This window comes from Coffea arabica, chromosome 2e (assembly GCF_036785885.1).
Source record: "Coffea arabica cultivar ET-39 chromosome 2e, Coffea Arabica ET-39 HiFi, whole genome shotgun sequence".
In the NCBI taxonomy this organism is placed as follows: Eukaryota; Viridiplantae; Streptophyta; class Magnoliopsida; order Gentianales; family Rubiaceae; genus Coffea; species Coffea arabica.
In genome coordinates this window covers 61893057-61965145 of record NC_092313.1, presented here as the reverse complement: position 1 = coordinate 61965145, position 72089 = coordinate 61893057, and the positions used below count along the sequence as shown (strand labels likewise).

General features: G+C 35.4%; 5 protein-coding genes across 7 annotated transcripts in view; 2 read left to right on the top strand and 3 right to left on the bottom strand.

Moving 5' to 3' along the window:
• Positions 1–39507: 39507 nt before the first annotated feature.
• On the bottom strand, positions 39508–40468 carry LOC140036377 (uncharacterized). Its single transcript, XM_072077763.1, has 2 exons — positions 40012–40468; positions 39508–39659 (listed from the first exon to the last, which is right to left on the bottom strand). Exons 1-2 carry the CDS (start codon positions 40466–40468, stop codon positions 39508–39510), a joined length of 609 nt encoding a protein of 202 aa, XP_071933864.1.
• Positions 40469–42257: 1789 nt separating this feature from the next.
• LOC113732624 (G-type lectin S-receptor-like serine/threonine-protein kinase At4g27290) lies at positions 42258–45918 on the top strand. Its single transcript, XM_027258539.2, has 7 exons — positions 42258–43574; positions 43787–43912; positions 44090–44214; positions 44284–44494; positions 44595–44832; positions 44910–45060; positions 45157–45918. Exons 1-7 carry the CDS (start codon positions 42290–42292, stop codon positions 45463–45465), a joined length of 2445 nt encoding a protein of 814 aa, XP_027114340.1. The 5' UTR covers positions 42258–42289; the 3' UTR covers positions 45466–45918.
• Positions 45919–48216: 2298 nt separating this feature from the next.
• On the top strand, positions 48217–51938 carry LOC113732623 (G-type lectin S-receptor-like serine/threonine-protein kinase At4g27290). The gene is made up of 7 exons (XM_027258538.2): positions 48217–49705; positions 49957–50082; positions 50260–50384; positions 50454–50664; positions 50765–51002; positions 51077–51227; positions 51324–51938. Exons 1-7 carry the CDS (start codon positions 48418–48420, stop codon positions 51630–51632), a joined length of 2448 nt encoding a protein of 815 aa, XP_027114339.2. The 5' UTR covers positions 48217–48417; the 3' UTR covers positions 51633–51938.
• Positions 51939–55309: 3371 nt separating this feature from the next.
• On the bottom strand, positions 55310–68816 carry LOC113732622 (uncharacterized). 2 transcript variants are annotated; one of them, XM_027258537.2, is made up of 9 exons: positions 68287–68813; positions 67233–67502; positions 66115–66241; positions 60819–60880; positions 60505–60735; positions 59777–59898; positions 58560–58698; positions 58129–58298; positions 55310–55922 (listed from the first exon to the last, which is right to left on the bottom strand). In XM_027258537.2, the coding sequence occupies exons 1-8, from the start codon at positions 68710–68712 to the stop codon at positions 58137–58139; spliced, it is 1539 nt and encodes a 512-aa protein (XP_027114338.2). In that variant the 5' UTR covers positions 68713–68813; the 3' UTR covers positions 55310–55922; positions 58129–58136. The 2 variants fall into 2 exon arrangements, with proteins under 2 accessions (XP_027114338.2, XP_071936756.1); XM_072080655.1 differs by lacking the exons at positions 55310–55922; positions 58129–58298 and adding an exon at positions 59253–59306 and having other exon boundaries at positions 58497–58698; positions 68287–68816.
• Positions 68817–70406: 1590 nt separating this feature from the next.
• The window catches only part of LOC113732621 (uncharacterized), a 6296-nt gene continuing 4613 nt past the window's right edge, over positions 70407–72089 (bottom strand). For both annotated transcript variants that reach the window (XM_027258536.2, XM_072080653.1), the window contains exons 6-7: positions 71981–72089; positions 70407–71169 (exon numbers count right to left, since the gene is read on the bottom strand). The exon at positions 71981–72089 is cut by the window's right edge and continues 2 nt beyond it. In XM_027258536.2, the coding sequence (XP_027114337.2) occupies positions 70627–71169; positions 71981–72089 (652 nt within the window). In that variant the 3' untranslated portion in view covers positions 70407–70626. The remainder of the gene's footprint in view (positions 71170–71980) is intronic.

Here is a 72089-nt window from a genome sequence, read left to right as displayed (position 1 = left end):
GAAAGTTCTATTTACTCTATTGCATCATCAAAAGTTATGCAAACTATTACATTAAACCATACACACCACTAGTACCAAGAAGTAAACCCTAAAGAAGCCGATAACTATAACCACCACGACAAATATATATATTTTACCAGTCAACTTATAACAAGTACAAATTCAACTATTTTATAACCCAAGTCTATACACCTTCCCAAGCTTTCCCCGCATCGGCCCCCTGCTAAGGAAAATAAATGGAATGGGGTAAGCTATACACTTAGTGAATAATCAGGGGTAAAAATGTAAACTCACATCTAAATAAACAAGTAAATCAGGATATTTTACATCAATAACAGAAAGATAACATCACAATGGTAGGATACGGGTGGATCCAAAATCAGTTCAATTTCCCGAGCTTGAATGCCTTTTGACACTCTGTCAACCAAAGTATTCATGGTCCGTAGACTCCACTTACTTTTCCTGTTCACCTTATCAACCCCTGCTGGCCAGTCAACAGCACACAGCAGTTCGAGCGAAACAAAATTACTTAGTTTTAATCAAAACTTTAACAAAGAACAAAATTTCAAGGTTAGCATGGAACTAACTTCGACCAAACCCTGGCTGGCTCGAATAGTCCGTCTACCCTTGGAACCAGGTTGGAACCAAGTCCTGAGATATCCAATCCCTCAATAGATGATATCTCTCAACAAAGTACATAACAAAGTACTTACCCCAACAGCACATAGCAAAAAGGGGTTCAACTCAAATCATGTAATCAACCCCATCAGCACACAGCAAAAAGGTGATACTCAACATAAGTCATGTATTCTCACATATGAAATCAAAACAAAGGATGGGTATAGATCGAGTGAGATAAAATACACCCTCGCCTAAGTACCTATTTAACATATACAAAGTACTTTGACAATTTCACATCAATAAACAACCCAATTACTCACTCAAAAGAGTTAGCTTGTAAATCAAGGCACTTTATACGGGTCCAACAACTCCGTCTGATTCGTCACTGCTTGTGACAGAAGATTATACTCAACTATCAGTGAATCGACCATCACAACTAGAAATAAGGACTAAAACGATCAAAGCGGCAAAACGGCAAAGGAATGCATGCGCGCGTGTGCGAAAATAAAAATGGTACAAAACGGGTTGCACGATTTTGACCATAATTGGAGCTGTGGTTATCGGATAAAAATGTACTAGGTAGTGTCTCGAATCTTAGACAAAGGGTTACAATTTTCATGAAGACACCTCAACCCAGTTTTCAGTGTATCCAAGTCAAATTTGAATATTACCGAACCAGAACTCCAAATACCGGTTTATACCTCTAGTGAAAATTTGGGCGGCATACCCCTTATGTTTACCTATTTTTCAGCTATTTATGACTTCAATATGTTTCTCAAATCAGTCCCAAATTCACACACAAAATAATCTCATTTCAATAGCCGTTCAATAGGCTCAATGTCGTACAAGTACAAAATCAAGATAGGAAAATGTCCGGAAATGAAGTTTAAGTCATAAAACAAAAGACAGATTTGATGTCGTTTAGCGTATCGGATACAACTGAAGCTACGCATATCGGATTGGGGTGCAATTTATACTGTTGCGAAACTAAGATAAAGGGCTACAACTTTGAAGAGACCACTCAGTCCAGTTCGTAGTGTATCTAGGTCAAAATTTCAAATTACAGAATCAAAATCTCACAATCAGGCTAGTTAACCGCACTATGCATAAACGACAATAACTCAGGCTACCGAAGTTCGATTGAAGCATTTTCAGGGCCGTTGGAAAGCTAAGACATAGTACTACAACTTCTGTGTTTTGACCAAATACTAATTCAGTACGAATCAGGGTGAACAGACGCGGTCAGATTGGTGAAATGTCAAAACTGGCCACAGAGCTCTACCTATGGCAATCAGGGGTATTTTTGTCTTTTCATGTGTTACAGTGCTCGGATTGAACTGAAATTTTACAAGCAGTTATAAAATATCATTCTATACAACTTTCATGTTTTGTGTTAAGCCTAATTCGGCCCCTATCATGGTCAAACAGAACCGGACAGAACAGAACAATGAAGAATCTCAATTCCGAAATTTAAGGTATTCAAGGTATAACTTCCCATTTCTAGCTTAAAACCACTACTCCTACCTCCTATACAAGCCTACATGCACCATATACCATCCAAACAACAAGAATTACAAGTGAATCATTCAAAACCCTAACTCAAAATCCATCACTACAATCATCAAAATCACTTAAATTAGATATCACCAAGCATGAATTCAAGCTACTACATAACTCAAACAAGAGTAAGGGAAAAGGAAAGGATGGTCCGTCATAATATCTCAATAAAAGGGTTTGAAGAGTTATCATTCACCTCTCCTTGTGAAATTTAGCTCCCTAAGCTTCTCAAACTCTCAGTTTGCAAGTTAATCAGTTTAGTTTTCTTGTTTTTTCACTCAATCAAGCAAAACCCAGGATGGATTTGAAGTTCTCTTCTCCCTTTTTTTCTCTCCTAGGTTCGGCCAAGATGAATGAAAAATGAAGGGAAAATGAAGTCCAAGAAGGCTATAAGGCTTAGTCGTAATTTGGGTCAAAGATGCATGGATTGATGCCATTTGTCACCACCAATTTCCATCTCAATTTTGTTTCTTTTCCTTTGGTTTAAATGGTCAAAAATTTCGGCCACCTTGATCAGCTTTAGAGCTGATATTTAGGCTCTAATAACAATGAGATTAACTTGATAAAATGTTGGTCAAATGGTGTATTCAATCGGTAGTGAACGGTACCCGTCGGTTCGAGCCGATTTTCCTTAAATCGCGTATACTAAGGTTTTATCTTATAATTCACTAACTTATTATTATCACTTCTAATCACACACTTAATATCATCTAAAATTCACTCTTAATCACCAAATTTGATACACATTCCGTATCGAATGGTCACACTACGAAAAGGCGGAAAAAACCCTAATTTGCGATAACTCGAAAACGAAAGGGAGAACGCTTAATTCTATAGTTGATTGCAATTACTGAGGGTGTGAATGAGTAGTAAAACTATTAGAAAGGAATAAATGCCAAATAAATGGAATTTTAAGGAAAATGTGAGAGATTTTACAATTTCATTGATTACAATTAGGGTTTCGATTAAAAATGAAAGATTTAAGAAAACCGGTTAGTCACAAGTAAACTAGGGTTTTTTATTAGACTTTAGGGTTTCTAGTCCCTTTAAAACAAATTTAAGGTTTTAAATCAAACAAAAAAAAAACAATCTCCTAACATTCGGTGTATCACAAGCTGGACTTCGATATCTTCATACCAAATGTAGATATATCTCTTAACTTTAAAATGGTACAAGAATCACCTCAATTTGTAGCTCAAGATATTGCCGAAATACCATAAGGTGTCAATGCTGGAAAACTTGCATTTCATCCTTTGAGTATTTTGCACTTCATGTCTTCTTTTTATCACTTCAAACTATCATCAATCATCCAATTATCTTCTCAAATCACTCCAATTGATGATTGAATCTTTAAACCTATAAAAATATGAAATTTTCACCATTAAAATCCATAGAAATGAAATTTTTATCAATTAAACCACAAAATGCATATTTTCAATAGAATCCTAACTAATTAGTTATAAAACTAAATAAAACACCCCAAAACTAACTAACAAAACATACTTAAAACATGTAAGCTATGCACTTATCACAACTAACCAAAATAGTATATTAGCAAGCTTTCCTTCAAATTTTGTTATTAGACCTACTATTTTCATTTTATTTTATTTCAGGGTTCTTGGGAATAATTCACAAGAACTTGAGCATATCATTTAGATTTTTGTTGAAACTTGTAAATTAGAATATATTAAAGCAAATATTAAAGATTCTAAATTTTTTTGTTAATTAAAAAATCTAAAAAATTGACCTTATGAAATTGTGCTTGTTTTTGGTACGTGAAATGTACATGGAGCTCATTCCGTTTGCATTAACAAAAATATTTGATAGAATGACCACTAGTATATCGATTTAAGAGTTTATTAACTATACTAAAACAAAAAATATTTAAATGGCCAAAAGTGTACGAGTGAAATAGTTTAATAATCTTAGGAGTTTTTAGGTTTAGATTGAGAAGTTCAATGGACATATTTATCCTTAAATTCTGACACGTGATTTGCATGTGTTTGATTTATTTTGTAAATTAATAGCAAAATCCAATGAAATGACCACGAGTATATTGGTTAGTTAGATAAGTAGTTGAATTGAGACGGAAAATAGTTTGTGGTCAAAATTAGATGTAGGGAATAAGTTAATGGCCACCAACGGTTTTTACCCTTTTTTGGTTAAATTCACACTCATATTACCATGTGAGTGCACAAACTCATATTTATTATCTTCTTTTGTATTTACATACATTTTAGATTTCATTTTATTTTTCAAAACAGCAACATTTGAATTTCATTTTAAGGAATGCCCAATTTCAATAGACCCTTTTCTAGATGGATTTTTTTCCTATTTGATGCCTAAATAAGCACGCAAAAAACAAAAGGATGGCCAACTAATAAAGCTTTAAGATTAGCACCCAATCCCTGAATTGCCACACTTCCCTGAAAAAAATTTACATTTTGCAGAAAAAATAACATTGAATCCACTGCTTATTGTTTGCCCTTCGAACGCCAAATAGACAAATACATACTATTTTAATAAAATTTAATAGTTAATTATTCTTTCCAATCTTACCTTAAATACTTTCTATATAATCTCAATCAGGTTTGAAATTTGTAAATTTCTAAGTTGATAACTTGTTACTAATTTGGGTACGAACCTGGAAATTTGTTTGAAAAGCTTGTATTAAGGGCTGCGTAGTGCAGACACTAACAGATACAAATGTACAAAACTAAGACTCAATGTAAACACTTATATAACAATATGTAAAAACACAATAAATTTTCTCATTTATCTAAATTTCTACCCAAAAATAGTGTTAGTGTCTATACTTGTTTTTAAGTGTCAATATTAATTCTACTAGTGTCTATACAAGCAATTATAGAGTCCATTGATTTTCCTCTGGAAAGTCTGATGGATTGATGGAACACATTTCTAACAAGAAAGTAGGAAATTTCAACATTACTCAAATCATCCATGAAAATGTAACTTCCAAAAAAAAAATTAGGAAATAAGTTGGGAAAAAATTAGGTCGTATGAACAAGATGATCATGTCATAGCTATATATGTTGCATATAAACTAGCACTTTGTTATCATACATGCTTAAGGTACAGCATACACAATATAAGATGATATATGCCAACAGACATTCTTCATGATTACCTAGAATAAAAGATAATCCAAGATTATTATGCCAGACAGAATTCTTGGCTATAACTCTTCATTATCGTTGCTACATAAAAGGGAGAATAGCTTTGAATGGTGTTTGGATACCCTATGGATTTCATCATTTTGGGAAGTTATTGAGGGATGAATTGTTTTTAGAGTGAGTTTCTAGGGTTGCCTGTGAATGTTTATGGGTTTGGAACTCATAGTTGTCGTGTTTCCATATACTAGCAGAAGAATACCAAACTCGTGCATGGTAAGAAATTAAAATCATGCTCACAGTAAAAAGTTAAAAACATGCATAGAATCGTACTCATGACGCCCAAAATGATTTGATTATAGTGTAAAATAAGAAGTGAAATTATTGATGTCGAGATTGCTAAATTGACATTGTTTATATTAAAAACTTCATCTGTAAAGTAAGAAGTGATTATATTGTAGGCGGCATATTAACAGGCCTAAACTTGGGATGAAAAGGTTTAATGCAGCATATAATCATTCTTCCATGCAAATTATGCCCGACAAGGCTGATTAGATAAAGTTTTTTCTTTTGTAATAAAAGGAGATAGAATAAAAGATAATCAGTCAATTGCAAGTTGTAGAGTACTAACTCCACAATAATCCTCCTATAAAAGTCTATTAAGTCGTAAAGGCATTACATCAAAAAACAAAATGGTACCTGTCTGATACAACCCTAATCTAGTCAATGTAGTTGCACATCTATTTGCTTCATGATAAGTATGCTTAATTGATGCGTGTCACATGGAAGAAAATGTCAAGCAAGCAGGCTTATTAGTGAAAATATATGCTAACTGAATCATGTTAATAACTATAGGTGCATCTGGTTCAATTTCCAAAGAAAGTAGATTGAAGGTTTTGCAAGCATCAAGCCATCTCTAAGGCCCCAACGTTTAGTAGAAATAATTTTTGCATGTTCTAGTCTTCGACTAAAGCCTTTTGTCCATCTACCATTGTGATCTCTAATCAAACCACCAACTCCAGCAAGTACAGGATTGCCTTGAGCAGCTCCATCTCTGAATGCTCTTGATCCAGGGCAATAATCTCCATCCCTTGAGTATGGCGTAACCTTCAAGATTTAAAGTAAATTTTATTCAATTTCAATTTTAAAAAAAAAGTGCAACTGAGATATCAAAATAAAACAAGAAAAAGAAAGCTTGAATAACAAAACACAAGGTGGGGCTGGCTATGCATACCACTGCCACCAGATTGTGGTATCATTTTTTCTTTCCAAGAAGCTGATTAGATAAAAGAATGAGAACTAATAACATAACCAACACAATTTGGTCCAATGCTGGTATATTCACATGTTGTAATGAAGACCAAAAGGTACATTATTACATTTGTCTATTAAAAATAAAAAAGTACTATTTAAGTTGAAGCAATTCTCATCACTTTGAAGTACCAAAAGATACATTATTACATTGGGCAAAAATCCGCGGTGGTTCTCGAACTTTCAACTTTGCGCACTTTTAGTCCGCCAACTAATAAGTGCGTAAATGTAGTCCTCCAATTAATAAAAATGTGTAGTCATAGTCCTTCCATCCAATTTGACTATTAAGATGGATGGAAAACACATCACGGACTACTCACATGACATTTATTTGGGATAATCTCGTTATCACAACATGGGGACTTTCCTCAAATCTCCTTCTTTATTCCAATCGGGAAAGAAGCTATGAGGACTAGTAGCAGTAGATTGAGAGGACTTCAATTGATCCAAAAATGAGAAGATTCAACACTCCAACTCTCTTCATGTGCACCTATGGTAAATTGATGAAGGTGGTGACTTCATGGAAATCTCGGAATCCTGGTCAGAAGGGTGAATTTACCATAGGTGCACATGAAGAGAGTTGGAGTGTTGAATCTTCAACTTCATGTGCACCTATGGTAAATCAATCCAATCGCAAAAAAAGGTGGTGTCGTTAGTCAATTGAGGTGATACCTAGACTTTTAAGAAGGGTGAATGCAACTGAGGAACAAAAGGATGAATTGCAAGATTTATTGAACAAATTAGAGTCAAAAGCTATAAAGTTGAAGGTGAAAGTGAAGGAGATGGAACAAGAATTGGCCAGGCAAAAAAAGATTAGGAAGTGGCTTGTAAGGCTACTAGTACTCTCTTGGGTTTTAATCTTATTAATGGTGGTTTGGCATCGAGATGAAAGATGGACTCCTGGAGTGTTGTAGATTGAAGGAGCCCTATGAAAATTGTGTTCATGTGAAAGTTGTGTCCATCGAGATAATGATGAAGTAATCTGGTCTATTGTGTTTATGTAAAAATTCTGTTGTAATCCTACCATATTATGTTGGCCTTTTGTAGTGTTAGCGAACCAATTTGAAATTGAAATGTACTCCATACTTTTGGAAGAATGGAAGTAATGGAATGAAGTTTGATCTGAACTAGTGTTGCTTTAAAATTGTTATAACAGCCACATAAAGACAGTAGAATGAGACCAATTTAATCAATGTTAAAAATAACAGAAACATATATAACCAGAACGCTTGTTATACTCATTCATTCACAAGTGGATAAAAGCCAACATAGCAATCAAAAGGGATACAGTAGTCAAGCTTGACCATTTAATGATCAGTAAACAAAAAAACTAATCCATTTATACAAAATACTAAGCTGTTGGACAAAAAGCTAATTACTTGGTCAAAAGCTGTCTATTTACAATTACAAAATATGTTTCCTAGTCAAAAGAAATCCACCCATCATTCAATAAAGTGGTACTGACTATAGCAAAAAAAAACTAATTTATGGCCTTGTTGGACTTTTAAGCTACACTCTTTTCTTTTCTACCTGCTCTTCCTCTGCCCCTTCCACTCCATTTTTTCCTCCAATTTCCAATATTGAAGAGAGGTTGCTTGCCTAAATATGCATGGTTCCAATTGATAACTCCTTTATCAGGATCTGTCAAAGGCTATTTTGAAGCTCTTTTTCGCTTCTGCCTCTTAGGAGTTGGTTGTTGTATGGAGGGAGTAGAGGCCTATTGTTCTTCAAGATTAACATGGTGGAATGAAGATTGGCGGTCTTGCTAACCCAGTTGTTGTTGTTGGTTCTCATTCTGATGCTCATATTGGTGTACAGATTCAAATGGAGACTATTGATGCTTATTATGATCGTGGAGTTGAGGTGATTGCTACCACATAGTCCTCCTTGGATTACTTTGCTGGTTCTTTCTGTAACGCCCCACTTCTCTCGAGGGCGAACCCAAGGGTATCAGCGGAACGCCTGCCCAACTCTCGCCAGGACTCGATACTAATTCAATTTAAACTCAATAATAACCCATCGATACCAAAAATCGAAGAGATATAGGAAGGTCAATTCCTTTATAACGTCCAAGTCTTACAACATAATCTACCCAATTACTTTACATCTCCAAGATATACACTTTCCAAAAGTTGTCTAAACGAATACATTCAAAATTTTAATCAAATGAGCCATCAAGTAAGCTTCTCCAGAATTCCTCCCATTTCAACTCCTGTTAAGGAAAACAAATCTAACGGGGTGAGCGGATGCTCGTGAGGCCAAGAAAACATGCAAGACAAGTAATTCGATAGCAATAACACTTGAACAATAGTGAAAACTATAACTTTAAAGAAATTCACAATTTATAATAAACCCTCTTGAGAAAGACGTAGGAGTTCTCAGGAGCTAAATCTTTGTTTACTGTTCTCAAATTTAATTCAATACCTTCTCGTGACGACACTCCGTCACCCGGGTAGATAATTAAATTCATAGCACTTTACGTATTCCATTCATGTTTCTGAGACGACTCAAGAGGCACCTCCCACCCAAATCGGTGTGGTACTTACTATCGTTCAGTTTATAGTTCTGAGACAATTCGAGAGGTATCTCCCGCTCGGATCGGTGTGGTACTTACTATCGTACAGAGGTCGATGAGACATCGCTCCAATCGACTTAGAATGCTTTAGGATTCTGAGACGACACGAGAGGTACCTCCCACCCGAATCGGTGTGGTACTTACAATCGTTCAGTTTATAGGTCTGAAACGATTCAAGAGGTACCTCCCACCAAATCGGTGTGGTACTTGCTATCATTCAGAGGTTGATGAGACATCGCTCCAATCGACTTAGAATGCTTTAGGGTTCTGAGACGACACGAGAGGTACCTCCCACCCGAATCGGTGTGGTATTTGCTATCGTTCAGAGGTTTAGGGTACTGAGACGACTCGAGAGGTACCTCCCACCCGAATCGGTGTGGTACTTACAATCATTCAGTTTATAGGTCTAAGACGATTCGAGAGATACCTCCCACCAAATCGGTGTGGTACTTGCTATCGTTCAGAGGTCGATGAGACATCGCTCCAATCGACTTAGCATGGTTTCGGATACTGAGACGACTCGAGAGGTACCTCCCACCCAAATCGGTGTGGTACTTACAATCGTTCAGTGGTCGATGAGCAACGCTTAAATCAACGATTCCAAATAGGAATCACAAATAGGAATCACATCTACATTACTATGTACAAGTCGAATATGAATTCACATAGCAAAATACGAATATAATTTCGTTCGAAAGAGAACGAGTGCGGTAACGTACACACTCATCTCAAAATTTCAAATTCACATACGAATAAGAAACAGTTAATCACTTAGCAACAAATTCATGCACTTGACACTCACCAAGTCAGTCAAGGAGAAATATTGATTGAAGTTCAAGCATCCACCGTAGGATTCTCTTAAAGGTTCTCGTGCGAGCCTGAGCAATTAATAGCGAACAATTACTTATAAACCCCAATTATCAAGGAAGATTGCACGCTTGTACACTCTTAGAAGATCTCACTAAAATGAGCCTAAATTACTCGTGAATTAAGGCTCAAAAGTGGGGTTTTAAAGTACAAGAGAAATCGAGTTTTCATCTTTGAAATCAAGTGTAAAACGTTCAAGTAATATCAAAAGAATAAGGAGAATTCGAAAAAACTCCATTTCCTTAAGATTCGGAAATTTTAGTTTTGATACGAGATTTTTGAAAAATCGTATCACTCTTTACAAGTCCAAAATTAGAAAACTTGGTAGCGTTGGAAACTTCTTCCAAAGTACTAAAAGTTCCTAGAATATACTTTCTCATGATTCCAAACAGAAGGTATTCAAAAATTAGCTCAAAGTCGCTGTTTTAAACTCGCTAGACAGTTTCGGGGTTGATTTTTCGCCAACTTTGGAAATTCGGTGAAATGCATAGGATTTGAACTAGCCTTTCAAATTTGAAACTCAATTAGAGTTGCATTCAAAGTTTAAAACAAAATAAACGGAACAAGATTCGGAGTTTTGAGTACCAAGATATGGCAGCTCAAAGTTACTAAGATTTCCTTGTTAAACAAGGGTTTTCCAAACTCGAATCATGAACTTTGGAAGTTTAGTTGAGCAGCAAAACGGACTCGGAATGGCACCAAATTTAGCAGTATACGGACTCGGAATGGCACCAAATTTAGCAGTATAATACTAACATATAGGGATTATTTCTCTGCCAATTTTCATAGAAAAATATGTATGGAAAGTTGGTTAACGAAACCATTGAAATCACAAAAAATTCCAAGGCTAAGCTGCCTTTGAACTTCCGTTTTGCCGTTTCCAAACATTTGGTCAAGAAACATCTCAAACATGGTCCATTCCAGTGGGTAATGTCTAAAATATGTCCAAGATACATTTGATAGGTGATTTACACTAAGAAGCTTCGGATAACAAGTCCCAAATCATTGTTAGTTTCAAATCTGTCCAAATGCATGGTATTCCTGCACAAGACCAGATTCGAAATTTGATCATAAATCACTCAATTCAACTCGGAATTGAGCATGGTTGGTGATGTTGGAAAATAGACTAATAAGGCTATATTTTCTCAGAAGAAACCATTTTCAAAATCTATCCATAACTAGCTCGTTCGTGAGCATCAAGTTACAGCTCATGTGCTGCCTTCCAGGAAGCAATGAAACAGGACAGCGAATTTCAAACGAATGGTTTGGCTTGCTCAAGTGGAACCAGGACATGCATTTTATACCAACGGAAAACTGGAAATGTCTAGTTTCCAATTCCTCAAACGGCACTCGATTTCGAAATCGGAGCATCAAGTTATGGCCGAAACAAGAAGACTGCCTGGGCAATCCGGGAACAAAATTCCAGTTTTCTAACCTTTCGAAATTTCAACATTTGAGTGACCAAATCAAGTTATTTTTCAATGAAACTTTTTACAAAACCAATATAACATGTAAAAAATATAAACAAGCCATTAGAACCTCAAAATTTTGCACAAAAGTGGTCGGACAAGGCAGGGGTAAAACGGTCACTTTTGCTCCAAGCACCTCTTTTGATTTTCTACCAACAATACAACATTAATCCACTAATTTAAGCACTAAACCACCATTAATTTCATCATCAATCATCAAATCAGTCCTTCCATCAAAAGTGGGAGTTCATAGAGCCCACACAACAAAAATTCACCATAAACAAGACTACCCACATGCATACAAGAGTTTATACGTGAAATTCCACTTCCAAAAACCAAGATTTGAAGGTTGGATCATCACCTACTTGTGTGATGAACAAAGGCAGAATTTCGGCTCCCTCCTTGTCCAAGAAAACCGTGGATTGCAGCTCTCCTTTGTAGCTTAATGTGATCTCCAAGTATTAAGCTAAGTGTGTGGGAAATTTGGAAGGAATTGGATGAAGATTGATGAAGATTTTGTGAAAGAAAATTTTGAAGAACTTGAGTTGTTTTTGCACAAGGATGGCCGGCTGCTTTGTGAGGAGGAGAGAGAGTGTTTTGGTCTAAATTTGGCTTCCTAAGGAAGCTTCATTTGTGTGGCTAGAATTGGTGCAAAAGTCAATTCTCTCTCGCGCGCGTTTCGTGCTCAATTCCTCTTGCATTTGTTTCACTAGTGCACTAAACCTCTCATGTACTTGTATTCATATTAATATTATTCACTCTTAATTATCCCAAAATGAGGGTCTAAAGTCTCTGAGTTAAATCGCGCGTGTGAAAACGCGTATTTCCAAATTGAGCGCGATAAAGCGAAACCTTCAAGAATTTCTTATAACGATAGTACTAATAACAATCACTTGAGTATTTAAACATAAAATTACCTATTTTAGAATCATTGTATAAGTCTCCAATTTTCCAAACTCATTGTACTCTCAATCGGTTAAAATTTCCAAACATGTTTTCACTATTTTCACTAAACGAGTTTCTAAAAATTAATTTTTGAAACAAGTCACTTTAAAAATATAATGAAACTATAATTCCATGTATTTAGATCTAATAAGGTTAGAAAATATTATTCGGGTCAAATATCCAAATAAATAATTAAATGAGCCAAAAATAGGGGTTTAAAATTGAAAAATTTGCTGGTCCTCACACTTTCTAACTTGTCAAAGGCAGCAAATTTTAAAAAGTAAGATTTTAATATTTGTTTGCATGTGTAGCACAATTTCTGAATACTTAGAATCTGTCTTTTAAATGGCCTCATAGATGTACCCTTTGAAGTATGTATACCATCATTAGTATCCTGTGGAGTATGTACGCCATTATTCGTACTTTCTTCTACATGATTAGATTGGCTAGATCCTTCTTTGCATGTAGCTGCATTGCGACCTACTTTCCCACACTTTCTACAATGTATAACAATTCTTTTTTTCAGTTTTCTGCCATGATTTTCCTCTTGGTGATGTCTCTTCTTCGAGCCTTTCCTGGCCTCCCAGGTTGAGCAACTATGAGTGATAAGTCCAATAGAGGCATGGTGGATGGAAGCCATAGAATTTCACCACTAATTGGTTGGAGGACATTATAATATATCTTCAGAAATAGATTTTTACTGTAGCACCCTTCAAGTTTGTTGTAAGAGTTTCCATTATTCCTATGAATTGTAGCTATTGCATGACAGCAAGGAATTCCACTTACGGCCCACAAGTTGCATGTGCACTGCCTTTTCTTTAGGTCTACAGCATATTGGTGACCTCTTGGGCCTCTCACTTGATAACTAATAGCAGAATTCTAAATAGGATTCTAATGAGTTGAACGCTTGACCCTTTTATCAACAATTTCACTGGGCAGCGGTCCAACAGGACCTTTACGCTTCTCCATGGCTGTCTTTCTTTGTTGAATCCTATCCATAATATATTCTCTGATAGACTCTAGCTGTGAAATTATAGGCTAATCCCTGGTTTCAAAGATATGAATATTGAAAGACTTATAAAGGTTATTAACCAACATATCATATTTGGTGTGAGTTGGGAAAAATGCCTTGCACCAATGTCGAGGATGAGATGCCTTTTTCACCCAACTATGTGCTTCCTTGTCATATGCCTCCAGATCTGCCATTGCCTTATTGAAGTGCTCAAGTGTAGATAGCATGCAATATTCCAGAATCTTTCCTTCAACACCTCTCTTGGATGTTTTTTCTTGAAATTTATGTACCAATACTGCACACAATATCAATGCTCACAGTTTGGGAGCACCTCAACTAATGCTCTATCTAGTCTCTGTAATATAAAACGAAAAGTAAACATTTGTCTTAATGACTGCTTATAAAATGAAATCTAAAAAAATTATAGTACATAACCTTTTGTTGATGAGAGATAAAAGTGTAATGGAATTGGTTTTCTATTTCCAAATCCTCACTCAACAACTTCAGAAACCATGTTCACTGTTCAGTGACTTCTTTCTCCATGACTGCCTATCCAATTGGCCAGTAGTCATTGTTAGGATCCACCCCAAGGGTAGTAAGTAATTGTCCTGGATAAGTGCATTTTAGATAGCATCCATCTAAGCCTATAATAGGCCTACAACTATCCTTAAAGCCTTGCTTAAGTGGTCTAAGATAGCAATACAGTCGCATGAATCCTGGATTACCTGAAGGTTGTCTGAATGGAGTAAACATGACCTCCATAGTACTTCTCTCATGTGTCTTCTTTATTTCATTGTAATATTCCTAAATCTTCTTATATTGTGACGCTGCAAACCCTTTTATAAGCTGCATAGCTTTGGCCCTTGTTTTTCTAGCCACTCATTTAGAAGCCTTAGCCTCGTAGTCCTTATGAATAGTTTGTCTAAACTCCCTAATAGGCATCTTTGTGTTAGCCCTGATTCTCTCCACATACCCATTGGACAACCACTAGGAAGTAATGTTATTATTCTTCCAAACATGATTGCAATTCTCATGCACATCATGCATCATCTTTACCACCAAATCTGATGTACCAAGTGCTTTCTTAATTGATGCAAACACAAACCAAGGACATGGGTCTTTACAAACAACCCTCCCTTTTGGTATCATTTTTGCATGTCCAAACTGGTTTGCCCTTTTTGATACCGTATTCGATCACTGCTGTATTGAATTGTTGCCTTGCCTCAAATTTCATCCCCAATTCAAACTTGGGGTCCATCATGAACTTATCCCATACAAATCTCTTGTATCTCCCTTCAAACTAGTCCCTTTCTTCATCTGATGATCCATAATCACTGCTTAAGTGATTAAGTACATTGTCTTCATCCAATGAATTTGTCTACCCCTCCAGATGTGATGCTTCATCTAATGGTTTCTCTCTTCTTCTCCTCACCTGCTCCTTCCTTAATTTAGGCATCTGTGGTTGCTGATTGTTGGTTCCCTCCTCAACTAAGAGCTGTTGTGGTTGCTGGTTGTTGTTTTCATTTTCTACTGAATATTAGTTATCTCCTGATTAGAATTTAGACTACTAATTCTTGTTTCTAGCCTGCCGAGAAGACTCAGGTGTATCATGCTACTGTTCTTCTCTTGTATTCATTTGCTGCTAGTCTCCTTCTCTAATTAGGTTATAAAAAAGCTGCTTATCTCCACAATAATCAACATCCCAAGCAAACCTATCTACTTCAACATCTGAATCAGATTCCACTTCACCATCAATATCTCTCCTTGTCTTTGGAGGTCTCTCATATGTAGTGCCCTATGCCTTGCACTTTCAACTATTGCCTCATTCTCTCTTGATGGACGTGCTGAAGTACTTGTGCCATTGTCAACATTTTGCCAAGTTGACTATGATGGCCCTAATCCACTGCATACCACTTCAAAACAAGGTTCCCTTACCATCCTACCTTCATCATCTAGTTCTTCAATTACCACACCATATTTCTTCTTCTCTACTGAATTACCCGTACCAGACTCCCATCAAAACTTGATCAATTTCTTCAATTATTAAGTGGTGACAATAAACCTCCATCACTTTGTATTCATAGGTTCGGTTGCAAAATTTGTTTACAACAGCATTTGTACACAATTCCCTCAACCCACAGTAAGATCTTTGGTTGGTCAAGATAGTAATACACTATGGTTTCCTTAATATGACCCAGTTCATCTACCATTTCATTCAGTTCATGAATTGGCATCCATTCACAATCACATATGTCTACATGGTCCACATCACCACCAACAAAACTTATGTAACTTTCCCAACGAATCTTTCCCCATGATGCATTCTTATAGTAAACCATTTGAATCCTGCCTCTACATTAACAGTTGCAAGTAATCATTAATTTGGTAACTAAGTGATTAACTCATTAATTTCGTATAAAAAATCCTAATCCCAAACCCAAGTCAATAGGCAAAATTACAAAAATATTCTAAACTAATCAACAACAGCTCAACAAGACAAAGCAGCCATGGCCCAGTCATGTTATTAAATATGCTTCAGGACCACTGCTGCTTACTTATAGACAGTGAATGCTACAAAAAAAACCCCATATGTGGGACCACTTTCCTCTCATATTTCAGACAAAAAATCCCCACATTCAACCCCATAACCAAAATAAAACTTCTTATGTCATTAGCAATCACTGTAACACATATCCATAAATTGTTGAAAATTTTTGCAGAACTTTGTACACTTAAGCACACATACCATATATAACTGGGGTCAAAGTAGATGTCCCTCATCCCAATTTTCCACTCCATCATTCCTCTAGGTAGACTTCAACACCTGACTGATCTTCTTCCTCGCTACTAATTGCTTGACCTAAAAGAGTATTTTATTTTTACAAAGGCTGCTAAAGAAGAAGTTCAAAGTGCATCTGATGTTTGAAGCTTTCGAGGGTTTTCTTGGTCTTTGTACTGTACTGACGAGATTACCCCAAATAAATGTCATGTGAGTAATCCGTAATATTTCGGAAGAAGAAAAAAACAATGGCAGTAATCTGCCTGCGTCAGTCCGAAAGAAACTCTGCTTGGGTCGCCTTTCTCTGGGCTTGTGGGGGGTCGTCACCGCTTAGTAGCAGCGGGTCCAATGGGCTTGGCCCCTGTGGGGTTTCTGTCCCACATCGGCTTTCGGGGGTTTGGGGTTTGGGTAGTTAAGTCCCTGGGAGCAATCCAAAAGTTGCCGGCTTTTGGGTTGACTTCTGGGATTAAGGTTTAGTTAGTCAAATTTCATTTTTGGAAGAAGGAAGGAGTAATCCGTAATATGTTTCCTGTCCATCTTAACAGTCTAATTGGATGGAAGGACTACGACTACATATTTTTATTAATTGGAGGACTACATTTAATTAGTTAGAGGACAAAAAGTGCGCAAAGTTGAAAGTTCCAGAACCATCGCGGTTTTTTGCCCTATTACATTTGTCTATTAAAAATTTTAAAAATACTGTATAAGTTGAAGCAATTCTTATCACTTTGAAGTTAAGTGACATTAACATTTCTATTAAACCAGTAATAACTCAAGAGCTTTGCACGTGAATATCTTTTTCCAAGATATAAAATCTTTAATATATTAAATTTTTGTGTAAAACTTTGATTATGGGCATAATATAAGTTCAGAAACTATATAATGAACAAAATTAAGCAATTCATAATTATACAAAATGTTTATTGTGTACAAAGCAATTAAAAGTTTATTGTGCATTCTACAGTTGTAAAAACTCTAAAGATAATAGATTATCATATTTAAACTAAGTTGTTAGTATAATATTGACTAAGAAGTCATATAATAAACAAAATTAAACAATTGCTAGTTGTCGAAAATGTTTATTATATACAAAACAATTAAAAGTTTATTGAACTCTAAAAATGGAAGATCATCATATCTAAACTAAGTTATTGCATATTTTACTTGGATTGTGAGAGTAAGAAGAGGAATTTTCTATGTTGTGTCATACTAGTGTATGTAAAAAAACCTAAGCAAAATACATACTAAATCATTATGATTTGGATATGACAAATTTTTATCAATTTCAGTAGTTGTAAACCTTTTCCGTTATATTTTTATAATTATCAATAATTTTTTTGAAGTTTTCTTAGTCAATATGACATTATATAGTGCATTTAATCATCAATTTAACCTTTTATTTTCTCATTAATTGTTTATAACTTTTTATCTTATTATTAATTGTGATTTTCTTCTAGACCAATATGTATATAAAATATAGTTAGCTTTATTTATCACGCATAAAAATATAATAATTGGATATAATTTTAACACATACAATAATTGGAGATGATGAAAATGTCTGGTGAAGATAGTTGTAAGTGGACAATTTTTAATTTTAATTACCAACATTTACAAATTTTTATCAATTTCAATAGTTGTAAACCTTTTTTGTTATATATTTTTAATTATCGATAATTTCCTTGAAGTTTTATTAGTCAATATGACATAATATAGTGAATTTAATCATTAATTTAATGTTTCATTTTCTCATTAAGAGTTTATAACCTTTTGTCTTCTTATTAATTGTGATTTTCTTCGAAACCAATATGTATATAAAATATAGGTAGCTTTAATTATCATGCATAAGTATATAATAATTGGAGAAAATTTTAACACATATAATAATTGGAGATGAAGAAAATGATTGGTGAATATAGTTGTAAGTGGGTAATTTTTAATGTTAATTACCAACATTTTTGAAATGCAATTTATTGAAACATTTCATTTTTCTTATTAGTGTCATGAATGAAATGCAATAATTCTAGTTAAAAAACATGAGGGTAAATTAGACATAACAAAAACTAAGATCAAAATATATTTACACTCACACATTTTATTGTCAAGACTCATCATACTGTTTATATAGTAATAGTAATAACAATGATTACACATTAGTACCATGTGTGACATGATAAAGTTACACATTCCTAAAAAGATGCTGCTTTATTAGGTTTTCTCCATTTCTGGGGTTGTCACATTGCAGTTCAACATTAGAGTTTTTTTGTTTAATAAAATATTATAATTTTATTAAAATCTACACTAATGGCAGAAAATACATCATCAAACATACACGGATATCAAAGAGCAGATCTGAAGAACAATAAAAATTACATTGCAAAAATCCAAATTTAAAAAATGAGATAAAATAATTGCAACTCCACGAACATCTGTGCATGTATCCAATTGCCAGATATGTTGATTAACTGTTTCAAGTTTAGATATTATGGTGAAATCGGACGAATAGATCCAAGAAATTCTAGATTTGATAATAAAAATTTGAAAAAACTCAGATATAATAAATGAAAAATGAAAAAAATAAAAAACTCTTTCTAGGAATTCCTAGGAGAGAATAAAACTCTAACTAAAAAATTTAGAAGAAAAGAAAACTCTCACTAGACAATCCTAAGAAGAGACGAAACTCTCAATAGAAAATTTTAAGAGAGATTTTATTCACACAAATGAAAAGAAACTATAGAGAGGGCTCCTCTCATGGGAAAAGATCGAAAAAATTTGATTTCTCTCTTATGGGACAGTTGAAGGGAGTTTTAGTTAAAAAGTTTTTTTTAGAGAGAATGAAGAGTATTGGATATCAATAATTAGATGATAGTATATTTATTTAACAATTAGTCAGTTCAACATTAGAGTTGAAAATATTTATTATTTCAGGTTTCAGTTTTCTATATTCTTTCTTCCGTACTGCAACCTCTAGTGTCATTTCCTAGTGGTTTTTGTTAATCGAAAGCAATTTTAACATTCATTTCAAACAATAATCCCAATAATAGTGAACTTTTAAAGGAGAAATACTTGGTTTAGACAAACAAAAAAGGATAGTGGCAACAATTACATTTCTTGTTTTAGTTGTTATTTGTGAATTAACATATAACTTTGCATCCTCTAGTGTTCAACATTTCATTGACAGAAACCACTGAAAAGATGCTGCTTTATTAGGTTTTCTCCAATTTTGGGGTTCTCATATTGTAGTTCAACATTAGAGTTGAAAATATTTATTATTTTAGATTTTAGATTTCTGTATTCTTTCTTTCAAACTGCAACCTTTAGTGTCATTTCCTAGTGATTTTTGTTAATCGAAAGCAAGTTTAACATTTATTTCAAACAATAATCCCAATAATGGTGAGCTTTTAAAGGGGAAATACCTGGTTAAGATAAACAAAAAAGGATAGTGGCAACAATTACATTTCTTGTTTTTTGTTTGTTATTTGTGCATTAACATATAACTTTGCATCAAATTCTCACAGAAGTTTACTGGCACAAATAATGAAGTTGACACACTCAAATAAGTTATATGGATGAGTGCATGCAAAATCTACCTTGTGATGGGTTGAATTACTGGGGCTTTGTCTCTATTACAAAAATTCTATATCTTTGAGGACTATTTGCTAATCTACTTGTCCACAGTTTTGCTTACTTAAAAGAATAATGTATTGAAGTACAGTAAGATAAGGTACCACAAATTAGGTACATAGTTATCCTCTTCTTTGGTATTCTTGAAACAGGCAGTAACAATTTCTTGAATTATCTTTTGTAGGATAGAGTTCTCTAAACATTGCAGACTTAGAAATTGGCTCTATGAATTGCATAGAGGTGTAACCATTTTTTGCTTGAGAAACTAATCACTCTGAAGCATTTATTTTTGTAGGTATTTAGAACGTATATTTCTTGGGTTTCTAAACTTTAACTATGGCTACCCTTAGTCATTGACGGAAGGGCACCAGATTGCTAATATGGGGGAAAAAAGTCATTTGCTCAATTGTTTACCCCTATTCCATCGTCCCCTATCTCCATTAAACCCCACTTAACTCATAAAGGGGAAGCTGCAGTGTTTTTTTCGCTTGATGATATCAATAGGTTAGCTTCCCTTTTTTGGCTGGCCTTGGTTGGAAAATTCTCCCGTGGTCATCATAAATTGGAGGAGATGAGAAAGTTCAGTCACTCTCTCGATTTAAAGGATGCATGCTCAATTGGACACATGGATGCTCGACATGTTCTCATTTGTTGTGCTTTGGAACCAGATTTTTATCGCCTCTAGACTAGAGGAATCTGGTACGTTGGTAAATTTCCTATGCGAGTTTTCAAGTGGACTCCCTCGTTTCATGTCAACAAAGAATCTTCGTTGGTTCCGGTGTGGTTTTCTTTCCCGGGTTTGCCCATTCACCTATTTGATAAATATTCCCTTTTTTCTATTGTGAATCCGCTGGGGAAGCCAATGTTTATACATGCTGCAATTGTTGTCCAAGCCAAGTGTGGCACGTGTTTGTGTAGAAGTAGATTTACTTCATTCATTACCATCTCGGGTTTGGATTGGGACTGAGAATTCTAATGAGAGGTTTTGGCAGCTATTGCAAGCTGATAACTTCAGTATTGCTCCAGCTGCTGGCATTTGGGGCATTCTAGTAATGTTTATAATAAGGATGCGCTTGCTGGAAATTCATCCCAGCAGTTAGGAAAGGATCCTAAGCCTTTAGAGGAGGTTTTTAATCAATGTTTAGGAAAAGGTCCACTAGGCTTGGATGGCGGCCAAAATACAGATAAAAGTCGGGTTCCGATTTTGAAAAATAACCCAGACAAGGTGGAGTAGGCTATTTCTTCATCAGTCTCAGCTATTGCTTCCGATGCAATTGTTGTTTCGTCTCAAGAACAGTACCTTGTTGCAATAGCTCCGGCTGCGGTTTCTCCTATCATCCAGTTAGCTAGTATAGTTGTAGAAAGTGATCATCAAGACATTGCATTGCAGGTTGCTGATGCTGCTCCCGACAAGGTGATGTCTTCTGAGTTGCAGGTGGTTTTTTTGTCCCAAGAACAGCGGCCATATGAAGTTGCTATGTCTGCGGCTCCATCTAGTACTCCATTAGCTTGTACTGTTGAGGAAAATAATCATCAAGATAATGCGTTGCTAGTGGTTTCTCAGGACCAGCAGCCTGTTGAAACTACTAAGTCTGTGTCTTGTATTCAAGCAGCTGTTGTGGCTGTGGAAATTGCGTCTACTCAGTCTAGTGCTAGTGTTTCTCTTACTCAACAGCCTGACCAGATTTCTTGTCTCCTTGCTAAGTAGCAGGAGGTGTTGGAGGAGGAAGTAAATGATGAATTTATGGGGGACCAGTTACTTTTATCTACCGGTAATCTTTCTCCACGAGGAGTATTGGCAGTGGTTTTACCTTCTATTCCTGAAGCTGGCCGGTGTGTTTAAGATGATTCATTCCAGGTTGGTAGGAAACGAAAGGGACTTCGTGCTATCACTCCTTCGGATAGGCAGCTACATTCTTCATTAAAAAAATCATAGAATTCTTTCCAACCTTGATCCGATGATTAAGTTACTTTTCTGGAATATAAGTGGTTTATCTAAACCTTCTTACTTTAGACGATTGAGGAAAATTATTTCTCAGCAACATATTCAATTTCTAGTTATTTGTGAAGCTCATATTGATGTTATCCTTGCTGAAAACTTTCAGCTAAAGCTTCCTTTTGAACATGTCCTGTGTACCGAGTCTAGTTCTCTTTGGATATTTTATAATGCTCTATTTCATCTCTTGTTGGTGGGTGAGAGGGAACAACATTTTTCTTTTCTTGTTCATCATAATTTCTACGTAGCCCCTTTTACTGTCTCTTCTGTTCATGTGTTGTGTACGGTGGAGAAGAGACGGGGTTTGTAGAGTGAGGTGTTGCGAGATAAGCCTCTTCAAGGGCCATGGTTAGTATGTGGGGATTTTAATGTTGTGGTAGATGCTGGGGAGAAAAAAGGTGGACAGCCTTTTCGGTTGTCTGAGGCAGTTGATTTTTTGGATTTTATGTCTTCTGCTGAGTTGTTTGATACTAGTTTTTCTGGATCCTCCTTTACCTGGTGTAATAATCAATTTGGAACGAATTTGGAAATGTTTGGATCGGCTTTTGATTAATAATTCTTGTTATGATGCGGGTCTTGTGGTTTCTGTTACTCATCTACCTCTCTCTACATAAGATAAGTAGATAAGAATAAATTTTATCAGAAAATAAACTCAAACTCTTAAATATCGATACTTCAGGTATTTCAAATAATGAGCAGAATCAATTGTGGCCCCCACGATTCTTCTAGAGATAAAACAATCATTAGCTCCTAAAATTTCCTGACTTCACTGATGCTCCCACGTCCTTTCTTAACAAAATTTATGAAATTTTCTCTTTTAAACTTCTTTTAATCACGAACCCCTGAATTCAGCACCAAAGACAAATTATAAGAAAAATCAGCAGAATAGCACAATAATTTGCCAAAAGTATGAAAGTATTTTCATAAATAAAACACCTATTAAATTCAATGTCAAATTCCCCTACATCTAAACAATGCTTGTCCTCAAGCATACAACTTTCTAGACATCATTCATTACATAATCGAGCCAAAATTCAATTAAAACAACAAGCATTTCATAGCAAGAATTATCAAATACTAACACCAATATCCGCACAAGGTTTAACTACCCTTACTAGAATATCACTCTATGCACTCAAAATATTTAGGGGTTCACTGAACACTCAAATCAACATCATAGGTGTGTGCCGCTACCCAACAACCGAAATTTACTTTGACATTGTTCAACATACACCAAATAAAATAAAATTCAGCTTTTGTCATAGTTCCTGAAGCATCCTTCCTCTTACAAAAATTAAAGGGCAAAAACCTTTGAATATATTTCAAAATCGGGTCCTTAAGATAAGAACTCTTAGATTGACTAGGGTTATACCGAAACTTATCAATTGACATCTCTTTTCAAATCCCGACATAATGAGAAGCAAAGGGTTCAATATAGTCACAAACACTCTCCAGATATTCCTTAGATTTAGCTGATGTTCATCAATAAAACATAATTAGTAATTAAACTCAGTAATTGAGTGACTCAAATCGACCCCCAACAGCCTATAACTATCCACATTTTGAGTATCTAATGTGAAGTTGTCTAGTTTCACAAATTTGAAAGTACTATAAAATTTCCAACACAATTCAAGCAAAGTGGGATAATTAAGAGTCAAATAGTGCTGCCACCCAATTGCTGTAAATAATCTTTTCACCTCAGTCGAAATATTTAATTGATCCAATGTGGGAGTATGAATGTATTTACAAGGAGCAAATATTCGAGACTTCAAAATGTATAATGTATCTGTTTGTTCCTTGGTGAGTTGAGTAAGTTCACCCCCTAATTCATAAATAGAATGTGGTAATACTCCCTTGGTGTTGCCCAATCTTGATCGCTTCTTAGGCTTTGTTGGGACTCTTCATTTCTTGTTCGGCATGAGAATCGATTGGAGAGTCTTGGTTGAAATTTTGGTCTTTTCTTGGTCCCTCTTGTTTTGGCCATTGTCAAATTTGTCCTACGAAATAAGAAAAGATTATCAATCAAAAATTTTTTTAATAATAATTGCTGACAGTTTTTTTAAAGATGTTGGGATTGAGTTCCATTAAACAAATAGCAATGTAAACCTATGAAGCACAAATGGTGACTAATAACCGACAACATGCAAAGCAATTAGTTAGGCAACTTCCAACAAATTTGAGAATAAACTTCAAGAGCAAATAATTTAGGCAACTTCAAATGGTTGCCAATGAACAAACTCCAACAAACTAATTGTGTTCAACTTATTGGTTTCTAGCCAACAACAGCCTCGAGAACAGCTGACAATAGCCTTGACAACAGCCTTGAGAATTAGTGGTGACGGCCAATGCGAGCAAGCCAACACCAAATGATAGCGAACGGAGATAGAGATGACGAAGATTTTGCTGCATAGATGACAACTCTAAGCAAAAGGGAAGCAATGATGTTTGATGGTTGTTTCCTCAAAACTTGAAGTTTCAATTAAGCTTGTGAGCTGTTGCAAATCTGTGAAATAAAAAGGAGAGTTTGCGACATTAAAAAGAGAATTCATGGAAATTGTATTCAAAAGGGAAAAGGAATTGTATGCGCATTAAGAAAAAGAAGCTCCATAGAATTATGATTGAACTTGGCCAGGTCGCACTAGATGTTCAAGTGGGAAAACAAAAGGAAGAAAGAAATAATAAGAAAAAGAAAGAAAGAAGAAAGAAGAATTTATTTTCTAATAAAAGTGGAACACCTACCACATTGCATTGTCATTCCTAATGATAAGAAGAAAAGATGACAACATGCCGCAATTGGACTCTAGTCTCTCTTTTTTTTCATTTTTTTTTCGTGGCTGCAAATCACTTTTCTTAAGCCTTTATTCATTCACTATATTGTGCAAAAGATCAAGAACGAATATCTTCTAAGATAAGATGAAGTTTGGCTACAAAACTCTACCCTAAGTTGTTACAACCTCCAAAGAACAAAGAAGAGAAAAGCAGAAATTTTTCTAAAATTTGTAGGTCTTTTTTGTTTGCGGCCAAAAGACCACAAATTGATCCATATATAGAATTTCATATCCCTTAGATGGTTATTGAATGGTAGAAACTTGTCTAGAGATGCATCCCTTCAAATCACGGTTGAATCATATGAAACTCGAAAGGTTGCAAGCAAAATTGCAGAAAGCTGCTAGGTGTAACCTTTGATTATTAAAAATTTCTTCAACAATCCCCCGCCATTTTCAATATATTGAACATTACTTTACGGATCACTGAAAATTTCTGATAATCTATGCATAAATAATGGTATCTTTCGATTGAACCACCATCTTAGTGTTAATTGATTATAACTTGTTAATACTACTTGGTAGACAAACTTTGAATCAATAATATATGCAACAAGAAACATAAATTAATACACACAGATTCACTTCTCTTCAATTTGTTTATACAAGTGATACATTAGGTCCTGTATCCCTATCCTTTCATGAATGTGTTCAAAGTTAAGTCCAAAACTTTGCAGATGCCATCAATCCAACATTCATATAGGCAAGCTCTTAATGCCCCTGCCATTTGTAGCATTTTACAAGACTTGTTAAGAACTCTAGGTTCGACATTCCAAGTTCAAGCAGGAAAAATCACACTACACCTTCTGGGATGTTTTGTAGTGTTCAAACCACTAAATCAATGTACTTGTACTCATTGAATTCAAGGCTAGTTATTATAACTGGCGTTGAATCGAGGTTCTATTGTCAGTGATTCATGGATTAGACTTCAACATCATCCCTTTAGATGTTTTAAAAATCACTTCCTTTGTTAATCCTTTGGTTAAAGGATCAACTAGGTTCTCTTTTGATCTTACAAAATCTATGATTATCTCACCATTCGTGATCAAATCTCTTACTAGATTATGCCTTAATCCAACATGTCTAAATTTGCCATTGTACGCTTGGCTATAAGCTATAGCAAGCATAGCAGCACTATCACAATGTATGGAGATTGGTGAAATTGGCTTTGGCCACATTGGTATCTTGTGTAGCAAATTTCGTAACTGATTGGCTTCTTTGCTAGCTGAAGCCAAGGCTATAAATTTAGCTGCCATGGTGGAGTCGGTTATGCATGTTTGCTTCTTGGATACCCAAGAAATTGCTCCTCCACCTAATGTAAAGACCCAACCAATTGTAGAAGAATGATTATCTTTATTTGTTATCCAACTAGCATCCGAATAACCTTCTAATACTGAAGGATAGCTACTATAGTAAATGCCATAGTCTTTGGGATGTTTTAGATACCTCAAAACTCTAGTTACACCTAACCAATGTCATTTGCTTGGATTGCTTGTGTATCTACTTAACATGCCTACAGCAAAAGCTATATCTGGCCTTGTACACGTCATTGCATACATCAAAAATCCAATCACTTTGGCGTAATCCAATTGAGACACAGGATCACCAACATGTTTAACAAAGTCAATTTTCGGATCAATGGGAGTTAAGGCAAGTTTACAATCTTGATGATTGAAACGACTAAGAATCTTCTCAATGTAATGACATTGTGAAAGCAAAATCTGTTCTTGCTCTCTCTTAATTCTTATTCCTAGGATAACAACGGCCTCTCCCATATCCTTCATTTCAAACTTGCATGATAGCAACTTTTTGGTCTCATTGAATTGTTCTAAGTCAGTACCAAAGATTAACATATCATCCACATACAAGCAAATAATGACCCCTTTACCAATTGTATACTAGCTATATATACATTTGTCCAACTCATTAATCTTGAACCCTCTAGCAAGCATTATTTGGTAAAATTTTTGGTGCCAATGTTTTGGAGTTTGTTTTAATCCGTACAAGGACTTTACAAGTCTACACGCTTTGTACTTTTGCCCAGGTACTACAAACCCTTTGGGTTGTTTCATATACACTTCTTCATCAAATTCACAATTAAGAAATGTTGTCTTGACATCCATTTGGTGAATTACCCATTTTTGGATTGAAGTTATCGCAAGTAGCATCCTTATGGTAGCTATTCCCGCTAACAGCGAGTAAGTATCAAAACAATCAATGCCATGTTTTTGAGTAAATCCCTTAGCAACTAATCTAGCTTTCAACTTGTCTATGGCTCCATCCACCTTCAATTTCTTCTTGAAGATCCATTTGCAATCAATTGGCTTGGAACCTGGTGGTAAATCCACTAACTCCCAAGTTTTATTGGCCATAATTGAGTCCATCTCATCATTTATAGCCTCTTTCCAGAATGAAGTGTCACGTGACTTCATTGCTTCATCAAATGTTTTAGGATCGGTTTCGGTATTAAAGCAATAAGAAATAGTATTACTTATTTCATACCTTGTCCCTTCAACAAAATAAGTAACAAAATCTAAGCCAAAAGATTTTGCCTTTTTAGCTCTTTTGCTCTTTCTTGGTTCAACAATTTTATTTTCATCATTTAAGCAATCTTTAGGTGATTCATTCTAGTTTAGTGCATTGTCAATTTCTTTTGATATTGAGGTGAATCTTGTCTCATCAAAAATAGCATCTCTTGATTCAAGAACCATGTTAATTGATATTGAATCATTAGGCTCTATTACCATGAATCTATAGGCCTTGCTATTTTGTGTATATCCTAAGAAAACGCACTCAACATCCCTTTCACCTAATTTCCGTTTCTTAGATTTAGGAATTTTGACAATGTCTCTACAGCCCCAAACTCTCAAATGTTTGAGATTCAGCTTTCGTCTGTACCAAAGCTCATATGGAGTTATAGAGCTCTTTTTGTTTGAAACTCTATTTAATATGCACCTTACTTCTAACTTGTCCCAAAATTCCTTGGCTGCTGTAACCGAATGATCGACATCAAAAAGTCCGCCACTCATTGCATTGAGAATGTGTCCCCTACAAATCTCATCATCCGTGTCCCATTTTTGCTTAGTGCGGTGTCATCCAACATCTCTTCTTCATCATTTGTTGCAGGCCTTGGAGTAGTTAGAACATACACTACTTTGAGGGCCACAAGAAGAAAATGCACTTGCTTCTGCCAATGAATGAAATTTCCTTCATCAAAATGGTCAAGTTTAACAATATTGGAAGCCAAATCTTTTATAGTGCTTGCCATTTCAAGGGAAGAATAAAGCCTTGAGATTGCCGGAACAACAACAAATTGATAAGACAAAGCTTCAAATTGTGACTACAAATCACTTTCCTAAAGGCTTTATTCATCTACTATATTGTGCATAAGATCAAGGACAAATATCCTCTAGGATAAGATAAAGTTTGGTTGCAAAACTCTACAATAAGTTGTTACAACCCCCAAAGAACAAAGAAGAGAAAAACAGAAATTTTTCTAGAGTATGTAGGTCTTTTTTGCCTGCAGCCAAAAGACCACAAATTGATCCATATATAGAATTTCATATCCCTTAGATAGATATTGAATGGTAGAAACTTGTTTGGAGATGCATCCATTCAAATGGCGGTTGAATCATTTGAAACTCAAAAGGTTGTAAGCAAAATTGCAGAAAGCTGTTAGGTGTGACCTTTGAAATTTTTAGAGGATTACTGTGGATTCCTATGGTTCTAAGACTCGAGATAGAACAAAATTGTCAGTGACATTTGGAATATTTCTGTTTATTATGACACCAATATAGTTTTAAAACTTTTTTGATAGATAACACGTGTAAGTGAGCATATGAATGTTGATATGTAAATTTAATACAATTTATAAAAAACAAAATTTGAGAATAGGGGAATGTTGATACGTGAATTAGAATACTTAACTGGTATAGCTTTTGAACCACGAAATTCCTGCTAAATTTAGTTTTGGGTATCAATGAGTGAAAATAACATCTAAATACTACCATCAAACAAAAAGTCACTAGTTTGAATGATATACCATTAGGTTTAATATTATAACTATGCTAAAATTATATTCAATATTTTTAGGGATAAACCTCAGGTTTTTAAGATTAAAAATCAATCATTCATAATTTGAATGGCATTTAATCACAGAAACGTAAGTTTTCCTTTACTATCATTCATACCATGTTTGGAATAGGTTCGCATCATGTTATTCAATACTATAAGTTCAACTTACAAGCATCACAATGAGTTCATATTTGATTTAAGGGAAAATCATTCAAAACGTCCCTCAAATTTTGCAAAATAACTTTTTTCGTCCCTCGCTTTTAAAAATGTAATTTTACGTCCCTTACAAATTTATATTGGTCAAATTTGGTCCCTACTTATATTGATCATATTTTAAGGGCAAATTTGTCAAATCAAATTTTATATAATTCGATTCATAATCCCTCACATTTTATAACATAAATTTCTTCCTCCTTCACATTTCACAAAATGAATTTTTTTATCCTTCACATTTTTCAAAATGAATTTTTTCATCTTTTATTGATCATGTGTGTGAATAATTTTTTTTAAATCCATATATATATTTATTTCATTTCACCTGAACAGTACGAATAGCATGTGAAATCAAATAGAGATATATTACACACTATTCGTATTGCTCAAGTGAAATCAAATAGATATATACATGGGTTTAAAAAAATTGTTAGTTTTTCACTTATACTCATTTTCTTTTACTCGAAATTTGAAAATAAAGAAGGCATTTAATCCTAAATATTATCGAGTGTTTATATTGAATTAAATTTGGATAGAAAAAGTAAACAAAAGAAAAGTATGACAAAAAGAAATAAGTGATTGGCACTTTCAAATTTTAACAAAATCACAAGGCAAATAATTCAACTGTTGGTCTTAAAAGTGCCAAATAGAAATTTTAGATTTAAACTGAAATTTGTTAGCACAATTATAGAATTCGAGCTAGGACCCATTAATTAGATGACCTTATTATACAACTCAATAAATAAATTATTACCAAAAGAGAAATGTCACAAATATTGAATAGGTTCAAATGGTGAAATCATATAAATATATACATGAGTTTCAAACAAAATTATTAGTTTTAAACCCTTATATATATCTATTGAATAGTATGTGTATAACTAAGATTATCATGTTTAGATGAAATCCAATAGAGATAAATTACATGTTATTCATATTGTTCAGGTAAAATCAAATAGACATATACGTGGGTTTATAGAAAAAAAACTATTCGTATACATAATCAATGAGGGATGAAAAAATTCATTTTGAAAAATATGAAGGATGAAAAAATTCATGTTTTCAAATGTGAGGAAAGAAACAACTGATTTTGTAAAATGTTAGAGACGAAAAAATTCATTTTGTGAAATGTGAGAGACTATGAATCAGATTATGTAAAAATTTGACTTGACAATTTTGCCCTTAAAAATGATCACATGTAAGTCACGTGGTGGATTCCGGCCAAAAACTAGTTGAAAACCTAGGTTTGGACCAAATTTGGTCAATGTGAATTTGTAAGGGACGTAAAATTACACTTTTAAAAGTGAAGGACGAAAAAAGTCATCTTGTAAAATGTGATGGATGTTTTGAACGATTTTCCCTTGATTCAAATTATAATTACACCTTAATCAATGCCTTGCAAAAAATATAAATGTATACTTTGCATCATATCAATACATCTTTGAGAAGGTGATAAAATAATGACTCCATGGAGATATTACTGAAATTGATATAATTATAAGATATAGCAATATCATCTCAGTCGACTTCAGTAAGATGGTAATTTTGAGTACTACTTATATGGGGCTTGTATGATAAAAATGTCGGCAAGGTATAATGAGATTATTAGCAATATTGTCTCAATTTCACAAACTAGAACCATGATTTGTTACAACTGAAACCTTAACTAACTGTTATTTTAATGGGGTTTGTTTCATCATCTTTCTGTGAATATTTTGATAGTCTCTTGCATACACCTCCTATGATAAAGATAATCGACTTCTAAAATTTTTTTCATAAAAGTACAATCATATGCAATATGGCACGCGTTTGCTGCTAGTATTGATTGATTAATTATCCTCAAGATTATGAGCCATTAATGACTTGGTTTAGATATTTCGATTGTGGTTCGCGCATAAAAGTTATCGGGTTAACCATCTACTCTCTATAGTACATGCACTATGAGAGGTTAAACATACCTAATTTGGGAACTAATTATGGAAATTTTGTAATATAGTAACCAATAAATTAAACTAAATGTAATCTTGTTGAATCCTATCCTATTGCCTTGTAGTGGAACCTAAATATAAACATCCAACTCCAACTGAAAACATTCAAGCAAAATAACCTCAACTTTGTCAATCCGCTGGCCATTGCATTAAGAAACCAGAACCATAAGTCATTATATTTGTTGGGGAACATCATTCAAAATGTCCTTTATATTTTGCCAAACGATTTTTTTCGTCTTTCACTTTTAAAATATTAATGTTATGTCCGTTATAAATTCAAATTAGCAAAATTTGGTCCCAACCTAGGTTTTTGACCATTTTTTAGCCTAAAATCACCACGTGATTCATATGCAGTCATTTTTTATATACAAAAAGATCATATCCTACTTTTATAGTGACAAAATGAATATGGATCGAATCATATTCCACTTTTTTAGAGGAAAAATGAATATAGTTCGGGTATGATCCTACATTTTTAGGAGCAAAATGGATATGGATTGATGATCATATTTAACTACAAATACGATCTATAAGATCCTACATTTTTATGAGCAAAAATGGATATTGATCAGTTCATTTATTTAATTACAAATACGATCTAAATTTTTTGCTCGTAAAAAATAACCATGTATTGGTTGCGTGATGGATTAAGAATAAAAAGTGGTCAAAATTTTAGGTTGGAATTAAATTTTACTGACTTGATTTTGTAAGGAACGTAAATTACCATTTTAAAAGTTAAAGACGAAAAAATTTATTTGACAAAATGTGAGAAACGTTTTGAACAATAAAAATAGTTGATTTGGGACTCAGTTCAACATCAAAAGAAATTGGCTAGAGAAAATACCAAATTTTTATCTACCACGATTGAGCTATATAAATTTCACTTACCAGTAATTGTTTATAAAATTGCTTTATGTGACGTTCTGACTCTTCACTTTGTCGCCAATCAATTCTGGAACATGGACAAAATTTTTATATAGGTTTCCTTATCTTGGAACATCAAATGCCACACAAAAACGCTTAATCTTTAGAGATGAAACTGGCGGACCCCAAATAGATAACATGGAAGAAAATTTTTCCACCCCAGGTATATACCAAAATGTATAGGCAAACTCAATATTTTGGCTTAAGGAGACTATCCAATTCATGTTTGGAATCCAAATGGCAAAATCTCAAGGCTGAATCTTATTTAGTTTAACTACATTGTAAAGAGAACATGTAATGGTCGTAATCACTTGAAAATCAAATGCATGATTCGCTATCACTTTTGTAATAAAGCGAACACGGATCTAGGTGCCTCCTTCAAGTTTTCAAAAAATAACAGATTCCTTTTGGTACTAGTACATTGATGTCAATGAAAGGCTTGCCTCTTTTAACCTTTAAGTACCAAAATCTAGTATACCATCCATACTTGAGTATTCTAATGCTTATGTTCCTGATCATAATCTAGAACTCTAATACCATTCAATTTCATGTCCGAAATTTGTCACAAATAGAAAAAAAAAAAAATCTGTCACAAATTAAAAGCATGAATTGTGTGCCACCTTATACAGGTTTCTTATACTGATGCAGACACAAAATTTAAGGAAAAAACACACAAAAATAAGGCTCAAATTTGGAGTTATTCATGACCTTGATTATTTTGAATAGTTGAAGTTCATTTAGGTACGTATGGGACATTTGCAATCATAATTTTTCTAAAATACATTAAATCCTTAATTATTGAAATGCTTAGTGTTTAGAGATGTATACATCATCTAGTTCTCTATATATAATACCAACTAGTCGAAATAGTTAATAAGATTAATCTTTTACATACTGATAATGTATATACTGTCGGCCCACTTGGTAAAGGGGCTTCTTAAGAGGGCTAAGAATCCGAAGCACAGTCAGGTTTGGATGAATGACAGTTATACAAAATTTGAATTTGAAATTCAACTTTTATATGTGTCATGGATTCAACCGTGATAGTATATATATTGTCAATATATATAAGACTTATTCTAGTTAATAACCCATGACGAAAGCTGTATATATGCTAGACTTTAAAGTATTGAAGATAGCTATTTGAAATGCATTAATTAAGTGGATCTCACAAAATAATTTATCTTAAACTTGAATTTCATCCATCACTGATTCTTTTTTTTCCTTCTTAGAAATTTTATGGAATGCATTGTTAGCTGGGACGGAACCAGAAATTTTACTTTGAGAGGGTAACTTTCATAAACATACAATCATTAAAGTCCAGTCAAAAGCTTTTAAAAGTTTTTGTAGGAATGAAAAGTTTAATTTATACAGAACATTTTTGAAAATTTCCAAAAATTTTCAAGGACTTCAGGGGCGATGACCCTGCCCGCACGGCTGCTCCGCTCTGTTTTCTTCGGCCTTGAAACGCCTGGGATTCCTAGGAAAACCACATGCCTGTGACTTATAATTACACATAGTTTTAAAATATTGTAGATTGAGAAAAAAAAAATTTAGCATGTAAAATTTGGATGGTTTCAACTCTAGACGCCACCATGAATCAAAGTATGCCTCTCGATACCATAAGTTGTTTATAAGGATACTTGCATATCACTCATGACATAGACTTTATATTGACAAGAAGGGAATTTTTTTCCTTTTTCATGGTAAATTGCCTACCATGAATTATCAACTTGTTATCATTCAACTTCGCTTTTTGCAACAATTTTATGATGACTAACATATCAACGGTAAAAAAATTTAACGATCAGCCACCTAAAGTCCCCTTCCCAATCCTCCCCACCCCCCAACCAAAAAAAATAAGGTAAAAGAGAGAAAGGGCAAAAGAGAATTTGTGGTAAATTTTTAGTTCAAGAATGGTTGTTCTTGCCAATTAAATCATCTCCATTGAGCTTGAAGAGATGTCAGGAATCCGTTCTTAGATCAATTTTTGCCTAAGACCTCTACTAACCCGGTGATATATAGGAAAATTAATCTTCCATAATAAGACTTGGTCTTATGAAACATGATGGCATGTCTTAGACGTCGAGCATGCTGATTGGAAGTAAAGAAAAATCAAGAAAAAAAAATCTTTTAGAATTATTTTTATCATTATCCTCCAAAAAGACAAAAAAAAGAAAAAGAAAACTTGTCATTATATAGCTACAAATGCAACATAGCTGAGTCAAGAAACTGTTAGGTCAGAAATGAATATATTTCATAGAACTTTATCCAGAAATGCAATTTAATGATTCATTTTCAGAGTTCTGATGAGCAATTTATTAGAATAAGTTCTTTGAAATAAAAAAAGATACGCTCTTTCGAATTAAATTGTTTCACCAAGAATATGAAATATGGTGCATTTAGAGATTGAATGATTATAGTAGTTTCAAATTTCAGGGGAAAAAAAAAAAGAGTCAGTTTTCCAGTTTTTTTTCAAGTCAGTTTTCCAATTGAAAGAGAAGATAGACTGTTTTACGTTTGATGATTCCTTGTTTCAAAGTTTCGGGAAAAAAAGAAAAAGTCAATTTTCCAATTGAAAGAGAAGATAGACTATTTAGCTTTTAATGGTTCCTTGATTTTCCATCGTCGTCCATTTTGAAGTTGACAAATCGGTTGAGATATCATTTATGTACTGCAGAATGTGGGACATCTCTTCCAACCACTAATAATAGTAGTTACTGAGGCGTCCAATTTCTCTGCCCAAGTGCAGTTTTTTTTCAGTCATTCATTCAAATCTTCAATTACAGCTTTCAATACAGTTCTATCTTCTAATCCAAGAGAAAGTTTTGACTCAGTCAAAGTTAATATTAAAAAGTCCTAAGAAAAGAATTTTGGGTTAAAATATTTCTTCACATGCATGTATTTAGCACTTGAATCTCTGACTTTGATTTCCTTGAAAAGCCAAAACAAAACTCAAACTTTTGATCTAAAAACTTTGTTTCCCAATTTAATAGTTTTTCTTGTTTGTACCAGTGAAATTTTTGTATTTTGCATTATTGAACTATTTTTTCAATAATTAATAGCATAAAAATAAGAATTTGATAGTTTAGATCAGTTTTAAGTTTGAAAAGTAAACATGCTATCAAGAAATAATTTTGTTGCCATAAGAAAAATAATCAAATCAATAAAAAAAATCATTCTTTTAGCATTTTGAAAACTTAATCATTGACATGGAATTATCAGCTAAAAAGTTAGTGTGATGCTTGAGATATTTGCAGTACTTAATTAGGACTTATATCTTTTCTTTAAATATCATGAATGACTTTCTATATGGCTACTTTAGAATGTAAGCATTCCATTGATTACAGTACCGCAGCTCAAGGAAAATGGAGTACCCTTTTGGGAACTGGGGAGAGTATAGTTTAGTAAGGTACAATTATTGTACTTGGTTAATAATTTGGTGTACGCTTACAATTACAAACTCGGACATGGTTGTATATATGTATTGAATTGGTATACATGAATAAAAATTATGAGTAGAACAAAGTTATATAAAAGTACACCATATTATGTACAAAGTGCAATAACTAGACAATTGTACCAAAATTCTAACCACGCCTGCCTCTGGTCCCTTTTTCTGACCCTAGTGATATTTTTTCCTATTTATTCATGAGGAAGCATGAAAATCATTATAACCTACCAATTAATACGCTACTAATTGAACAGTTAAAGTTCCCGCAAATAAGACTTTTTTTCTTCCCTTGAATGACGTCTACTGTTTTTTAAGCAATGATATATTGTGTGTTGTTCACTTTCTTTTTAATTTCTCGACAATCACAATGGCTCTACAATATAAAAATTTATGTCACGAATTGGTATAATGTGAAAATGATATGAAAATCTCACCTTAAAATTTAGAATTGTTCGCAAGGCAAAAAAAGATTGCCATATTTTTTAAGCACAATTCTTTTTGATATTTTTAGTACATGAATCTTAAAATTCTGAAATCTAGTTAAAACTTTAAAGGTAGGTTATCATTCTAGATTGGCATGATAATAAGCTCATGGTAAAAACTAATTGGAACCAGTGTTTTAAGAGCCGGACCTAACTGGCTGGTTTGGCTGGTCATACCTTTGATTCGATTTAATAGTTAACTCAAAAATTCAATTATATGAGTCAAATTTGATCAAGAACTGATTGGATCGGTAAAAACTGAGAGATTCAATCGAAATTCACTAAATTTTTATTTTTAAAAAATTATTTCAATTATTATTCAAATTTTAAAACTAATATAAATAAAAAATGATTTAAACCTTTGAACCAAAAGAACTGCGAGCCAAAAACTCTTTCAGTTCACTTTCCAGTCTGAGTTTTAAAATGCCGAAATGGAAAAGGAAAGATTCATAGTATCATATTTCACCCGAAGGCCACACTCGAGGACTCCTACTTGACAAAAAACAAGTTTGTTTGGATAAGAGTTTATTTGGATGATTTATTTGAAATAATTACTGTAGCACTTTTTGTGATGTGATGTATGTGAGATAAAAAGGTGATCGGGAAGATAAGAAAGTGGTTGAAATTTGTGAAGTAAATTTTTTTATTTGAAATCAAGTCTATCCAAACAAACCCAATGATTTTGATTCTTGTACTGTTTAGAATTTTTAATTTTTTTTTTTTGGCAAATCCCATCCACGGAGTGGGGATGCCAGTCCCCTATTTTATTGATATAAATGAAATAGTACAAAGAGTTAAAGATATCCTCTGCAATGAGCTAACACTAAGAAGCACTACTCCCTTACAAATTGCCAATGTAGAAAAGAGAACTCCCTACTGTCTAAATATATCGAAGCCCTAACTATTCCCAGGAGCTGAGGATACGAAGTGCAATATAGCTCAGACAGCAATCACAAACCCACTAATTTATCTACCGAAGAGTTCGTCTCTCTTACAACATGTGATATGGAAGCCGATAATGAGTTTAATAAAGCTCTTATGCTCCTCAGTGTATTGCACAAAGGCCATTTTGACGCACCCCCCGCATTTAGCATACGAACCAGCCTCTCAGAATCTACCACCACCAGTAGAGGTCCTTTGACTACTTCTTTACACAATTGAAGATCATGCAACAATGATAAGCTTTCTGCCCTCAAGACATTCATTTTCCCAAATTCCTTGTAACAAGCAAAAATTAAACGGCTTCCAGAGTCTCAGAGCAAACCACCCCCATATGGCCAATTTTGGGAGACACTGGCATCAATGTTCAACTTCACACAGTGTAGCGGTGGCTGCTTCCAAGAAACAACATAAACCTTCTTTTTCCTTGATGATCGGACACCCAACCGAGCACATGGATCCTCATAGTCGCCCTTAAACTGACACACTGAGAGCTTGTTTGCCAACCCCAATTGTTCCACAAAACCGTCAATCAAGAAGATTACCCTATGAGTCTCAAAGCGTGTTCCATCAAAACGCGCTTTGTTCCTAGATTTTCATAGAAACCAAAGTACTACCACGGGAAAAACAGCCCTTATGTGGTTATGCTTTACCAAAGAATTTGAGCCGAACCAAGACAAAATAATCGTAGACACCGAAGAGGAGTGGGACTCTAGAATTCCAAACCTCTTTTGAAAAGAACCTCACACCTCCATTGCTACAGGACCCGTAACAAAAAGGTGTACTAATGATTCTTCCTACGAGAGGCGGCACGAACATCTTGACACCAGTGGTATTCCACATCGCTTCAAATTCACCTCCAATAGAACCAAATTGCACACTGCCTTCCATGCAAAGAAGGACATCTTAAGCAGTATAATATTGTTTCAAATAAATCCATCCACCAATGAAAATTTCCAACTCTGTCAGATAAGATCCCAAGCAAACTTAATTGAGAACTCTTCAGAGGACGAACTCACCCAAACCATGCAATCATTTTGATCAGGATATAAGTTAACTTCCTGTATTTGTTGAACCAAATGGATGGTTAACCAACACTTCAAGTGCTCGACATTCTAGCCCCTATCACCAAAAAACTCTACTAGCAGCATGTGGGGCGGATCATTGATAGGGATCAATTCTACCAAGGGAGAGTTGAAAAACCACAAATTATACCAAAAATCTGCAAAACCTTTACCCACACACCATCTAATGCTGCTTTCCGCAATATTTCTAATGCTCTCCAAGCGTCTTCATGAAGAGGGAGGCCTGAGGACCTGAACTTGAATAGGATGGCAGCCCTTAATATGCTTGGAGTGCATAAAATCTGCCCATATTGAGTCTTTCTTCCACAAACGCCACCAGAGCTTGCAAGCAAAGGCTGAACACATGTCTTCAAAGGAACGAAAACCCAGCCCACCATCTTCTTCTACTAATAGCAAGGTTTCTCCCAAGACATCCAATGAATGCCTTTTGAACGAGCATCCTTATTCCATAAGAAGTCATTACATATCCTACCCAACTTGACCAAAATTGACCGCGGTGGGTCCAGCACTTGCAGTAAATATATAGGCATTAAGGTAAGCACATGCCGCAATAATATCAGTTTGCCCTCTGATGAAAGCAGCCTTGAACTCCAATGGAATAGACAATCTCTCATCCTAGCTACAATAAAATCAAATAAACTACACATGGTTCTTCCCTTTGATATTGGTCCCCCCAAATAAGTAAGAGGAATATGCTGCTACTAAAATCGTAGCTTCAAAACCACCACCTCACAATGCTCCTCATTAGCCCAGGTAAATATAATAAATGAACTTTTGTGTATGTTAATTTTTTGACCCGAGTAAGCTTGATAAGATTCCAAAAATGCCTCCAAAGCATCCAAACCGCCCTCTAAACAACGAGTAAATATTAAAATATCATCTGTGAACATGAGGTAAGGTATTCATAACCTAGAAGAGACAAAGAACCGACTCTCATCTTGACAAAACAAGTGATGCAATCCCCTACCTAAGAACTCTGCAACCAGCAAAAACAAAGCTAGAGAGAGCAAATATCCTTGGTGAACTCCCCTCATTGCTTTAAAGAATCTCGTTGGAGATGCATTGATCAACACTGAAAACCAATTATTCAACAATGTTCTAAATATTAGGTGCACCACCCACTCATGAAAGTTGAATTGCCGAAGCATAAAAATAAGGAAGTTTCATTCTATCCTGTCATATGCCTTCTCCATGTCAAGTTTCAGCATCAAGTTCGGGCATCTCACTCTCCTATCGAGATCCAATGCCATTTCCTGCACAATCAGAATGTTGTCAAAATGCTCCTGCCATGGACAAAACCTGATTGCCAAGGCGAGATCAGTTTAGGGAGCAAAAGATTAAATCAGTTTGTTAAAATTTTTGAAATAATTTTCGAACTTAGATTGCATAGGCTGATAGGCCTGAATTCTTGCTATTTTGTTACTCCTGGCACCTTTGGAATTAAAACTATCAGTGCACTAAAAAACCCCCTAGGTTGGGATGCCCCTTTGAAAAACCCCTGAATTGCTTCTAATAATTTCTTTTAAATAATTGACTAACACTCCTGATAGAAACCTGCTCCGAACCCGTCCGAACCTAGAGCACTATCCTTTGACATCGAGAAAACTGCTCCTTTCAATTCATGCAACAACAGCAGCTATTGCAGACCCTCATTGTCCTCTTGACTCAATGTCAACAGTGAAAAATTCAAGATCAAGTCAGCTCTAGCTTCACGCTCCGATGTAAACAGCTTTGCATAGAAATGGGCAGCCGAATCTTTGATACTTTCTTCATCTTCGATCCATTGACCTGCATCATCCTTGATTCTCGATATAAAATTGAAACTTCATCGCTATTTAACAACTAAATGGAAAATTTTGGTATTCGCTTCCCCTTGTTGGATCCATTTGATAGTCGATTTCTGTTTCTAGTATTCATACTCTATGGCTAATGCATGCGCATGTTTTGCCCGAGCCTCCCCTAATCCCATCTTAGACATATCATCACGGGCAGTATCAAACTCCTTATATCATTTTTGCAAATTCTCTTCAGCTTCTATCACAACCTGGAAAATGTCTCCAAAGGACTGCTTGTTCCAACCACGAAGTTTACTATTTACATTCAATAATCTCTAAAAAAAAAAAAAAAAAACCAATCATACCACCCTTGCTAATAGGTATAAGCCAAGCTTCTTGAACCACTTTCTTGAAGCTCGAGTGCTTAGTCCAGACATTTAAAAAGCGGAAAGATGAACTTCGTAACCTGTTCGCTCCACACTTGATTAACAATGGAGTGTGGTCAAATCTGCCTTGCAACAGTTGGGACACCTTTGTCACTTCAAAAAGATCTGTCAAAGTTTCATTTGCTAATGCCCTATCCAACCGCTTCCACACCTCACCATTGGTCCAAGTAAAAGGCGATCCATCGAAACCGACATCCGAAAGACCACAATTGAAAATGGCTTTGTTAAATTCCTCCATATTATAGCCATTTGGAGGTGCTCCACCAGACCATTCACTAACGCTAGAGATCACATTAAAATCACCCGCCGCTAACAATGGGCCTGAAAACTGCTCTTGAACATCTTCCATCATTTTCCACAGGTCCCGCCGACCCATCCTTGTACATTTGGTGTAAATTGCTGAAAAATTTAGAGAAAACCCCACCCATGATATCACCATATGAACCAACTGATCACTAAACTCATGGGGTACCAATGATAAGTCATCATTCCAAAAAATCCAAATTTTACGGTCAAGGAAAGATTGAGCATTGGAAAATTTCAAGATGCGACAAAGGAATGGTAGTAAATCAACACTCGTCATGGGCTCCAATAGAACCAATAATCGAATACTATTTTGAGTACATAATTTATGAAGATATTATTAGTTATTAGTTATATGTATTATTTAATGTATTTTAGTGTATGTAATATATTGATATTATCAATTATATTAATAATTATACATGTTTACTAATAGAAATTATTAATTAGTTATACTAAATTTACTAATACATTTATACTAAATTTCTAATTACTCTTAACACAATAACACTTTTTTCTTAAAAAAAAATACAATAATAACTTAATGATTGTATTTGTGTCAAAAGTAAAAACTTGATTACTTTAGTTGTATTTGTTTCATCGTGTCAAATTGTATTCAAATAATTTTTGTTGTATGGGTTTCAATTGTGAAATTATAATGGATAATAATTTGATAATATGTTGGTGCTTTAGAACTTGATTATTTGCTAAAATTTAACTATAATAAAATTATTTGACAAAATTTTATTAACCCTGCGAGGCAGGGGGAGCGGTCTCCTACCCCAACCCCGCCCCGTTACCATTCCTATCGAAGACAGGCACACCCTTTTATCCCTAGCAGCAGCTGACACTTTTATCCCTAGCAGTAGCCGATGCTCTTCTAATGCTTCTCTCTCTCTCTCTCTCTCTCTTCTCATCATCCTCTCTGTTGCCCTTCTCCCCTCGAATCTCTGCCAATTATCTACAGTTGTCTTCAATTGTCCATGTTTTAATTTTATGATGGCGTACACCAGGTTTATCTTCAATTGTCCATGTTTTAACTTTATATATGTTACGGTAAAATTAGAAATTTCTTATATCCCATTTCTAAAGAGTCAGCGAATCAAACATCAACTATAATAATGATACACATCCCTGTTATTGAATCAAACAGATATATTAGAATGACTGACTCCATTCCAAATTCAGGATGAATATCCTAAATCCGAATCCGATTCTAAGGTGCGAGCCAAATGCCACCTTAAAATATAAATGAAATAGGATACCAATATGAATTAAATTTCCTACAATGCATTAGTAGGTTTGGATGCCACATCATTTTAATTTGAATTTTTACTCCACATCTTGTATACGTGACATGCTTCAAGTTGTAGGAAAGATTTATTCTAACAATATACTTGGAAAAATTGTTGGTGAGAGTGTGTTATAACTTTTAAAGTTACAATGCCTTTAATATCCCTATTTTCCAATAAACAAATGGAACTGAAATTCGCATTTAGATTGTCAAAAAATTGACACCTTAAAAAATCTATCTACGAAAAGAAAATAATCAACTTCAGCCAATAACAGAAAAAATTATAAGTAAACGCTGATGCTCTAATTAGTAATTCTAGAAGAATTAATGACAAATTAAGGGCGATAAGGATCGATTTGTTCAGCATTTCTGCTGATTACGAAGTATTCCTGTTTTCTGTAAGCTGGCTGGAATTGACCATGTCATATCCTCATGAAAAAAAAATACTATCTAGTTTTCTTCCGAGTCTTGCAATTCATTTTCCAGCCGACAAGTTTGAAAACCATGGTCCAAAGGAAAAAAATGTACATAGTAGAATATTTTTCAAGTATGACTGTTTAATGTTGAAAATGCAACTTTCAGAGTAGCTGATTTGCGGACATGCAGATGGAGTCCATCTCAAATTCGATGTTTTCTTACGTCCTGATTTCGTTTCTCATGATCCGATCCTGCAATGGAACCGATAGAATCAGCCAAAACCAAACCATGGCCGATGGTGAGACTCTGGTCTCCTCAGGTGGAACTTTTGTGCTGGGATTCTTTAAACCCCCAGGTTCCATTAACCGATATCTGGGAATATGGTACAAAAGATCTCCTGAAACGATTGTGTGGGTTGCAAACAAGGTAAGTCCACTAACAGAATCAGATGGAGTTCTAACAATCCACAGTGATGGAAATCTTGTACTTCTCAATGGAACGAAAAGGATCATCTGGTCATCGAATTCTTCTTCGGCAGATGCTCAAATGAACTTGGTCGCAGAGCTCTTGGATTCTGGAAACCTTGTTCTTAAAAGACAAGATGATTTTAAAGCAGAAAGCTATGTATGGCAGAGCTTTGATTTCACAACTGACACACTTCTTCCTGGAATGAAGGAAGGAAAAAACTTGCAGACTGGCCAAACTTGGTACTTGACATCATGGAAAAATCAAAATGACCCTTCTCCTGGAGAATTCACTTACAAACTTGACACTATTGGGTTGCCTCAGTTTGTTCTTCGCAAGGGATCAGAGAAGAAGTTCCGCACTGGGCTGTGGAATGGACAGAGATTTAGTGGTTCTGCTGTGAGGTCCAGCATGTTTAATGCACCTGCTTTTGTTTATAATGATACAGATATATACTATACGTACGAAATGAGGGATAGTTCAGAACTCTCGAGGGTAACGTTGGATGAGTCAGGCATGATTGAACACTATATGATGAATAAAGGAAGTTCTGATTGGAAACTCATGTATAAGCTGCCCTATGATATGTGTGGAGAATATGGTAATTGTGGTCCTAATAGCATTTGCAAGACCAATAGTGATCCAATTTGTCAGTGCTTGGACGGATTTGTTCCGAAATTGAAAGGAGATTGGGATGCACTAAATTGGTCTGGTGGATGCATGAGGAGAACCCCCTTAGATTGTAAGCCCGGAGAAGATTTTTTAAGGCTTGGAAATGTGAAATTGCCTGACCTCTTAAACTTTTGGCTGGATCAGAGCATGACCATTCGGGAATGTAAGAGAGAATGCCTGAAGAATTGTTCTTGTACTGCTTTCACAAACTCAAATATTACCAACGGAGGTAGTGGCTGTCTGATGTGGTTCGGTGACTTAATTGATATTCAAGAATATGATGACAATAGCGAGCAAGATATATATCTACGGATGCCAAAATCAGAATTAGGTAAACTATCTCCACAATTTCTCATTTCGTTGTTTAGCCATTGTAATGTAATTTGTAACACTCGGGCCTTGAATCATTCATGGAATGCATCCTTTGGTTTCTTCAGTAAAGATTTAACCTGCTAAACAGTAGGGATTCACTTCACTTGTCAGCATTATGGATGCAACCAGTGAAAGTCTGTTCACTGCTAACAATGAATTTTCTCAAGGCAGATGCAATCCAAAATCAGAAGAAGAAAAGAGCATTGCTTATTCTAGTGGTTCCAATAGTTTCTGGAGGGATACTTGTCCTTTGCTTCGTCATATGCTGCACGATTCGGAGAAGGAAGAAGAAAAGAGGTATCAGGGACTTGTCAAGCCTTACCATCCATTTACATTTCAAAGTATCATTCCTTTTTTTAAGTTCTTGGTTCTAATTTTAATCTTGTACTGCAAGTACAATGCAACTGTACCTTCAGAAAAAGGTAAAGCCAACAGAAAAATTATAGTCCACTCACCAGGAGCAAGTTGTTGTAGGTATGAAAAAGAGCAATGACGACATAGAGTTGCCATTGTATCAGTTGGAAGCTGTGACTTTGGCTACTAAGAGCTTCTCCTTCTCCAATATAATTGGAGAAGGTGGATTTGGACCTGTTTACAAGGTACACTTACTTATGTTCTAGCTTCAAAAGAATTGAATAAAATTATTACTTCTTATTTGAATATTTTAGGGTCGATTGGAAACTGGAGTAGAAATAGCAGTGAAGCGACTCTCACAAACCTCTAGGCAAGGTCTGGGAGAGTTTAAGAATGAAGTTATTCTGATCTCCAAACTTCAACACCGAAATCTTGTGAGGCTTCTAGGCTGTTGTCTTGATGGAAATGAAAGGATGCTAATCTATGAATACATGACCAACGGGAGCTTGGACTATTTTATCTTCGGTCTGATTTTCTTTCTTCAATCTTTAGCAGCTAAGATCAATTAAAGATGGCTGACAAAAATAACAGAGAACCGACTGATAATACCACATCCTGCCTGCAGATCAGAGTAGAAAAAAGTTGCTTACTTGGAAAAAACGCTTTGAGATTGCCCTGGGAATATCAAGGGGACTTCTTTATCTTCACCAAGACTCCAGATTAAGAATTATCCACAGGGATCTCAAGGCTAGCAATGTTTTGCTAGATAATGAGTTGAACCCAAAAATTTCTGACTTCGGCATTGCTAAAAGTTTTCGAGGAGACCAGACAGAAGGCAAGACAAGGACGGTGATAGGAACATTGTAAGCACGACAACAACCATTTGTCATGGATTTGAGAAGTGGCCATTTTTTGACTTAAAATCTGATGTTTCGTGCAGTGGCTACATGTCCCCTGAATATGCATTTTCTGGGACATATTCAGTCAAATCTGATGTATTCAGTCTTGGTGTGCTCTTACTGGAGCTTGTGAGTGGCAGAAGGAATAGGACACTTGACCATTCAAATCAGCATCAGAGTCTTTTAGGACATGTAATGAAACATAGAGCAATTCCTCTCTCCTTTCTCTTACACTGAATTTCTGCACTTTTAAACATAACCAGGCCTAGCATGTTTTTAAATCTCCAGGCATGGCTGTTGTGGACTGAAGATAAGGCCTTGCAGTTAATGGATGAGTGCTTGAAGGAATCATCTGTCGAATCCCAAGTGTTGAGATGCATTCAGGTGGCTTTATTGTGTGTTCAGAAACATCCAGAGGACAGGCCGACAATGGCAGCAGTCGTCATCATGTTAAGCAACGAGACCGTGTCATTACCTCAACCAAAGCATCCTGGTTTCTTCTTAGAAGGCCATTATGCAGGGGTATCTGAGACTTCAACTGAGGAAAGATTAAGAACTGAAAATGCAGTGACCATAACTCAACTGGAAGGAAGATAGAGAGGAACCAAGTTCATCCGAGTACTTGGTTGGCCTTGAAAAAGCTCCCGGAAGAAACTGGAGGGCTCATTTTTGCAGCCCGCTCTGAGCCCCCTAACCTCCAAAAAAGCCTTCTAGGCAACATTTTGCCCCAGTGGAAGAGAAAATCCGGTTATGCAATATAAAGTCAGGTTTTTTCAATTGAAACTGGGAAAAATGTTCCTAATAGAACATTAAATCACTTGAAACTGGTCCTCAGCCTTTGTATTATGGAGAACAACTAATCAATAGCTTGGCAACTTGGTCGTAATTTAGAGATTATGTTCAGGTTTTGGCACATGACAGTACACAAGTTTTTGCAATTTTCCGTATGAAGTCTCAACAGTCCGGGCTTTTAATATTTCTAATTGTTTAATGGTATTATTTTAGTTTCTAATTCCGTTAAACAAAGGAAGAAAAGGTCCATTAAATTTAGCAACAGATCAAGTTTTTTTTTTGTGTCTTTTTAAATATTGTATTAAAATAATTAATAATAACGTTAGTAAGTTTTTAATTAAAATCAGTAAGTATATGTCTAAAAGGGTAAGTTTTAGTTAGAAATAGAAATTTACACTTTGAGTAATGTAATTTACTTATAATTTGACAAAAGTTCTTTTTGTTTAAATTAAACTTACTAATACTAATAGTAAAAACAAGAAAATTTCAGTGTAGTTCCAAATGTTTTACTTTTTTTTTTTTTTGTCAGCAACGATACATTTGTATAACCTACTCTATCCTAATCTAGGGGGAGGGGGAGCTATGGCACAACTCTTAGATTTTTTTCGCCGTCATACTCTTAGATTTTTTTCGCTACTGGTAAGGTTTGGACCCTCACCAATAGCCCAAGGTGGCCACTGAGCCATTGGCCCAATGGTTTCCAAATGTTTTACTTGAGCCATCCTTTTCTTGAATCTCTTCCAAACCCAAGGAAATTTCAGCGTAGTTTCCAAGCTTTTTGAACGGGCCCGTTCAATACATGAAGCAACAGTAGGCGTGGGTTCAAATACGGATACAATATACGTGTACAAGCTTTACTATAATTATTGATTAACTTAAGGACTCTTCTGTGAGTTGCTCAATAGCCAATTAAAGTGTGCCAACTCAATTATTAATAGTCCAGTCGGTAAATGATGCCAATTCAAATTTTAATAGTAATTAATCCACTTTTTTCTTTCACTCCTCCCTTCTAGACGTTCCCAATCAGTGTTGCACTACTATTTTTTGCCGCATGCCTACATAGAAGGGATGAACTTTCTATCAGAGGTTTTTTGTTTTTTCAGAAATTGGCCCTCATATTTGAAAAGTATGTCCAAGGATCCTATAAAGTCCCAATTTTGCCAGTTAGTTATATGTTGCAAATCTCAACCAATATGATGTTCATACAAAAGTTTCAGAATTAATTCATGCTGAGGTGTAAAGTCTAAGGGTTAAATAAGAACAATCATGGTAATTTGCTATTATACCAGTTTTTCCAAATCAGATGGATTGGCTATTTTTGAGGGAAGGGGGGGGGGGGGGGTTGGGGACGAGGGGGAATGAAGGGTGTTTGTTAGTAGGAGAATGAGGAAGAGGAAATGGGCAGGAGTGGGAAGAGATTGAGTTAGCTCGTGGCGGAGAAAGAGTGGAGGTTGATTGCTATCGGGGGATAAGATGAAGGAGGTGGTTTGCAATGCCATGAGAGGGAGAGGGACAATAGCAGTTGGGGAGAAATTGATAGGGATCGTCATTGGTTGTAAGAGCGGATTAAGAGGAAATGTTGGATGGAAAGAAAAAAGTTGATTAATTAACGTAAAAATTTGACTTCGCAACCTTACCAACTAGACTCATTAATAATTGAGTTGGCACTAGGGTTGAAAGACGAACTAAACCATTTAATACTTGAAATCGAATTCAACTCGATGACAACTCGTTCAAGTTTGATTTGTCAACTAATCAAATCAAGTTTGAATAATGATTTGTATTTGATAAATTTTTAAGTTTGGTTCAAATTGGACTCGAATAGTATATAAGTGAAATTTACATGTAACATGTTCATGTCACCTGAGCTCAACTTGAGTTCTGTTCAATAAAACCTCATTCAACCACGACTCGAAAAGTAAACAAGTCAAATTTGAAAAAAAAAAAAATTGAACTTATCAAAATAATCAGACAAATTTGAACGCTAAAGTGTTCAATGTGTTTAGACCCGTTTATATCCCTAGTTGACACACTTTTATTAACTATTGAGCAACTTATGGAAAAGTCCATAAGTTACTCAATGACCGTTGTAAAGCTTGCCACGTGTATACCTATGCTTTATAACAAACAATGATTTCGGTAAACTATATTGTTTGGTAGATCTATAAAAGTGTCTTATAAATCAACAAGTTAAGATACTTCAAATGTACAGATAGTGAAATAGGATATCATTAATTATGGATTAACTTTCTTAAGCATGTACATTAGCGAGTTTAGATGCAATATCATCTCAATTTGAATTTTAACTTCACATCTTGGACATGTGACATGCATTTAGTAGTAGGGATGATTTATTCTAACAGTATCGTAGGAAAAGTTTTTGGAGGAGAGTGTTATAACTTTTAAAGTTATCTTTAATATCCCTATTTTCCAATAAACAGATGGAACCGAAATTCGCATTTAGATTGTCACAAAAATTGACACCTTAAAAATTCTTAAAATTGCAAGTAAACGCCGGTGCTTCGGTTAGTAATTCCAGGAGACTTGATGACAAATCAAGAGCGATTGACAATGTCATATCCTCATGACAGGAAATATCTAGTTGAGTAGTTTTCTTCCGAGTCTTGCAATTCATTTTCCAGCCGACAAGTTTGAAACCCATGGTTCAAAGGAAAAAAATGTACATAGTAGAATATTTTTCAAGTATGACTGTTTAATTGTTGAAAATGCAACTTTCAGAGTAGCTGATTTGCGGACATGCAGATGGAGTCCATCTCAAATTCGATGTTTTCTTACGTCCTGATTTCGTTTCTCATGATCCGATCCTGCAATGGAACCGATAGAATCAGCCAAAACCAAACCATGGCCGATGGTGAGACTCTGGTCTCCTCAGGTGGAACTTTTGTGCTGGGATTCTTTAAACCCCCAGGTTCCACTAACCGATATCTGGGAGTATGGTACAAAAGATCTCCTGAAACGATTGTGTGGGTTGCAAACAAGGTAAGTCCACTAACAGATTCAGATGGAGTTCTAACAATCCACAGTGATGGAAATCTTGTACTTCTCAATGGAACGAAAAGGATCATCTGGTCATCGAATTCTTCTTCGGCAGATGCTCAAATGAACTTGGTCGCAGAGCTCTTGGATTCTGGAAACCTTGTTCTCAAAAGACAAGATGATCTTAAAGCAGAAAGCTATGTATGGCAGAGCTTTGATTTCCTAACTGACACACTTCTTCCTGGAATGAGGAAAGGAATAAACTTGCGGACTGGCAAAACTTGGTACTTGACATCATGGAGGAATCAAAGTGACGCTTCTCCTGGAGAATTCACTTACAAACTCGACAACGTTGGGTTGCCTCAGTTTGTTCTTCGCAAGGGATCAGAGAAGAAGTTCCGCACTGGGCCGTGGAATGGAGAGCGATTTAGTGGTTCTGATGTGAGGAGCAGCAGTTTTATTGCGCCTATTTTTGTTTATAATGATACAGAAATATATTATACGTATGAAATGACGGATAGTTCAGTACTCTCGAGGGTAACGTTGAATGAGTCGGGCATGATTCAAGCCTATATGATGAATAAAGGAAGTTCTGATTGGATACTCATGTATAAGCTGCCCTATGATATGTGTGAAGAATATGGTAAGTGTGGTCCTAATGGCATTTGCAGGATCAATAGTAATCCAATTTGTCAGTGCTTGGACGGATTTGTTCCAAAGTCAAAAGGAGATTGGGATGTACTAATTTGGTCTGGTGGATGCAAGAGGAGAACCCCCTTGGATTGCAAGTCAGGAGAAGGCTTTTTAAAGCTTAAAAATGTTAAATTGCCAGACCTCTTGGACTTTCGGCTGAGTCAGAGCATGACCACTCGGGAATGCGAGAGAGAATGCCTGAAGGATTGTTCTTGTTTTGCTTTCACAGACTCTAATATTACCAGCGGAGGTAGTGGCTGTCTGATGTGGTTCGGTGACTTAATTGATATTCAAGAATATGATGACAAATATAGCGAGCAAGACATATATCTACGGATGCCAAAATCAGAATTAGGTAAACTATCTCCATAATTTCTCATATTCGTTCTTTAGTTATTGCAATGTAATTTTAACAACTTGGGCATTGAATCATTATTGCAAACGTCAACGTACATTAATTAGTCGTATGCATCCTGCGGTTCCTCCCAGTGACGTTGTCAGTAATGCCTTTAATCAGTTAAAGATTTAGCCTGCTAAACAGTAGGGATTCATGTCACTTGTCAGCATTATGGATGCAACCAGTGACAGTGAATTTTCTGAATGCAGATGCAATCGAAAATCAGAACAAGAAAAGAGCATTGCTTATTCTAGTGGTTCCAACAGTTTTTGGAGGGATACTTGTCCTTTGCTTCGTCATATGCTGCACGATTCGGAGAAGGAAGAAGAAAAGAGGTATCAGGGACTTGTCAAGCCTTACCATCCATTTACATTTCAAAGTATCATTCCTTTTTTTAAGTTCTTGGTTCTAATTTTAATCTTGTACTGCAAGTACAATGCAACTGTACCTTCAGAAAAAGGTAAAGCCAACAGAAAAATTATAGTCCACTCACCAGGAGCAAGTTGTTGTAGGTATGAAAAAGAGCAATGACGACATAGAGTTGCCATTGTATCAGTTGGAAGCTGTGACTTTGGCTACTAAGAGCTTCTCCTTCTCCAATATAATTGGAGAAGGTGGATTTGGACCTGTTTACAAGGTACACTTACTTATGTTCTAGCTTCAAAAGAATTGAATAAAATTATTACTTCTTATTTGAATATTTTAGGGTCGATTGGAAACTGGAGTAGAAATAGCAGTGAAGCGACTCTCACAAACCTCTAGGCAAGGTCTGGGAGAGTTTAAGAATGAAGTTATTCTGATCTCCAAACTTCAACACCGAAATCTTGTGAGGCTTCTAGGCTGTTGTCTTGATGGAAATGAAAGGATGCTAATCTATGAATACATGACCAACGGGAGCTTGGACTATTTTATCTTCGGTCTGATTTTCTTTCTTCAATCTTTAGCAGCTAAGATCAATTAAAGATGGCTGACAAAAATAACAGAGAACCGACTGATAATACCACATCCTGCCTGCAGATCAGAGTAGAAAAAAGTTGCTTACTTGGAAAAAACGCTTTGAGATTGCCCTGGGAATATCAAGGGGACTTCTTTATCTTCACCAAGACTCCAGATTAAGAATTATCCACAGGGATCTCAAGGCTAGCAATGTTTTGCTAGATGATGAGTTGAACCCAAAAATTTCTGACTTCGGCATTGCTAAAAGTTTTCGAGGAGACCAGACAGAAGGCAAGACAAGGACGGTGATAGGAACATTGTAAGCACGACAACCATTAGTTCTGGATTTGTGAAGTGGCCATTTTTTGACTTAAAATCTGATGTTTCGTGCAGTGGCTACATGTCCCCTGAATATGCATTTTCTGGGACATATTCAGTCAAATCTGATGTATTCAGTCTTGGTGTGCTCTTACTGGAGCTTGTGAGTGGCAGAAGGAATAGGACACTTGACCATTCAGATCAGCATCAGAGTCTTTTAGGGCATGTAATGAAACATAGAGCAATTCCTATCTCCTTTCTCTTACACTGAATTTCTATACTTTTAAACATGACCAGGCCTAGCATGTTTTTTCATCTCCAGGCATGGCTGTTGTGGACTGAAGATAAGGCCTTGCAGTTAATGGATGAGTGCTTGAAGGAATCATCTGTCGAATCCCAAGTGTTGAGATGCATTCAGGTGGCTTTATTGTGTGTTCAGAAACATCCAGAGGACAGGCCGACAATGGCAGCAGTCGTCATCATGTTAAGCAACGAGACTGTGTCATTACCTCAACCAAAGCATCCTGGTTTCTTCTTAGAAGGCAATTATGCAGGGGTGTCTGAGACATCAACTGAAGAAAGATTAAGAACTTTAAATGCAGTGACCATAACTCAACTGGAAGGAAGATAGAGAGGAACCAAGTTCATCCGAGTACTTGGCCCTGAAAAAGCTCCAGGAAGAAACTGGAGGGCTCATTTTTGTAGCCAGCTCTCAGCCTCCAAACCTCCAGAAAAGCCTTCTAGGCAACATTTTGCCACAGTGGAGGAGAAAATCCGATTATACAAAATCAATTCCGGTTTTTTCACTTGAAACTGGGAAAAATGTTCCCAATATATAAAACGATTAAATCCTATTTATGTATCAAGCTCTACTTGGAATTCTATTAATTATGGAAGTGGAGGAATAAAAAGGTATTCAGGGATGTGTTTGTACCCACTTCCTGCTGAGCATGTGTTTCATGAGATGCTGAAAATCAAGTCAAATTTCAACTTCTTCAAAATTAGTTTCATGCTTAGAAAACTTGAACATTAGAATCTTTGGATTAATTAGACTCGTTTACACCCGTACACTCAAATAATACTTTTCTTTTCTTTTCAATTCTCCCCAACCACAATCGTATAATTCCTTTTTCTATCCACATTAAGATCTGTACAATTCTTGACCTTATTATTTGGTTCAACTTATAAATACGCCTATTTCTTGCTTTTATTTATTTATTTATTTTTTTGTAACAATGACTTCCATTTTTTTTTGGTAAGTTTTGATCAAAATGGACTAATTTTAAACTTTGTACACATTTGTATGATTGATCCTTTCTTTATTTTTTTTATCAATCACTCCATTTTCTTTTTTAATTTTCTCTCTCATCACATCATATCACATAATTCCTTTTTTCATATCTGGATGAGGAATTTGACAATTCCTCACATTTTTCGATTCTCTACTCCTATTATTTGGTTGAATAATCTATTATTGCTTTTAATAAATTGAATAGTTTCTATTATCAATTTATGCCACATTTTAGGATGTTACTCGTGATAATCCATTTAGATTGTCCAATTGGTTATTCTTTCTTAAAATCTATACAATAATCAGGAGAGAGGATATTAGGTTTATTAATTGGTATCAAATTGCATTAAACCAAAAGAAGAGCTCTGACGGTGGCAATTTCTAGCACAATAAGGCAGCATGACTGGAAAATGATCTTAAATTAATAGGATTAATATGACCTAAATATAAGTGGATTATTATTGGATCCCATGTTAATGACAAAAATATATGCGGATTAGGTTAAGTCAACCCACACGTCTATACGCTAGCCCAATAACTGAATTGAACCTCGTCTTTTTTGTTTTGTATTATTTTGTTATTTTAACTTTCATGCCTGATTATGTATGGAAGTATTAAACTTTGTTTTCATTGAAAACTCTGAACCTTAAGATTTTTTTTTTATGTTTTGAAGATTTTATTAGATCTTATTTAAGTTATGTATTTTATTATGTAGTGTTTCAGTAATGAATTTTCTTTTTGTCGAAAACTAGCATTGAAATTTTGGAATTGCTTTTACGTTTTAACCTTTGAAGACTTTATTGTGCAACTTGTCGTTGAAAACTCTTCAATAACTGAGAGTAAATGGATTAGAGTGCGTGTTTAATAAATTTATTTGCCAACAATTATTATTGTTCAAAATACTTAATGAGTTAGACGGGTTGGATCGTATTAACCTATTAATAAACGAATCATGGCACAAAAGATTAATTGGTTAGGTCTGAGTTGAGATTTTTTCACACGGAAACGAGAATGACACGAATGAACACGACAGGACACAACCCATTGCCGTCCTAGAGCTCTTTTCTTTCTTCAAAAATATTCCCCCGACTTTTTTGGATTGAGCTGATGTTATTTGTGTTTGAATCTATTTCCCTTTTAACTTATTATATGCCAAAATCGAGTCCATCAAAGCTTAAATTTTAACTAGTTTTCTTTTAGTTTAATATATATATATATATATATATTTTTTTTTTTTTTTTGGTTTCTTAAACAACTTAAAAAATGGCCTCTAGTGGTTATTTTTCAATTTCTTATTCTCTAATCTTACAAAATATACTTTAGTGTTTAATAAACTGTCAAGTTCACCGAAATATAATACTTGATAAATATATTCACCATAATCAACTTAAACAGGACTCAACAAAAACAAATTCTAGACCAGGAATAGAAGTAAACGTAGGCCAGCTTCCAGAGAACCATAGCAACGTTGAACGTGTTTTTCTTATTAGCTCTGATGAATGAATTTATACCATTAATCCAAGTTACTTCATTTGGCAAAATTTCAACCTTAATCCTCCATAGTTTTAATTAGTCTTTTTCTAACTTCTCAATAATTAGTCATCATCTTGGTTCAAATTAATCAGATTTATCGCAACAAACATTAGGCCTGTGAGTTTGAGGTTTAAATTACAATACTTCGCCTTTTAGATTGATTCTGCTATGAATTGCAAAGCTGTCACAAACAACATGAACTATGAAATCTAAGGGACCAAACATATAACAAACAAAATTGATTTATTCGGGAAATAACTTGGTCAAACCTACGAAACAAGAAAACCTCTCCTGCTGAGACCAACTCGTAAGAACTTAAGAGACTGGAAACCAATGTTTTTAAACTCGGACCGGTCAGTGAACCGGAGAGGTGGCCGGTTCGCGGTTCGACCGGTCCAACCGGCCGGTTCAAAGGTTCACTGTTTTTTTTTTTTTTTTTTTTTTTTTTTTTTTTTTTTTTTTTTTAGTGTTAAGTACTAAGCAGGTTTCATTTTACACTTGAACTTTACCAACATAACTTAATTTAAGTTATGATAATAATAAATTTTCTAAAAGTTATACACAAAACATGGAATGATAAATATAATTAAAATATCATAATTCACCACAAGTTTTCATAAATTCATTATAAACATAAATAGATACAATCCAAATGTGCACCAATTATCACAAATAAAAACACAAAAAATAAATAAATTAAATATTGAAATTCTTTTACAACCCTTAAAAAAATCCATAAAAGAGTTCAAGTTAAGACAAACTATTTGAATAGCAAACTTTTATCAGTGGCATGATAAGCAACCACACCACCTTCACAATTTCATCAACTTAAGCTGAAAAAGTTAAAATTTTATTATAAAAATATAAATCTAATTGCTCAAACTAAAAAAAACTAAAAATTTTTGAAAAACAAATATACAGTTAAACACATAAAAAATTAATTGCTACTAAACATTACTAATAAACATGTTATATTAAATTCAATGATCCTATACCATTAATTATTTTAAATTCAATTATCAATAGCTTCGATTATGTGCCAACTACCATATTTTTGACCAACCCAATGTTATTATTTGTAATTCCTACCCAATTCCTACACGGATGTGCACTACTTTTGCAAAAATTTCATCCTTAATTAATCGAATAAAAATAAAACAAAAATGAGGGAAACATATGAAAATTGAGGGGAAAAAGAAGAAAATGCAAAAAATCAACTAAAGATAATAATATAGAAAAAAACCTTGAAAAGAAAAAAATTAAACTTACTAAAATGTTGGAAAACAAGAAAAATTGAAATTTTCAACTTGTTTACAATCTGCTAAAGATAATAACCTGATAATAATGGTGAAGACTTGAGAAAATCTTGTTGTGGATATTTGGGTTAAAAATGGTTAAGAAGAAAAAATTGAAAAAAAAAATAAGAGAAGAACTTGATGTTTTAATATATTTTTTAGTCAAGTAGAATTCTCAACAAACTTAAGTACAGTCTAGCGGTAAGATTGTCATATTTAAACTTGGAGACTCAGGTTCGAATCTTAGCTACACCATTCTTGATATTTTGTTGAAGAATTTAAAAAACCGCCAGTTCACGGTTCTTAACGGTTCGTCCGGGTTTCAACGGTTCTCCATGAACTTCCGGCTTAAACATTAGACCGGACCGGTGACATAGCCGGTTCGCGGTCCAACCGGTCGAACCGGCCGGTCCGGTCCGGTTCTGAAAACATTGCTGGAAACAAGACTGTAATCACTAAAATGTGGCTGTCAGTTCAACATGATCTTTGTTCAGTACCATATCATCATTTAACATATTCCATCCCCACAACATCTACTGGAAAGAACAGCCAACAATTGTGAATTGGTATCTAAAGTTCCACCCACCATCAGCACATAAGAGCGGAGCAGAAAACAACAAACCGTTGTTGCTTTCTCAGATGCATTGCGTCCTATGTACTCCGTGCTTCTTTGATCTCTTCATCCACAAAAATCTATATCATGGACTTGGATGCCAGCCTGCTAGGTTAAACGCCCAAGTTCCAAATTCATATATAGACCTGATGTTGAATCCACAAACGCTCTGCTGCAGTCTCTTTAAACCTGCAAGTGCATAAAAGAAAACTTGGACATATAGGATTGCTGCATATGTATATACATTTTTTGACACATTATGGTATCTTCAGGACCTACTTTTCTTGAAAACAACAGATGAACAGTAAAGAAAACAAACAGCTCCATTATTGTATTAGTCATGTGTCTTCACCGCAACAAGAATGATTATCCAGCAAAACCATAAGCAGCTCAAGAGATTTATGAAGTATATATGAAAAACCTGTTTCAGAAATCCAAGACATCACCTAACCTACCCAAACCTTCCATCCACAACCAATTATAGATATCTGCTGATGATGTTCAATCTAATGTATGGTGAAATCCCTAACTAAGCATGTCTTAAAACTTTTTCTGTGGGCAAAAGGGGGGAAATAAGATTGGAGCTCATCTACTGACCATGTTTTGGAGGTCACCTATTGACTATGTTCTAATGATCTAGTAGCACATAGCTCATGTATGTAGTCAACCATCTAATAAGCAGTAATTGTTTCATGAAACAATGACCCATTGATCTTTGAAACCTATAATCTTAAATCTAAATCTGGAGCCGATGGTCAACACGAGTCATACTAGAAGAACCATACAATTATAGCTCTCAAGCCTCAGCACATGCAACAACATCAGAGGTTAGCTACTGCTTTTCATCCACAGATGCAGATTTACATCCATGGTTTTCATATTAAGATGATGTACATCTCTAAGGATGCTTCCAGACAAGCTCAATGATGAAGTAAAGCTTGCTATACACTTGCACATTTTGTCTCTTAATGTTAAAAAAGTGAACCAGAAACAAAAAGTAATAAAAACAACCAAGAATACCAATTAGCACATCGTAAAATAAACTCAAGCACCATCATTTGAACTTGAAAATAAGACTAGGGGTGAATATACCCCTACTCGAGCTTGACTCGACAGACAAAAGAGCATACCCGAATTTGAGCTTGAGCTCAAGCTCATCGAGTATTAAAAAAAATTGAGGCTCAAACTTGACTCGACCAATATTTGAGCTCGTTCAAGCCTCAACCAGTTCCCCTTCCCCACGCCCACCCCAAAAATATATATATATATATATATATTGGAACCTCTTTCAAACCAGACAAATTTTCTAGAACAAAAAAATCATCCAAGTTCTCAAAAGCAAAACAACTAGAGGATGAATTAAGCATCTCTCTCAACTGGAATATCCAATAAAAACCATATATGAAAGCAAGAAATCATTTGCAAATCAAAGGAAATTGTAAGCATGAACAATTGGTCCGTCACTGCCAGAAAAACTCACACCTACTTTTCAGATTATTAAGCATGAACCATCACTGCCAGACAAATCCAACCAGGCCAACAATCAAAATTGTATGGAAAATAAAGAGACACATCAGCATTCCAAAATTGACTTGCCACCAGGACCGTATCCATTGTCCCCCCTTTCACTATTTCCTTCCCACCACTCTTCTTTTTTCCATTCTTCAACAAAAAACAATCAGAAAATGAAACTCAACATCTCAGATTGAAAAAAAAAAAATCAATCTTGAGCTTTTGAGTCTGAGGATCTGCAGCTGAATCTGATGCTGTGACTCCTGCAAGCGGTGAAGATGAGCAGCTGAGGGTTGACATGCACTTGTGGTTGGTGCCAGTTGTGGGGGTGAGAACTGACAGGCTGAGCTTGAGAAACAAAGGGTGGTGGTTATCAATGGTGGTGGAGTGCTGGTAGGGTGAGTGATGAGCGTGGTGGTGGGTTGCTTAGGGTTATGAGTTGTGATTTGCTAATAGTCAGAGAATGATAGAGGTTAAAGTTTAAAGGTCAATTTGTTTTATTTTTTGATTAATCTAAAATGGAAAATTACCCCTTGACTATTCCAAAAGATAAGCTGGTAGGACATGGTAGGACGTGTAATTAATCTTAGAAATATTGATATTTAAGTAATTCTACAATTAATTCATAAAAAAATAGAAATATATATACAAAAGCTCGAAAAGCTTGACGGGCTTTTGAGCATAAGACCATCGTGCTTGTACTTGACTAAAGACTACACTCGAGCTCGACTTGAGTTTGGTCAAACCCAAACTCAAGTTGAGCATTTGAACAAGCTGCTCACGAGTAGCTTGGTTCGTTGCCCCAACCCCCCCCCCCCTCCCAAAAAAAAAAAAAAGGAGAATAGCAAACAAAAACACAATATGCTAATAGAACTATACCCACATGTACATTCAGGCACTAAGCTGAACAGCCTGCGGCTTGTTTATGTCCTCCTCAGACTGCAATCCTGGAAATTGCCCAATATCATGTCCTCTCAGTGGTTGGAACTCATTGCCTAAACCAACAGCGAATTCATCTGGACACTGCCCCCCACTTTGCAAGTAATCTGCTATCTGCATTGTCATACTGTGTTAGATTTTAGCATTTGAGAGAATCGATGACTATAACATCTGCTAAAAAAAATATCTTTCCTTTGCCCAGAAAATTACTCAGAGCATGTCCAGTAACAACAGATCAAATCAACACGTGGGTTGAATAGATACAAGTATTGGAATATTGACACTTCAGTAGAGTTGCAGTAATCTTAGTTAACATAATACAGGAAATTAACTGGTACGCACAAAGGAGGAACAAGAAAAAGAAAAGGAACTTGCATGATTAGCAAGAGCCATGCCGCTTAATGCTGCAGCTTCCAAGCTTGAACCCTGCAGCCAATCACCACATATGCCAGCTCTTCCATGAGGATCAAAGATGCATGGAACATTTGGAGTATTTAGAGGTAGAGCTGCACCCCTGCAAGTTTAGAAATTACAAAAATTTGATCTCCCAGAACACAGCAAAAGTCAATTGAAATTTTTTAAAACATGCAAAAATGCAAAAATACTCATCCGTGTACTAGCTAATGGATACCAAATTTAGTGCTGCGAATAGGTACAAGTTAAGGGAAAAGAGATTGATGTCAATTCTGTGTGCGCATAAAACAGAGAGAGGCTTTTATGGGTGGAGAGATGGATAGAGGAAGACAAGGGGTTTCAGAGAGAGAGAGAGATCTGTATCGGTACTTGTTACAGTCAACTTGTGAAAGTAAGCTGGTAATAATTAGTTACAAACATGTGTCTCCATGTGTAAAGGATCTGCATGGTATAGTTTCAAAATATTTGTAAAAAATTTGTCTAGCCTGCAAGTACTGGAGGTTAGCGTGTTTAGACGTCGAGCTTTGCTTGCCTCTGCATTCAATCACTTGACTTGAGATCAAGGTCAACCAGTACAATGTCAACTAAATAGTAGCTCAAGAGAAGCTATGTCTATTTGCAGCCAAATATCAAATTCTAGATGAGCTGTTTTACCTTTTATGACCATTTGGACAATTTGCACAAGCTTCTGAATGAACATTATTAATCCTAATCAAAAGCACCAGGATGGAATGAACATTATTTAAAAGCGTAATCACTACATCCATTAATAACACATTTAGCTGGATCTGCACATAAAATTGTCTTCTAAAAATGACTCAACAAAAGGACAGGCAAAGCTAGGAGCTCATGAAAAAACTCAAGTTGTCTTTTAAGAGAAATCCTAAGTGAAGAATATAAGAACAGACTAAGCAGCTTACTTGCCAGCTTACAACCATGGACCACGAGTACCTCAGCAGAATCAACCTCATCAGAAAATGATAGCAAAAGAAAACCAAATAACTGATGTGTGTGAGAGACCAGAGCATAGACATGGCAGAGGAACAAGAAGTAGCACCCAAGCAAAGGTGAAAATCTAGCCAAATTCTCAAGATACACACCAAAAGAAGGGGAAAAAAAAGTGCATCAAACAGTTCACAGCCACAGCTCCAACAAAATTAGTGAGCATCATTAATTACCACAATTGCACTCGACTGAAAATGGGTGTCTGGATTGAGCTTTTCGGTAGTCCTAGTGCATACTCAACATCTGCAAGCATAGTTTCCTTCACCCTCTGTGCTGTGGCAACTGGAATACTTTCCTGGCATAGCCAATAAATTAGCTCTTAACATATGGAACAAATCATTTCTTTCAAACTATCTCTTGTATTGGACATCAAGTTTACGTGCCCCACCATCTTTTATTTATATTTTAATAAAACTCGGGGCTGGCATAGCTCCCCCTATTGGGGTTTTGCCTAAAAAAGAAAAAAAAAAATTTCGTTCAAGTAGACCCTTAACTCTCTTCTACAATCTACTCAATGAAAAATGCAACAGGTTATGCATCTGTAATTCAGATTCCAGACAAGGTTCAGTTCCTTGGCCTACAGAGTACAATGTGGGAAAGATAAAAATCTTCTCTCTCTGGTTACAACTAACTCCCCCAATTTGCCGATAAAGATCAACAGCACACAAGAGAGACTAAAAGACCAACATAATGGTCTGTCAGTAACGAGGAAGAAGGAAGGTTATCAATCACAGCTAACCATGCACAGAACTAAGCAATAAATTGGCATCAGGTAAACTGCCTAAATGACCACTTTTTTAACGCTATCTTATTTTACAAACCCACCCTATGTGCCAACCAAGAATCTGATCTAGGTTTATGCTTCAACAAAATCAGGCATTTAATAAAGAAGTTCACTAACTTGTGGAACTTTGTTCTGCTTTCCAAAAGTAGCTGTGCTGAGAAATGTCCAACAGTGAGGGCCATGGCTATGAGAGCCTAAGAATTTCTTTGTGTTGTCAGCCATCCATGAGATGGAATCAACTCCTTTCACAAAAGCTCCTTCAAAAGGAAATGCAGTTGCACTGGCCGGGAGGGGTAATGGATCTTTAAAAGCTGCAAGAAGAGCCCAAATGGAACTCAGATTGAGCCTCTGCAAGCAACAGGGGTAATAACTCAAAAAAAAGGGAACCCAGAGCAGCAGAAAATTTCTATTTTAGTTTAACTCTTCCATACCTTCATTTGTCTTGCAATTAGTGGTAAGCCTGATGATGCCAGCAATCTATTTGCACATTTTCCTGCCATAACAAATGAGAAACACATATGGATGAAACAAAAGAAAAGCCAAATCACACTTAATGAAGCTACAAAGAACAATGAATGGTCTCTTTGTCTTGCAATACCCACAAAGTATATTTGTGATATGAAGGAAACGTATCAACAGAAAGCAAAAACTTTCCAAACAAAGCTACTGTATCAGTTTAACTATCAGATTGATACAAATGATCAGCGAATATTGCAATGCCCCAAACCCATGGACTATCCTGAGTAACTTTTGAGCTGAAACAATGGGTTCAAAATGGTTAACCCAAGTTATTCAATAGCCCATAGGCCCAGGCTTATATACTAAGCTTTTTCCTTTCCTTGAGTCTGGGACTCTTTGAAGCGGGGACTCACACTCACCCCTCCTTTTTGGACCTTTGCGTTCTCACAAAGGTCAGTCATAATCCAAACTATCCACTTAGTTGTGTGTAGACTCTAGAGGTGGCTCGTACAGGTTTTAGAGGTGGCTCCCATCCAACATGGCACTTAGCCTCGCAAGTTCTAGAGCGCCGCAGGCTCTAGAGGTGGCCCCCGTGGAACATGATACTTAGCCCAATACAATACTTAGTTCCTTTGCACTCCTTTGCATGGTCAAATCCATTATATCACTGATCCTAGGCTCACCCAATGCAAAAACCATGCGAGATTCGCACTAATACCATTTGTAAATTTATGGGAGGACATTTGGCGCTCAATTTTGTCCCTTAGTCCTTGTTCGAAGCTACCGTCTCTTTTCCTTCATTCCAAATGCTTTTGGATAAAAACGTCCCAGAAAACAAATTTATTTGCATATTGCAGCACTGACATGTTTCCAATTTGCTTCAGATTATAGAAGTCATTTTATCTTTCTTTCTTAAATCTCTTGAATAGCATTGATCAAGAAAAACATCTCTAAACTCCCATGTTATAGCATCTTCTTTAGCATCCATCATAGGCTCCACTGATCTCCACCAATTTTCTGCACCACCAATTTTTTGCATCACCAATTCAAAATGGAACTTGAACCTGAATATTGTTTGGAAAATTCAGAGCCTTGAACTTAGTCTCCATTTGGGCAATCCAATTCAACACCACATTGGGGTAAGGGTCCCCCTTCAAAATTTGGAGCATTCGCCTTGTGGAGTTTCTCAAAATAAATGCTTTGCATCCATTGTTGCTTTAACTGTTGCCGTTGCAGTTGTTGTTTATTTTGATTTTGTATCACTTGAGCCATAGCTTGTAAAATTGACCCCATTTCTACTGGCATACTATTACCATTAAAGGTTGTCTAGGTGTTGGTTGCAGCAGTTTGAGCACTAGCAGAAGCTTCTCTTGTTCTCTAAGTGCACCTTGGTCATCTATTTTTATGAACTAAGACTATCAGTGGGACTTCCATCTTTGCATTCTCTACCTCATCAGCACGAGTCTGGCTATTAATATCAGTATTTTTATTCTTTCCGGTCATTCACAAACTTGACTACGTTCGACAAGTTAAACCATTAGTATCTACAAATCTTTGAAACAATGCTTTCTATTCCTAAGCTATGTCTTAAATTACAATAGACAATTTATGTCTAATGTTTTAAGCAACCTTTTATCTGATACCGCTAAATGTCATGCTCCAAATCCGATAATTGTATTTAATAATATTTAACTTACAATTTGGAGTGCATCACCGGCATATCCTCCCCAGAGGATACAAATAGCAAATAGCAAATAGATAATCAAGTACATTTTTTGTAATCAAGTACATTTTTTTGTAACAAATAGCAAATAGAGCATACATTTTAAAAATCACAGAGACATGAAAGAGCCACTTACTGAATCCCTAGACCAACTCTAATTTCGTGCCAAAAGTCACACCAATCTGTTCTCATCTCCAAAAATAGTAAAACTACAACATTAACTATTGGCTCAGACCTCCTAAAAATAGTCAAATACATAATTTATCTCAATTGACTTGTGAACAAATGAAATCTAATGTCGAAACCATGCTGTCATTTGAAATATCAACACCGGCAACATTCCTTTGAAAATTGTAATTCGAGTTACATATATCAAAAAATCATAAAACTTGCGTCGTTGAAAACTGACTCAAAGCACTAACAATCTTTAGAAACACCTTTTAGAGATTCAAATCATAAATTGGTGTAAATCAAACCGCCAGTCACTGCAATTTCTCAGTCCTTAGCTGTGCAAGTTCTGATTTTTAGCCAACTTTACAGATTTTCTGGTATTTTTAAAAAATGAACTAGAACTTAAATTTTATACCGTCAAAAAGATTTTTGAATCTAGTTTCAAACGCAATTGATGACACTCAATTTCAACTTTTCTATACTAAATTATAGTTGATTTCCCAAAACTGCTCCAAGCTAACTGTTGTTACGGGAATGGTTGAATTTCAAAATGTTCTTGACTCTTAATGCTCCAAAATCTTTTTAGTTTTGTGTATATATTTACACTACATGCTTGATTATATTTTAATAGCAACATATATAAGAAATCACTCCAATAAAACTCATTACAGCTATTAAGTCTCATTTCTCCCAACTAGTGGCCATTAAGACCATCAAAATTTCGCACCTCAATTTTACAACTTTGAACTTAATATGTTTTAAATAATACTTCCTTACCACAAAATCTAATAGAATCAGGTATGATAGTCTCTCTTCACCTCTTTCTCCCCAAAACTCCTGATTCTTCTAGTACTTGGACAAAATTAAGGCAGCCCAAGATAGACAAAAGAGTTGGGCGGATTTTAAAAGAAGGGATCTTGAGTTGCAATGAATACTTAGGTTTGGGAAGAAAGGAAAGCAAAGCCCTCATTGTATCAGCCCTTTTGAAGTTTTGGAACAAGTTGGAGATTCGGCATATCGACTTGCCTTGCCTCCAAATTCGTCGAGGGTACTTAATGTATTCCATGTGTCTCTTCTATGAAAGTATGTGTTTGATCCCAACCATGTATTAGAATATGAACCATTGCAACTACAAGAAAATTTGGCATATGAGGATGTTCCTATTCAAATCATAAATCAGGCATGTCAAGTTTTCAGGACGAAATTTTTTTGTGAGGGTAAGATGAAATACCCCAAACCCCATGACCCAAATTGTGTCTCTCAGGATGAAACTAATTTATTAATTGGGGTCTTTTTAAAAGTATTAAAAGAAATGAAGGGGCAAAGTAGAAATAAAACTATTAATTGGGATGCACCGCTTTCGCTTCTTTTCATACCTTCTATTTGTGTGTTCCAAGAACTAGGAGAATCAGAAGCATTTAGGAGACAGATAGGAGAAGAAAGACTGTCATACATTCTATTAGATTTTGAGATAAGGAACTATTATTTAAAGCATCTTAAGCTCGTTATTTAAAGCATCTAAAGCATCTTAAGCATATGTAATTGTTTGATGATTATGTGCCTATTATGATTATACTTTGTATTTAAAAGTGAGTATTATGATGTTTGAGCATATTGGACTTGTTAAAATAAGTAAAGGATGCGAAAGGACTCTAGAATTGCCACATTTGAATATCGGTACAGCCCTCCCAGGATATAATAGTTAACAAATGGCCCTGTCATGGGAAAGAATAGTGACTGTAGTAATTATCCAAACTAAGTTTTTAACCGATATATGACCCTACCACGGGAAAGAATAGTGGTTTATAATGGTCCTGTCACAGAATATAATAGTAACCTAGCATATTCTTTAACTGAAGGTAAAGTGAAAAGAGAAAAGACTCCACAGATTATAATTAAAGAATAATAAAATATGAATTCATCTGTAGTTGTGCATTACATATGTAATATGCATGTAATGTGCTAATTGTGCTTGAATTCCACAAAATGGCTTTATTAAATATGCTATGTGATATTAATATACTCGATCCAGTAGATGTATTCGGTGCTCACCCACTTGTTTACTCTCCTACAGATGCGAATTAAGTCTAGCAGATTTATAGAATAGTTTTTGTGATAGAGTATGTTTTTAGAGTTAAAATTGCTAAAGCATAACCTACATGGCTTTTGTGCTCTAGTAATATACACATATATATATATATGTGTGTTACGAGTTTAATATGAAAAATAATAAGAGTGATTTTCTAGGAGTGGAACTTTTATAAGCTTATACTATGGTTTGTGTAATTATTTGGTTTGTATGAATAAATTCAATAGATAGCTTTGTATCCTACGGGGGGATATACGAGTCTTGCACTCCAAATTTTGAATTAAATATTTTTAAATACGGTTATCGGATTTGGAACGTGACATTTAGTGCGAGGCCTTGCTTCAAAGAGTCCCACATCAGACTTGAGGAAAGGAAAAAACGTAGTATATAAGCCTGGGCCCATGGGTTATTGAATTACTTGGGTTAATCATTTTGAAGGTTTCAACTCAAAGTTACTCGGGCCAACTCATGGATCCGGAGCATTACAAATGGTATCAGAGCAAACCCTAGGCCCTTGGGTTATTATATAATTTGGATTAACCATTTTGAAGTTTTCAACTCAGAAGTTACTAAAGCCAGCCCATGGGTCCGGAGCATTATAAATGGTATCAGAATCTCGTGTGATCTCTGCGTGGAGGTGGGGTGAGCCTAGGACTAGTGGTGTTATAGTTCCGACTACGCAAAAAAGTGCAAAGGAACTAAATACTGTGCGGGATTGAGTGTCACGTTCAACGGGGCCACCTCTAGAGCCCGTACAAGCCACCTCTAGAATCCACGCACGACTAAGAAGACAGTTTGGATTGTTACCAACCTCTACGTCCTCGTAAAGGTCCTAAAAGGAGGGGTGAGTGAGAGACCCCGCTTCAAAGAGTCGCACAAAGGAAAAGCCTTAATATATAAGCCTGGGCCCATGGGCTACTGAAACCATTTTGAACCCGTAATTTCAGCTCAAAAGTTACTCAGGCTAGCCCATGGGTCCAGGGCATTACAAATACTTTAGAAAGTGTTGGCCTCTCCCAACTCTGATTTCCTTCCAGATTTGAATCAAAGAGGTCATCCAGACATTAGGCATCTTCAAAATAAAAGAAGGCCTTAAACAGGCTTCTTAAATTTATCCTCCTTATGTTTGAAAAGATGTTTTTTCACCTTTAATCCACCCAATCTTTATCCAATCTAGCAATGAAAAGTTCAGAGTGCTCCGAATTCACAAAACATAACTTAAAATTCTAAGGAGAACAGGGAGATGACAATAGCAGTAGATGAAACTTGCTAGCAAAATGATTACCGTTATGTGCAATAACAATTGCATCAAACTGCCCGCAATTTTTTCCCTTCTCACTCAAGTGCCACATTCCATTAAATGGCTCAAGCGTACTTACCCAGCAAGGCCGCACCACATTAACCAAATGGGTCTGCATACATGTAAAACTTTGATCCTTACAAACCAATTTGGACATTGACAGAACCAAATACACACTTAAAGCTTAAAAGGATTAAGATGAAAGTTAATCTCCATGAGCAATTCACATTATCCAAGCAACATCAAAAGGTTGCCGACAACTAAATATAAAAGAAGTCAAGAAAAAAGGTTGCAGCCAATTTCCATCAAAATATGTGTGTTACATAAACAATAGCATTTGAGTTACAAAAACAATACGAGACAACTTCTCAACAATTAGTCCGATGCCTCAAAATTCCATGGCTAGAAACTAGGAGTGCAAGGCTTAAGCAACAATGAACAAATTTCAGAACTGTGTAGATCTCAGAACATGATCATAACAACATCTTACAGAATTCACTATTCATTCAGGAATCTACTGTATTAACTTAAACATATATAGAAGTACGACAGCCAAGGGTTGAGAATCTGCAAGGGCTTAAATAACCAATATCAGGGAAATTATGCCCTATGAGATCATTCTCAAAATAAGTTGCATCTCTTGTCACCTAATTCATTAGCTCAATCATCATCACTTAGTCTATACTATCCAAAGCTCAAGCACAAATGGAGATAGTAGAGATAGAGAAACAAAGGGCAGTCACTCCATTGCAAAAATGTTAATTGGCCAAGGCAGAAAGTATCCTAGAGGAAGTGAATGCAGTTCTCTATACAAGATTCTTAATTTTCAATCATCACCAGGTATCAAGACATTGTAGATTAGTCTCTTTCTAAACCAAGTTCTCATTTACTACTTCATCATTTGTTTCCATAGCATCTCCTTTTATATACAAGTTAGATACTTTAAAGCACAATGGGGATACATATATCGGTGGAAAAGTTCTTCTCAGCTTAGAGCACAGAACTTGCAAAGCAGGAGGATAAACATAAAACAATATTTTCTCTCCTTGTTCATGTATGGAGCATTGATAAGTAAGAGAAACAAAACTTGAATTTGCTATTACCTGAGATAGAATAGTATCTGCAAGAGGTCGCATTCCATTAGCACCTATATATCTGGGTGGAGAACTTGGAAGAGGAGTGAAATGACCACCAGCCTCAAGCTCACCAACTGTACCATGCCATTCCCGTACCAGCCCTTTTTCAGACCACAAGTGAACCAGCTTAGCAAACTCAGGATCAGTCACCGTAAAAAACTGAGCTGCATGGTCAAAAATCAAGGGCTCGGGATCGATAATTCTTGTTGCCATTCTTCCTCCCAGCCCATGAAGTCCCTAAATCATAATTGGAAAGCGTATACTTTTTTAGCACAGTCCAATATTAGTATACATCAACAGGGAAAATAAAATTCATTGTCATTTTTGAAACCAAAAACAAATTTAAGCTACCACTAAAATCTCAGAGAAGTTCAAGAGTCTATCTTTGTATTTAACAGCCAATAACACGTTTCCCTTTACATGTTCTTTGAGTTAGCAGTCAACTATTTCCCAATTCGTACCTACATTAAGGACTCATTCCATCAACAACTTGACTCCATTAAATTTTTAAAGTTTATGCAACTCTGCTCTGCACTCATGTTAATGTGGAGTACAACCTTTGAGGAAAAACACAAAAGCCACATGTCATGTTCTGAAGTAGACTTCCCATCCAAATGGTAAAATTGGTTTCCAAAATCATCCACCCCACAAAGAAATGTAAAACCAATACGAACTTCTTACAACCACAGGCATTCGCCACATTCATAGAATCACTGGCAGATATGCAAGGTCACCACTTCAAAGATTTTACGAATCACATTCTGTCCCCTGAATTTTAAAAGTTTTCATTTATTCTTGCAATTGTCCTCCAAAACTCAAACGTGAGAGTACTCCTCAAGTACACAACATTACTAATATTGCCCCCCCAATTTCTAGCTTCTGGTTCTGCTAAATGAATCCATTTTACTATTTCTTCCAAAAAATTGCAGTACAAAATTGAATTACTTTTCACTGCTAAAATCCCATAAAATGAAATGGGAATCTATTGGAAAATCAAAACGAAAAAAAAAAAAAAACTAACCGTATCGAAAACAGTGGAACGAATCCCTCGTTTCTCCAAGTAAAGAGCGCAGATGAGGCCAGCCATGCCACCTCCAATGATTCCGACCACGGGGTCATTTGACACCGGACCACTGAAATACACCTGTTCTTGAGAAAAGCTCTTCTTCAGAACTGACTTCCTCGAAGTTCCATAGGATGTTGAGGATCTTCTGCGGTTAGGTGCCCGTTTGGAATTGGGATTCTTAGAAGAATTACTCTTGTCCATGGGTGGTTTTCTGGGCTTCTTGTTGGGTGATGTTTTGGTACAACATTGGATTTTTAAGGTGATTAGTTTTCTGGGATTTAGGAAATCTGCAAGGAGTGAATTTTGGTTTGACAAGAATTGGTATTTGAAGGGATAAGGAATGAAATTGGAGTTGATGAAGTTTACGGTAATGGTGGCCATGGCTGATTTTAGGAGGGAAAGGGAGAGGAGAAAATTCAGGATAATGGGCAAAATTTGGTCAAATGGTCACTCACATTTGGAAATTATTGTACAGTAGTCTTTCATGTTTAAAAAATATTCTATTTAAAGCTATATAAAGATTCGTGAAATGTAATACTTAGGTCAAAATTGGCCAGTTTATCTAAATATAATAATTTTGAAATGTTAAATGAAAGTAATAGGTACATTTTCTTTCAGATCTAGAGGCATATAACATTACGTGCACTACTATATCTTTCGACATGAAAGAACAATTCATAAGAAGATTTTTATACATAAACGTTTTTCTTTTTAAGAAGAAATCAATTTACTTCAAATTTTGGCCCTTCAATTCATTGCCACGTGGTTTTGGGCATATATGTTCAAGAATAAATAGATTAATGAACCAAAAAAAATAAAGGTGGTAGAAATGGGATTTTGAGAAAAAACAGATACTCTATTTTGCAAATGATTAGACAAATGATACCATTTTGCAATGTACAGATACCATTTTGCAAAAATGATACCATTTTGAAAAAACAGATACCATTTTGCAAATGATTAGACAAGCAAATTTGCAAATGCCAATTTTCCCCCTATTTCTGTTTCTCAAACAAGTGGATTTCCAGTGAGGAAACGGGTCCATAGTGCACCTGATTTTTGTTTCTATTCATCCTTTCAACCACTCGAAATAAACACACACACACACAGCTACCTAAGGGGAGATCCACAGCAATAGTCAAAAGGTACCAACTTTTGACTACCACTGAGGACCTTAAGAACCACACATGAGCTTTACCACAAGTCGATGTAGGAACAAGTTTTTTGAGGGAAAGGAAACACTCATCTACAAGCCTAAACTCTCCAAGCTATTAACCTCTCCACGAATTTCTTGTTCTTTCAACCACTCGAAATAAACACACACACACACAGCTACCTAAGGGGTGTTTCTATTCATCCTAGTTACAAATATTTTGGTATCTGTCATCTGTAGTTTGCCAGTCCTATTATGTAATGCAAGCACAACCACCTAGGACACAAGACGGTAATTTACACTCCTTCCATTCCAATTATTTAGTTATATTTCAAAATTTCAACTTTTTAAAAAATTTTGATATTTACATTTTTCTTTTCAATCTTACCTCTACAAATTCAAAATTTAAATTTAAATAGTAACGTACATATATATGATTAGAAAAAATAACTATATTAAAAAGAGAGACTAAAATGTACTGTAATTTTTGCAACATAGCGAATATTTTGTAACATTCTAAGATGACAAGTATAACACTTTTAAGGGACGGAAGGAGTATTAAAACTTGGGTGAAACCTTAATACTGAACTAGGCATATTCACAACGACAAGGTCCACAAGGCCAAAATAACACTCGGACATTCCAAGCAACCGCAACAGAATCCTCCAACCACCGCCCTAGAATATCAGAACCAAATCTAAGAAGAAGCAGTGGAAAAAGAAAAACAGCAAACCGAAAGGAAAAGCATTTCCCCTTGGATTTTTCCTCTAACCACACATCATCAAACACCACTATAACTCAACATCATGCACCAGAAAAATGCAACCATCCAATGATCACCGCAGATTTCAATCCCCCACAGCCTTCGATATCGTGCATATGAGAACCAGAAAGTAAGCAACTAGACCACAACAAGATGATATTAACAAAACGTTTCCGGGGAGGTTTCTTCTATATAATGTTTACAGCAATATAAATTACACGAATATACAACTCAAAAGTTTAAACAACAATTCACCAAGTCATCGCAGTCAAGAAAGGTAATGACTGTCTCACCATGCCAATACTTCTTTGGCAATTAAGGAAATTCAGGACCCTTTTAGCTTCAAAGTGAAAAGGAAAAACAAAAAAGGGCAAATCGTTCATGTTTCCACAGCAATATCTGAAGCCACCTTCTGAATATGTGAATCTTTTCTTGCATCTTCCACAATAGCGTTGTCTGCGCTCATCTGGCCTGGCACAGAATAAGAAGTTTTTGTTGTCTCCTCAACCACAGTAATATCAGCAATATGATCGGGTACCTTTGTCATTTCTTCTACAACGGAAATATCTGTATTATTCTGTTGCACCACATCAGAAGTTTTAGATGTTTGTTTAACCTGTTTTGCTTGATCCTTGATTCTGTTGGCACCATTAAGACTTTGCCGGCTCTGCATGTTCTTATATTTGGTAGAGGTAGAACTGCCTCCTCTGTTTATTCCAGCAGCTACATTCCGGCCACCAATCACATCCTTGTTTTTGGGGGTAGTAGGTGTAGTACTGCCTTCTTTGCAAACCCCAAAGCTATGACGTTTTGTCCGAGCACAAGCCCCCTTTTCATCTGTGGATGACTTACATGACTTAGCAGCATCACTGCAGCTCTTTCTCCGACTTAGGTTTGGAGATTTGGCACGAGTTACTGGCAACTGGACTTAAATCCAACATATGTTAATCACACACAGTATAGAACCGGGATGCATAAAGTGTACAAATATTTTGCTGGAATTTACTATCACAAAACTAAACTGCCTTCAACATTTCGTGCAAAAGCTTGTAAATCAATAATAACTTTTTTATCAAAAATTGAGCTTTTCAATTTTATTCAAGCAGGAGAGCTAATGAATCCAAAGAATTAACCCTGACCTTCCCACCAAAACCTATCTCAGTAAAGTAAAAAAGGATGCTCTTGTTCTCAATAATTAAACAGTCAGTGGATTAGAGCTTTTTCCAAAGCTAAAAGCTGTTTTAAGGTGTTTTCAACTGATTATGGCTTCTGCTTTTAGCCTTATTTTAAGCTAATAAAATTATTAAAAACAAAAAGAAATGATTCTAAAACGCTGCCATTGCCATGCTTCTGAGAAGAGCATTTAGCTTTTTCAAAACAACTAAACACAATCACGTTTTCAATTTTTTTTAATAGATATTCAATTGTAAGCTGATAAGCTGTTGACAAAAAGCACAAAGGTGCTGCACTCTCCCATCCCATTAGCCTTTTACCTTGAATTTCAATATGGTCACTAATCTTGAAATCATTGCTTACCAATTCAAATGGAACTAACTTTGACATAGACATGTTATAGCAGAAGAGTTCCAAATGCTACATAAACTAACCATATTTTGTACATTTATATTGCAGTAGGAACACAAAAAGAGCTTGGAAATAGAAAGTGAGACATTCCTCACTTCTTAAAGTCACTCAAGACTCCTTGAGAAATAAGGTTATCCAAATCAAATTACCTTTTTCAGTTCAACCTTTGGAGGTGGTCCTTCACGATAAAAGCTAGGAACTGGATTTGCTTTGACAACCATGCTCTTCCTGAGCTGCTTAATGGCTGCTTCCGCTTCT

Coding starts and splice junctions, on each gene's coding strand:
- LOC140036377 (XM_072077763.1), bottom strand. CDS start 40,468: ATGGGTCGGCGGGACCTGTGGAAAATGATGGAAGATGTTCAAGAGCAG. Junction 39,660..40,011: donor TATACCTATTAGCAAGGGTG/GTATGATTGGTT, acceptor AGGATGATGCAG/GTCAATGGATCGAAGATGAA.
- LOC113732624 (XM_027258539.2), top strand. CDS start 42,290: ATGCAGATGGAGTCCATCTCAAATTCGATGTTTTCTTACGTCCTGATT. Junction 44,833..44,909: donor AGGACGGTGATAGGAACATT/GTAAGCACGACA, acceptor TGTTTCGTGCAG/TGGCTACATGTCCCCTGAAT. Junction 45,061..45,156: donor ATCAGAGTCTTTTAGGACAT/GTAATGAAACAT, acceptor TTAAATCTCCAG/GCATGGCTGTTGTGGACTGA.
- LOC113732623 (XM_027258538.2), top strand. CDS start 48,418: ATGCAGATGGAGTCCATCTCAAATTCGATGTTTTCTTACGTCCTGATT. Junction 49,706..49,956: donor GATGCCAAAATCAGAATTAG/GTAAACTATCTC, acceptor TTCTGAATGCAG/ATGCAATCGAAAATCAGAAC. Junction 50,083..50,259: donor GAGAAGGAAGAAGAAAAGAG/GTATCAGGGACT, acceptor AAGTTGTTGTAG/GTATGAAAAAGAGCAATGAC.
- LOC113732622 (XM_027258537.2), bottom strand. CDS start 68,712: ATGGCCACCATTACCGTAAACTTCATCAACTCCAATTTCATTCCTTAT. Junction 67,503..68,286: donor GTTCCACTGTTTTCGATACG/GTTAGTTTTTTT, acceptor ATTATGATTTAG/GGACTTCATGGGCTGGGAGG. Junction 59,899..60,504: donor AGCAGAACAAAGTTCCACAA/GTTAGTGAACTT, acceptor TGGCTATGCCAG/GAAAGTATTCCAGTTGCCAC.